General features: G+C 40.4%; 1 protein-coding gene across 1 annotated transcript; it reads right to left on the reverse strand.

The window, feature by feature from the left end:
* Positions 1 to 2045: 2045 nt before the first annotated feature.
* On the reverse strand, positions 2046 to 55219 carry LEPR (leptin receptor). The gene is made up of 19 exons (XM_033151876.1): positions 55170 to 55219; positions 37755 to 37813; positions 35606 to 35914; positions 34950 to 35073; positions 30286 to 30491; positions 26056 to 26201; positions 25288 to 25432; positions 21170 to 21463; positions 20965 to 21082; positions 13872 to 14071; positions 11349 to 11497; positions 10330 to 10489; positions 9928 to 10010; positions 8593 to 8809; positions 8323 to 8505; positions 6949 to 7044; positions 6335 to 6437; positions 5829 to 5904; positions 2046 to 4764 (listed from the first exon to the last, which is right to left on the reverse strand). Exons 2-19 carry the CDS (start codon positions 37792 to 37794, stop codon positions 4747 to 4749), a joined length of 2667 nt encoding a protein of 888 aa, XP_033007767.1. The 5' UTR covers positions 37795 to 37813; positions 55170 to 55219; the 3' UTR covers positions 2046 to 4746.
* Positions 55220 to 72089: the final 16870 nt, after the last annotated feature.

Raw genomic sequence — 72089 nt, forward strand, 5'->3', positions numbered from 1 at the left:
CCCACTGCCCAAGAACTGCCAGAGAAAGATGTTGGAACTAAAGAATCATCGCCTAGAAAACCTCTTACGAAAGAACTGCTTAGATCCTTTGGTGGCTCGTAAAGCCCACTTGACACAGAGTTGGTTAAAATAGTCGCATATTTTATATTAGATTGTCCTGTCATTCTGCCACGTGTTTCAGCATCATGTACATTCTCAGAAAGACTATCACTATTGAAATGGCCACTAGAGCAAGCTGAGTCATGCTCCAAGTCTTGTGTGGTTGCAAACAGAGAGTCAACAGCTAGTAAGTCTTGTTTATCTTCGTTTTTCATTGCTTTCTCAATACTGATATCTTCCAACACTATTTCTGACTCCAGAAGAAGAGGACCAAATGACAGTGCTTCAGGATGCTTGAGAAAGAGATGTTCAAAGGTTTCAGGCTAGAAGACAAGATACATTTTAATGCTCATTTATTAATTAATGACTTGTAATGAACAGAAAAGAAGGGTGGGGAAAAGGAAATACATTAAACACTTCAATTTTATTGTTCTTAATATGGCACAACTTTAAAAGCCTGATGAATGTAATGGCATTCACATTTCATGAAGTATGCTTTATTTTAATTAGTGTGCATAAGCATTACCTGTATAACAAAAGAGAGATTAGTGCCAGAAATTTGTAACACAATTAAATTTATGATACCATTGGAGTTTGGATAATACTGAAGGTTCCATTTCAGGTCAGTCTCTGAAGGGAAAAATAATTGTTCTGAACCAGATTTTCATTCTTGTCAATGAAGAGAAAGTATGCATGCATTACATTGGCAATGATGAAGCCCTGAGTCTTGCTCCCTATTTATGCCTTTGGAGTAAACTGGTAGGAAAAGGTTCCTACCCATTTCCACTTTGAAGGGCTGGGCTATAGTGCACTTGGGCAGCAAACTGGTTCAAACAACTAGCACAATGAGCACCCACCCACTTCAGGGAAAAGGGCCTCAAAATTTGTTAAAGCAATTGCTCTGAGCCAGTTTTTCATTCTTGTCAGTTAGGAGGAATTATGAGAATAATGGGGAGGGCAAAGTTTTGCAGCACTTAAAACCCACAAGTTGACAAGTAAAATTGGCTGTGGTCAACAATTACAGTCTCTGCAAATTAAAGTCCACCCAAAGCCATCCAGCCTGGGTAATTAAGGTTCACAAGTTTTATAGCTTATAGTATATGTAAGAAATGATGCGGTCTGTCTGCACCCCTTACTTCTCCAATCTGGCAGAAATAATGCTTGATATACATGTTGTTGGTACAAGTGTTTCTCAAGAGCAGTCAGTCCTTATCAACTTCAAGAATTTAGTCAAGTGCCATACCTAACAGGCTACTATATCCGTGATATCTGGTCAAGTTGCTCCCTACTCTGAAGAGAAGTTTTCTGGTATCTGATAGGTCTGCATGGAGAATTATTCTGGCTTCTTGAAAAATCAAAACCGTTTCCTGCAAATTTGTATCCAGTAGTACTAAACCCATACTCCAATCAGCTATTGATTAAAAAGTAATGCCATTTTGCTTCCTTCCTACCTACTTTCTAGAGTCATGGGAGAAGGGTATGCATTCCAGTTGCATAGCTTCTCCTCTTACCCTGCTCAAGTAGGCAGTTTTTATAAGCCCAACAGAGAAGAAACTAAAGAAAACTCGCTTATAAATCTATATGACTATCAAAATACAAATAATTGCAGTAGCTAAAATAGGAGAAGAGAGACTGCTTATATAACACAGGGATCCCTTGGGTGCCATAGAGATTTTCTGTACAGAGAGACACATCAAGCTCCCACAGATCACGCAGTGTGAGGGCTTGAATTTACCACTACAGCTTTCTAATACAGCTCTCTGATACTTGACCTACAGAGTCAAATCAAGAACAAAGATTGCATAAATCAAATAAGCCATATGTTAGCATGAATGAATATGAGTTAAAATATGAATTAATATGAGTTAGATGTGGGTACTGTTTCCTGGGGGGGGGGGCACAACGCTACAATGATAAAATAGTTAAATGCAGAGTAGGCCTAAAATGCTTAAGCATTTGGCTGTTAAACATTTGCTCTTGAATATATGCATCAAATGGGAGTGCCATGAAAACATTTTTACAGTAATTTAAGCCTGTGAAAAGTAACACGAAGGGAGCATTCATAACTTCAGTAGCTGTCATATAAAATTTAGTTTGGATTCAACTGCAAGATAACGAGAGAGTGCAAAATATAGTCACTTAAAGTCCTAGATGCAATTTATTTGTATTCACAATATGAAAAAGTGATCCCACTGACTTCACTGGGGAAACTGTAACTTGATAGTTTTGAAGGATTGGAGTGTGGCTGCAAAAAATGATGATTTTTCAATATTTTGTAGAAATGAGGTTGTCTGAAACATTAGTCCTACTCAAGAGTAGACCGACTAAGGTTATTGAAGATGACTAATTTAATTTTTACTACCTGCCCTTTGTTTATGTTGCATTTTTCTTTTGTAGAAAATCTCAATTACATTTTGATATTTCTATGTTATCTTAGGGCATCCTTTCTGGTGTGGGCAGAATCTTATTTCTCTGTCTTCCCTCTCTTCCTGCTCCCTATCCCCAGCTCCCCATGCCTAAGTAATTAAGAATGGCTGGATGGTAGGTGTTCAAATACCTCATGTTCCCTGCAATACCCTGGTATGAAGCCTGTGTTCTCACCTCTGCATGCATTTCAAGAGGTGAAAGTAGGAAAAGGCCTCCATTGAGCCATAGGTGCCATGCCCTGTACACAAGTGCTATAATGACTAGGAAGTATAGCCCCCTTAGTGTTTCCAATAATAAACATTTTGTTCAAACATGTTCAATACTTTTAGGAGCTTCTTCTAAAACCGAACTTCTACACCAAGTGCACTGAGGTAAACAGAAACTGGAGGGAGGGCATGGAAACTCCTGTTGCTTTCAAAACTCATCCTCTGTTACATATATTGACATTGCTTTTTTATATGCTAGTACGCTATTGATATAGTCAAGTAAATACAATAAAGAAAAATGAATTTAATAGACTAACTAGAAACTGTAATACGCATAACCACAGAGGACCTAGTCAGGGAATTAAGAAGGTTTTAAGAATTATGTTCATTTCAAAGGCAATTTGGAGATGTATACATCTATGAAATGAAATTAAAATGGAGTAGATGTGCATAGCTAAATATCTTGTGTGACATTCAGTACTCTGATGGACATGAACGGAGCCCACTGTTCTCACAGAAATCACATGTACTTCCGTAATAGTATTGTCAGGCATCTCTTGTCTTTAAGAAAAGTCTCTTCATACAAAGAAGATCACAGACCCATAAAATCTAATAGCTTCTCATTAACACAAAGCTCCAGAGTGCCCTATTTTGAAGGATTTTGATCTGGAAGTTCAATGTCTAAGGAAGTTCCTATTTCACATTCCAACAGATAACCTCAAAGACAGTAGAAAGTTTAAAAGCCATAATGTCAGAGTAATTGGGTACTTTTCTTACTAATCAAACTAAGGAGAAAGGGTTTCTTCCTGACTCTAACTGTTAGAGATGTGGTTACTTATTCATGACAGTCTCTTCTTGCTTCTGGCTCAATTTATAGAAAATATTAGATTAACTGGGAAGAGTTCAGGGCTGTGCCTCTACTGACTATGCTACTCAACTACAGTACATACGTAGAGCTCTATTGAAGCCGCAGAATAATCATGTTCTAGGAGATCAACACACTCAACAACACATACTGTGAAGTGTCAGTTCAACTAGCAAAGCATTTTAAAAGACCATTTATAAATACCGTAAATGGAAATATGGCAGAAAGATTGGTGTTTCTAAGGCCATGGAATTCTGGACTCCTATTGCTATTGTTGTAAACCAAGGATGGGAAATATCAGGCTTAAATGCAAAATCAGGTTCCCTTCCCATTACCCCACCTTCATTTAGTCAGCCATATACTACTGATCTTCTCTCTATGCATTCATGTAAGTGAAGGCTGATTAACAGGAGACTTGGGGAGTAAAGTGAGAATAGGAAGGCACACATTGGTTGCATTCACACATTATGCTCACTTATGGTTTATTAAGGAACAAGCCAAGCATCTTCTTGAGCTCATAGGCTCCTGTGTGGCAGAAGTTTCAATTTTGCTTCACCAGACGGATGCCAGCAAACAGCAACAGTTTGTCATGTCTTTCAGTTATGGACTTGTTGTCAACGCTAACTATGGTTAGTTTAAACAAGCCTGCTTCAGAAACTGCAGTTTGAAGTAAGTTTGTTTGTAACTAAACTTAGCCCATGTTAACCAAAGTTGCTGGTCTGGATGACATGACAAACTGCAATAAACAAAAAGCAGAACTAAAGGTGTCCAAACTCCTACTCCCAGCCAAGCAAGAGAAAGAAAGGGATGAGGGTTACTCTCAAGTGTAGGCTTGTTTCCATGTTATTAAATCATAGTGTAGCATGTCCTCCTAACTTCTATCTTGATATGTATGCTCTCTTTACACCCAGCAAACCCTTTACCTGGTCTGAAATATGGAAAGTGTTCTCAAAATTGTATACCAGTAGTTCAACTTTTGAACAAAATCATTTCCAGCACTATTATATATGAACAAAATCAGCAGAATAATGAAATGATATGTAAGTAATTCTGTCTTCTGAATTCAAATAGATAATTCTTCTAACAACTCTGTATAGGAAGTCTGGGAGCTGTCACATTGGTTCAGCGGGCAGTGATCATGATTAGACTTCAAAGAATGTCCATTCTCTGTTTAAATGAAATGAAATAAAATTAACAATAAAGATGAGAAAATAAATATTTCACTGGGAATGAAAACTAAAATAACTTATAATGGGGGGGGAACCTAATAAGCAAGCATTCTCCTTGATATTAGTATATTTCTTGTGCCCATCTCAATTTTTAATATAACATTTGTGATTCCAAGGTAAAATTATCTAATGGTAAACATTGTAATTTAAGCTACAACAGCTGCACTAGCTTGTGCCACCAAAGAATCAGAGTGCAGTTTACCAATAAATGCACCAAAATCCTATAGAAATGGCTGGTGGATTGTACCCATTCACTATGGGAATGCACCTGCTCTGTATTCAGAAGGTCCTAGGTTGAATCTTGGCATTTCCCAGTAGGATTTGGAAAGGGTACTGTGAAAACCCTGGAAAGCTCTTACCAGTTAGTGTAGACTAGCCTTCCCCAACCTAGTGCCCTCTAGATGTTGTTGGATTACAACTCCTATCATTCCCAACCATTGCCTATGCTGGCTGGGGCTGATGGGGTATTTTGTTGAGCAACATCTGAAAGGGAACCAAGTTGGGGAAGTTAGATACTGAGTGAAATGGTCTGACTCATTCTAAGAGCTTCCTATGCACCAACTGCATGCAGAATATTCTCTTCATGTGGGCTACCCTATTATATTCAAAGGAGAGAGGAGAACCATGCACATATTTCTGTGAGCATGGGAGGTTGCTTCCTGTGATGAAGTGAAAGCCTTGAAGGAAACAGTTTTCCATACACTAGAGTCTCCAGTTCACATAAAAGATCCCTGGGTTAGGGCATTTTTTGTTGGATGTGTACCTGTGGAAACCATTGTAGAACTCAATTTAATAGTAGGCATTGGCTTTCATTTCCAGAAAGCCCCATTCATTCTAGTATTTAAGTTTGCATGAGAGTAGCAGGCACATGATAAAGTTTCATTTCTTTATCCATGGCCATTATTTACAGGGTTGTTAAAAAAATTTGATGAGTAAATAAATTAGTTAAAAGCAAATAAAGCTCACAAATCACTGAAATGTATTTAAGGTGGGAACCCATACCTTTTGGAAGTTAACTCCTTGTGCCCAAGAGCAATTCTTGGGGTTTGGAACATCATCCCAGAATAATTTCTTCATTCTGAAATATTCCAATAAGATATTGATTTGGCACAGTGAAGGATATAATCACTTTTCACTCTGAATATGTATTTCACAAATAAGGGTTTATTCTTTTTAGAAGCCATATTGAAACCAATAGCACCTACAGATGCTTTAAAAATGACAACTGAATTTAAAAATTACCTAAGTTCAAAAATTACTTAATGGCAGAGCCACTACGGCACACCTGCCAATGTTCTTGCAAAACACAGACGTGCCTGTTTCCTTGCTCCTTTCACTCTCCCTCCCAGTAAGCAGCAGTGGCACACTTGTGGGAGGTCAAGCAAGTGCCACTGTCGTCCCGCTGTCTGCTACTGGAAATTGCCTTTCCTGGGATTAATCTACAGCACCTTTCAAATTATTCATCTGAATCTAAACTTGTGAACAGATTCAATACAGGAAAGGTTTACCTTTGGTGCAAGATCAAGAGACCTCCAAGTAGCAAAACTGAGCATGAAATAACTAGGGGTAGAATCACATAGAAGTTCACATCATTCTGTTTTTCAATTCCAGCTGAAAATAAGAACCAGCAGTTTAAAACAGCTATCACTACAGAGAATATTTACAATATAATCCTACAAAATGGACCTTACTCCCAACTAAGTGAACATAAGATTGCAGACTTGGTTGTTTGCATCAGCTTGTACAGTTGAACTTGATTTGTTATTCCATAAAGTTAAATGAGACTTGTATATATAGAGTTGTATCCAATGGTGTGTGAGTGGCATTCTGCTCATGCAATGGGACTTTCCCTTTCTCTTCTCTTGAAACCATGCGATTAAGCAAAATTAATGAAATGCTCTTGTATGCTTTAAGTAGAGATTGGAATTGGTTACCGATAATTAAGATTATTCATTTAAAAATTATTGAATTTTCCTGGCATAATCAAGATTTGAGATGTGCCATGCTGTTAATATGTTATAAGCATTCCCAACGTATTATCTGATTTTTTTTCTCATTAAACGTTAGAGCAAGAAATCTTGGTCTGAAGGAAAAGTCTACTAAAAATGCCAGAGTTGCTCACCTTTGGAGAATCCATATGTCACTGTGGGCTTTGTTACTCCTTCAGGAATTATTGGGAACAAACTAAATTTGTATTTCTCAATAAGAATGAAATTATCTGGAACAACATAGCACATTTTTAATTTGGGCATACTAAATCTTCTTAACAATTCCTAATCTACAAAATCCATAAAACAGCTTGGGCCTTCCAACGCTGAAAGATGGGCATCTCTCTCGAGTTCTGTCGTTAGGGTTAATGTGGTCCTTCATATGTTGCTGAAGTCCTGCTCCCACCCAGCGAGTTCATTGTTTAGGCATAGTGGGAACAGTTACCCAACAACATCTGCAGGGCCACGGGTTCTCCATCCCTGCTTTACAGACATTAGAAATTAGGAAATCATAAAAAGTCACTACACATAACAATCCTCTGTAACTGTTCATCTCACACAGAGACCATTCAGTTACTGTTTATCAGTCTTGTCTTAAGAAGGATAATCCACAATAAATTTCAAAGATGAGCCAGGAAACACCATTTCTAATATAGCAAATTTCTGTAATCAAACAAATAGTGAAACTTTTAAAATTCTCTGTATGTGAATGGATACATTTGCATTACAAGCAGAAGTACCTTCAGCTATACCTGGAAAAGTAGGAGGCAGTTCAAGTTATTTTGAATGGCATAGCTTACATTTTTAATACATATTTATTAAAGGGTTTTCTTTTTCTAAAGCATACAACAGACAGTATACGTTCCTCCTTTCCCGCTCTTAAACCTCCATCCTCCCCCACTGCATTTTCTAACCAGCCATGCTGGACTTTTAAACATCATAGGAACCTAGGAAGAACATGAAGAGAAATATACATAAAGAAGAGAATATACATTTTAATTATAAAATTTATATAATTATATTTGATTTGACAACAAACTAACACCAGTGTGTTGTTCTGCAGGAGAGGTCCTTACTGGAGCTGAAAGCCTACACATGTCTACTCAGAAGTAAGCCCCACTGAGTAGGATTAGGATTCCAGCCTTAAAGCTTTTTTGGGGGGGGGGGGACAGCACCAGAAAATAAAATTGTGACTGCAATCCTGTACACTATTACCGAGGAGTAAATCCTATTGAACTCAATGGGACTTATTTCTGCGTAAACAAGCATAGGATTGCACGATAAGAAACCAAGTATACCATTTATCACAAGGAAAGGAAAGGAAACCTGTACTTCAATATTAAATAAAAGGCTGTTGTGGAGTCCTTTCGGGATTTCTGTTAAATGTACAATATTGTAGTTGCTAGCCTTTACGGTTTTGCAGTAAATCTTTATCTATAATCAAATACTGGTGGAAGATATTGAAACACAAGAGAAGGAGTAATAGATCTTTTTAAGTACAAACTCACCAAAAATGTGGTACTTCCTAACATTTGAGGGAATCATAATCCATTTAATCTGCTCTTCTTCGTTTAAATTTGTCCATTCAATTACAAAAGATGTAATTATATAAGCCACAGGCGAAAGTGTCCAGGACACAATGACACAACTGCTGTTCACCGGATAGGCACTGAGAGACTTCACAATGTTTACTGACAAAACAGCAAAACAGTATGTTGGTCATAAACTAGATTACTGAGTTAACAAAACTTGAAGCTATCAAAAAATGTTTTTCTTACCTGTGCTGATTTGTTGTGATAGAGTTAAAATGAAATTGACTGAGGAAGTTCCTATTGAGTTGACAGCTAGAACCTTAATGGCATGTACATCCTCCGTCCATGAAAATGTGTAGGCAGTATCATTTTCTACATAGTCAGACCAAGTAATGTTTTCTGAAGTATTATGCTCAACCACATAGTCTAGCACACTGCATAAGGAAAGGTTCTTCATCAGTGGCTGTAAGAAAAATTCAGATACATTAGGCAGTTCAACTGTGGATTGAGGCTGGTTTTGGCAGTGATATATGTTTTTTTAGGAGCAGTTGAGGGTTTGGTATCTTGTTTTTATGTTAGCAAGACTAAAAGCTACGTTTTATAATAATCATCATGCATCTGTCCATAACTGCCTATAATGGTCCACAACTTCCATCACCTTTGATTACTTCTATATACCAATGAATATAAATTAAAATATTTTACACAGTTTGCCGGGCAAGCAAAGTTGGGTTTAAAATAATCAAACTTAGGTTTTGTAGTATGAAGTGTAGTATAGCACGAAGAGAAGTATCTGGGTTTTTAATTGGTGAAATAAATTTTACATAAGAAACCTCATTTTAAACAGCCTTTTCCTTTGTGAATTAATGCTTGTCATTCAGAATCAGACACCTACCAAATAAACCTCCTTTCTTCCTATTTGATAAGTGATGTTAACAAATATGAGTGACCTGTGAATTGTTAAGGGAATGTCTGACATCCTGGCAGGCTACGCAGTAAGGGTGCTTGAAATGCTATTAACTTAATTCAATTTCCCCTTTTGAATAATAAACTATGAATAGTTCTTACTTGTCAGGCCCCTGCTAGCTTTGGCCAACAGGGATTGGACCATGTCCAAAAACAGATTCTCTCATTCTTCATGAGAAAATGCTTCTGTTTATTAAAAAGGTGGCACTTGGAGATTCAAGAGGCTCTTTTCTTTGTTAGAGATCTTTTTCCTGTGCCTAATGGAAAACTTTCTGTCAGCCTAGAGTGGGGGGTCATCATCATGGGATGATCTTCTTCATGGTAAGCTCTGACGTACAAGCCTAATTAGACTGACAACAATCCTAATTTGGCTTGCAAGGCCATTTTCTCCAAGCCATTACCACCTGCCCCACACCAAACATCATATTCTGATCTGTCACAGAGCTCTGTTGTAAACCTATGTTTCACTGGTTTTGTTAACAGAAATTACCAATGTCTTAGGTCTGGTATCCTTCAAAGCCAGCCAACACCCACAATATATATCATGAACATCACAAAAAAAACAAACCTGAAATAGATTTCAAATATCTCATTTACCCTCTTCCATTTATTTACCTTCCAAAAAAGAGTAACATTTTTCTGGTTCCTTATTGAATCTTCATTAATGGTTCTCCAGAATTCAGGTCCTCTCAAGGGAGCTGGGGGGGGGGGATACAGTAAGAAGCAAACAACAGCCTATTTGGTTAATCATGCATGTCCAATAGGTAGATCGTGATCTACTGGTAGATCACTGGCCAATCACTGGATCCCCCCAAAGAAGCCCAACAACTTTGGCTCCCCTAAAAAAAAAAGCCCTCTCTCCCTCTTAAAAAAGGGGGGTAGATCACTGTCAGTTTTTAACTCCGTGAGTAGATCACAGTCTCTTGGGAGTTGGCCACCCCTGGGTTACATAATTCCAGTAAAAAACAAAAAACAACCCCAACAAACTGAAAGCATACAGGTAAGACAGTGACTGACCTTTGATATCCTTAACAACTGTGTAGGCGGGTCTGCTCCAATCACTCCAGTAGCCAACTCCATCAATCACACTGCAGCGCACCTGAACAACGTATACTGCGCAGGGATCCTGCACCTTTGTGCTGGCAGAGCTAACTAATGGATCAGAAACCTCCTGCACCTGCAACAAAAAAGGATGTTTAAACTAGTAACAAACAAAATCATTTCTGAGTGACAGGCCGAGATCTTAAATCATCAACAGGCTAACTGCTACTTAATCTTCATCCAATTTGTGGGGGCCAAAGCACTCCCCAGTGCATTTTTCATTGTGAAAGTAACACATAAGCTGACCTGAAGAACAGTTCTCCATGGACACTGTCACAAATGGTCACCTGTAAAATGTGCCCAAATTTCAGCCAGTTACCACTTTCCATTTTCCTTCTGGAAACAAAAAAAAAAACCCTGCACCAGAAATGCAATGAATTCTGCCTTTTGTGTGTGTTTACTAACCCAGCCAATGTTAACAGATTGGTGTAGTAAAACATCCCATCATTTTTCATGGACAAATAGGCAGAAGGTGGTCAAGAAAGGTCATGAAGTGTATGGGGTGTCAACAGATTGGCACAAACCATATTTGTCTAACCAAGGGCAATTTTCTAGCAGGGGTTAGAAAAAAAACCCCACAAAGCTATTAGCATTGGTTCTCAGTTGTAATAAAGTTGTGGGTTTTTTTAAAAGAAAGTTTACAATATTTTCATTACATTTTACTTTAGAGTATAGTTTTTGTTTGTAATTGTTCATAATTGAAAATAGCCCATCATATATGGAAATCTCATTGGCGTGGAAAAATACACCCCAGTTTCCCCCTCCCTCACACACAATGGATGAAGGTTAATCTACTGAAGATAGGCATGTCACAAATGTTTATTTTGCTAGACAAACCAAATGCTGGAATATACGCATTTTTACAAACTAGCAGCAAACATTGCACCCTTGCATCTCGTGATACACAGACTAATTTAGATTAAGTGTGACCATACCTCCCAGGCAATTTCTGTTTCATTGATCGCATACCGAATCTGAAACTGGAGATCATTCTTTGGAAGTTCTGGGTTTTTCCAGCTCACATTCAGCAGTCCCGCTTCCCCTGTAATTTCTGCTTTGACACTGGAGGGAGAAAACGGCTTCACTAGAAAGTTAAACAAAATAAATTTGACTGGTTTATGAGGTCTCTAATAGAATCCTATAAAGCTGTGTGTCAGTTCTTCCTTACCCAACTGGCATTATTATTATTTTATATTCATTATAGCTGTATCCTGTCCTCTCAACAATTCATTTATTACATTTTGTTAAAAATATTTATAGCTTGACAATCATCTATACAATGGGTACCCAAAATGGTGCCCTACAAGCGTTTTCAGACTCCAGATCTCATCATCCTTAGGCGGCGACGCCTGTAATCAGGGATGGTGTCAGTGTGGTCCATAAACATCTGAAGGACACCATGTTGGCTCATTCTGATGCCAGCTTGCTATACAGAGACATGGAATAAAATGGGACTGGGACAGACCAAAATAATGCAGCAAAGCAAATAACATAGAAAGAAACAGGGACAGCCAAATCAGCAGAGTACTTCAACAATCACCAGTATAAGACATTAAGATGCCTGGGTAGATAGATAAGTTTTAACTAGGAGCCAGAATCAGTTCAGCACTGGCACCAGTTATGCTTCTATGAGGAGAACATTCCACAGCTGTGGTGCCAGCACAAAAGAGAGGCTGTCTTCCTCACCACAACATTAATAACTTTCACTGGCAACGGAACATAGAAAAGAGCCTCCTCTGAGGATCTTAAGAGAGCCTGATGTAGGGATGACTGATGTATGAGAAGAGGCACTCCTTCTTGCAAGAACTGTTTTGTATGTATTTCAGTAATTTTGATATGTTTTCCAATGCCAGTTTTAAAATAGCAAGCACAAGGATGGCCGGTGTGTGTGTGTGTGTGTGAGAGAGAGAGAGAGAGAGAGAGAGAGAGAGAGAGTGAGAAAGAGAGAGAGAGATATATATACAATGGGACTAAACTGTGAAGTGTTACACAGAACAGATCCATTGAAACTAATGGACATAACTAAGTTAGGCCCATTAATTTCAGTGGGTCTCCTCTCAATAAAACAATCTCAATAAAACAATATCAATCTCAATAAAACAATCCACTGAAGCATAACTCTAAATTGTAAAAACACAGGGAGAATAAAAAGGTCTTCATTTGGTACCAAAAATATCTTAATATAGGTACCAGGTGAGCCTCACTGTGGAAGGCATATTCCATAACTAGGGTGGTACCACCCCACTTTAAAGCCATGAAAACTTAATAGTTATTAACAGCTTTTCTTTTCAAAATGTTCATAATTCTTTAAGTTCTATTCCACATGCCATCTGAAACGTTGGGTATGATACTAAGCATATAACCAAGGAGCTGAGAATCCATATGAATTGGGTGTTGTTTGGGGATATATAGTACTCCCTATGAATGTATATGTTTAGTTGGAGACAAGTTATAACAGGGGGAAAGTAACAAGGAAGTGATGGAAAATGGAAAGGGAGATGAGGAGTATTGAAAATTAAAGCCATTGTTGGAAATATCTAGTTATTGCATGCCATGGTAATTCATACACTTAATTTTATTTCAGTTTTAATAAAATCAGCTATCACTGGCCATCACACAAGCTCACCATCATTGACTGGATAATTTAAGTACCATAAGAAAAACAAATGCTTGGAGAAGAGACAATGGTGTGTGTGTATGGGGGCGGCGGGGGGGGGGATAAAGAACTGGAGGGAGCAGGCACAAAGGCACTTATGCGAGAAGGAAGCAAATTATAGTTCTGTAATTTACAGTTTTCAAATTAAAGTCTGAATTACTGTGGGGTAGCTGTGATTTTCCATTTTATATGCATCATGAAAGTGTGGCTAGGGTCCAAATTTCCACCACCACCCCTTAAAAGTAATAGCTGTTGGTATACTACAAAAGTGAGAAGCTACTTTACAAACTACTTTTCCTTGGCAACATCATTTGAAAGAAGCTCCTAATGAATTGGATAGCATGCCCAAGTCCCTTGAGAAAAGCAATATACTGTAACCTGTGGGAACAAAAAGCACCAGGGGGAATGGCCATAGCTCAGTGGTAGGTAGAGTCATCTACCCTGCATGCAGAAGGTCCCAGACAGGCCCAGATTTAAGCAACCGGAGGCCCTGGGCTAGGAGACTTTGGGAGGCCCAAACGTAATAGCATCTGATCATTAGAAACAAACTTGGTTCTCTTCTTCATCTATTCAATGAAAGTAGAACATTGCTGAAATTTTAGCCTTGATAAAAATATTGTTTATAACCTTTAATAAGTTTACAAAAGTATGGAATTAAGGAAGATATCCACCTAGAACATTTCTAGGGGAATCATAGCTATGTTACAACATTACACTATATACAAAGTCAGAACAGTTTCTTTCAAGCTCTTTTGGGTGCAAACTTATCAATGATCCATTCTCAGAAACGTTTTTCACTTACCCACTTCTTTTGGAAGGATACACACTGGTGGTGATGTCACTGTCCCCAGTGAGTGCTTAATCTCTATCCACATTGTGTATCCAGACAGGAGATAAAAAGGCTGAAAGATGCACTCGTAAGAATTATTCCTCTGTGAAGGGCATTCTTTTACCTCTGTATCAGAAGGCATACTTGGAGACTCTGTACAATACACATCACTCCTTTAAAAGACATGAAAACATTGTTTTCAGTTTAGCTATGAGATTATATGCATCTGGAGATTAACGATGCAAAACTGTCATTTGTATATGCTATATGCTGTAAAAAAACTAATACAGATGAGAAAGCCCTCAAACACCATGTTTTTTACCCATCAATTTAACAAAAATTGTTTTTAAGAATTTCTCTCAGCCTACTCAGCTGAAATGGACTAAATATCCCTTTCAGAATCAGTCATTTAAAAATGGTTCCCAAAACCAAAACAATCCCTGGGAACACTGAAAAGGGAATAACAACTCATACATATAATTATTATTTGCTGTTAAATTACCTTTTTCACCAACATGTTTTTGCTTATGAAAGGTATCATGGTGCTAGAATTGCAGGCGGGACTGAATTCTCTTGCAGAACAGAAGTCGGGTTTATCCAAGGGAAATTCTTGTGATAGTTTGAATGCAAAATAGATGAAGCAAGTGAATGTTTATATCTCACCACTGGCTACTCATATCCACTTTCCATACCGGTGTGTGTGGGTGTGTTTATGTGTGTGTGTGTGTTACAGCCTTCCAGGTCAGTGAATGGAACCTCAAAAAGGTAATGAGCTTATACTGACATTGCTGTGGGTTATTCTTTGCATTGAAATGGCACCCTCATATTAACATGCTTCAAGGCTTGGTCCTAGACTGAAGCCATTGCTATCCCCACCATGTTCTTTTACCTGTTCTCTGCATCACTACCTTGTCCCACACTGCCTGAAGCCAGTGGTGCATTTAGGTAATTTTAATCTTCAGATTTAATACTTTTACAGGGATCCCCTCTTCCAGTGGTAATGTGTATTAATTCACATTGAACTGCCTCATAGTCAGGGATTATGGGAACTGTAGTCTAACAACATCTGGTGGGTACCACATTGACTATCCCTGTGGTAAGTCTATTTGGATATCAGTACCTCTCATTTTAGAAATTAAGCACTATTGGGCTGTAGTCTAAGGAACTAACAAATGAAACATTCAACCTGAGCCGGGCAAATTTTGCAGGAACACATCAGTTTGCAACCTTGGTCATTGTACTTTAGGCTAAGCAAGGCTGCTCTCCATTTCCATTTTAGGTCATGGCTACTCAAACAATCATAAAAAAGGTTCTTAATGTACCTATTATAAGATAGATGTAAGTGCACAGACCTTGTGACACATGCATATTTGTCTCACAAGCAGACAGCTGTACAAACTTTCCCTACATTACTGTTTTACATCACAAATGTGATTTGCCCCACTTGACCAAGCCAAGAGTTTGGAGTCTTTCTGAAATTAAGATGTGCCCAGCCCCTATTCAGTTTCACATTAGTCATTCAACAACGGGCAATGTATTGGCTATTTCACTAGAAAAAGAGCACGCCTTGCAGCTTGTTTAAGTCACTGGGAATCCTGCCACACAAACAACAACAACAACTGGCTCTAATGTACATCCTGTTGGGAATATGAATGAATTATACTAATATTGGCCTAAGAGCATGTTGGAAAGATATTGTAAAGCAGGGGTGGGTAATCTGGGGCCTTTCAGATGTTGTTGGACTTCAGTTCCCATCAGCTGAGCCAGCATGGTCAATGGTCAGGAATGATGGGAGCTGTAATCCATGGGGGATCCCAGGTTCCCCATTCATGTTATAAAGAATCAAAACTACCAATTCTATCTGGAATCTCTCAAGGTGGATGGATAGCTCAAAATACAGATTCTTAAATAATTTTTATAAAACATGAATCAGCTATACTATTCTCTTTGTACACTTTTTTGCAGCCTGTGGAAAGTGGGGGAGAGACAAGTTTTATAATTTTCTTCTTGCTCATTGGTGGCATATTTTCATTTGTATGTGCACTCATGAAAAAAATTTATTCAGGGCTATATGTTATCCTCAATTTTTAAATAAAACCTGTATTTATTTTTATAAAGCTTTTCTAGCACACAGAATACTTTACAATTCTTTGTCTTATTCTTCACAATTACTGTGAAGCAGGTAAATAATAATTTCATTTTGAAGGTGGGGAACTAAGGTTCAGAGAGAGCCTACCCAGAGATCCCACAGTCGAGCAGCTTTGAGCCAAATCTAATACTCCTTTCCCTGGCAGAAAACCTCAAAATTGGCATGTTGCTGCTGCTGAAGCTGCTGCTGCTGCTGCTGCTGCTACTACTACTACTACTACTACTAATTTATCTGTACTCCGCCCATGTGGCTGGGTTGCCCCAACCACTCTGGCCGGCTTCCAGCATATATAAAACACAGTAAAACATTAAACCTTAAAAAGCTTCCCTATACAGGGCGGCCTTCAGATGTTTCCTAAATGTTATATAATTACTCATTTCCTTAACATCTGAGGGCATTCCATGAGGTGGGTGCCACTACAGAGATGGCCCTCTGCCTGGTTCCCTGTAGCTTCACTTCTTGAAGTGTGGGAACCGCCAGAAGGCCCTCAGTGCTGGATCTCTGTGTCTGGGCTGAATGACATATGTATTCCTTCAATTGTAGGAGATGCTCAGACCTGGGTCTGCAATCTCAGAATAAACTTGAGAGTGAGTTAGGCTGAGAGGCTTGCCCAGATTTCTCATAAGAAGGAATTTGAACTGGTTTTCTCACATATGGGGCCAATACTCTAAGCACTGCATTTGACAAATTCTCGGCTCATAACAAATGGTAACAATATGCTAATTGCAGTGGATCTTTGTGAAATGTTAGCAGTCTGGTGTTATAGCTTCATTAAATCAAGTCCAACAGTGTTGCCTCTCACATGCTTCCCAAGTACAGTATGTGTTCTTGGGGTGGAACACCACTATAATTTGAGAAACGCCTGGTGAATGCACGACTAGGATATAAAGACACATTTGGCCTGCATTTTGACAGTACGCTTAGAAGTAGGAATGCTAATACTGCCAGGTTTGTATTTTGATCGGCAGGTTTACCTGATGGCTTCCCAGCTCACTATGCCATAGATTGTCACTGCTAAACAGCATGATTTGTCTCCAAATGTACCACAGTTAAAAACATATTGACTCATAAGCAGGCATCCAAAGCACTGTAAATGGTTTTCTGCATCTTCTAGTGGCATTACTTTTCTGTTCTCAAAAGTTCAGAGGCTATTTCAGAGCAGCACTCCAAGAGGCATGAGAGAATGGAGTTGTGGGGTGGGGTGAGGAATCTTCTCCACCACCCCCAGTGCAAGGTGAAGTGCTTTGCACATGCACATAGACCTCTCTGGATATGACTGTCCCCCAACAAGCTTCATATTGGTCTTTGATATTATAAAAGCACAGTTCCTTAGCATACACCCAGTGAAGCTGAGTAGCTGTCTAGACCTCCCACTTTGTCTCATGCCCACATGACTCTGCTTTAGCCTCTCAGTACAGTCATAGCTTATTCAAAAACAAAACAAAACACTTTGTGAGCTCCTGCTTACTCACTCCACTTTGGCAGCAAGTATATGTGCTCTCTTAGAATGACCCATCTCATGCTTTGATAAATAGTAGTATATTTCATACTGCTTGCCTCTGGTTAGAAATATGTCCATTGTGCCCTGCAAGTGTTTTCAACCCACCTAGCAGGTTCACCCACTTCTGATCAAATAAGGATTAGCAATCCAAATGACTGTGGCCACAATTCCAACTAAGACTTCATAGCAAACCTATGTTTAGTGGCAATCAGCAGACATAACCAAGTACTGGGCTAGTGTAAAAGGGGAGTTGGCACTCAGTGATATAAAATGTCCAACTGGGAACATAACAGGTAAGTTCATATGGGTCTTTGGAATCCTTCTGCAAACATCTGCTTTGAATGTCACATTTAAAAATAGATAAAAAGAAACTGGTTTAATGTGCATATTACTGAAAAGTTATCTGGTCCTGTTGCTGCCATGAAACAATGCAAGGTTTAGCTTGCTGGGACCTTTGAACCTGAACTTGTGGTTGGTTGGTTGGTTGGTTGGTTAGTCATAACCAAACATAGCAAGACGAAGGTCTACCAGGCTTGCATTTTGAGCATGCTGCTTTATGGAAGTGGGTCATGGGCAACTTATACCCACCAGGAGCAATGCCTCAATGTCTTCCATATCTCTGTGTCAGGAAGATTTTGGGCATCACATGGCAAGATATGGTCTTAAACAAATGTGTGCTCTCCTAAGACCTCATTTCCAGCATGTTCTCAGCGACATCTACTGTGGCTTGGTCATGTCCACAGAATGGAAGATGGCAGGATCCCCAAGGGTGAGCAGTTGGCTTCTACATTAGGGCTGTTAGCAGACCAACTCTGCATTACAAAGATGTCTGCAAACGTGACATGAAGGCTGGCAACATCAACCCCTCCATATGGAAATCCCTTGCAGACTATTGCCGTGTCTGGAGACAGACAGGTTGTATATTCACAACAGTGACCAGAGGAGGAATGACTGTTGAAAGAAACACAGAGAGAAGAAATGCCATGTTGAACCTGTAGCAGCAAAACTAGATATCTTCTTCTACTGCACCTACAATACAACACGTCTCTTCTGTATTGGTCTTCACAGCCACAAACACTGAAACTCTCCAACGGTTCTACTTTACCCCTAAAGGTGTACTCTTCCATTATCTTCTGAGACAGATGAACGTCAACAACTACATAAACAAAATTTGTTCTTGGGTGAAACAAACCACGAGCCCAGGTTCAGTTATCATTATAAGCTACACTGGCTTGTCTCCTGGGGCAGGAGCAGGGAGGAGTGGAGTGAGACCATCTGATCCTGGTGCTTGTTCACATTAAACCATAGTTAAAAACAAACTATGGTTTAATGTGATGTGTGAGCTGGGCCACTGGTTCTTAACCTTTAACCCACTACCAACCAAGTATGCACAGGTTAGTAAAAGGAGAAATATGCATGGTGGTTATTGTTTTCAACCTGGAGGAATAGAACTAGGGAGTTGCTTTGACAGAAGCACTATATATGGATGAGTCTTAAATTGGCTGATTGGGTTTGTTGTTGTTTTTTTTAAAAAATGTACTGAAAGTATATTCTATATTATTAGAATGACCAGCCATACCTGTGGCATATAAACCTTTCAAGCAGGCAGCCAGAAAGGAAATTGCTTATTTAATTGGCCCCTCAGTGGCATATTTAGCTGTATTTTCCCTCTTAATGTCAGACAAACAAATGCAGATTAAATCAGTACAATTTTCTCTGAAGACTTAGCACAGGATACTGTATTTTTCAAATACAGTTTTTTTTTAAATAAAAAGTATATTTCAACTACCAGCATCAAGGGAAGAATAAACATCGACTCATGACTGACCTCCCGTTGGAAAAGCATTGCAGAATTTTACCTGCAAAATTTCAATCAGTGTAAAGATCAAGTGATTTGCTTTGTTTGCTACACATTGTTTTTATCTGAACTATGTGCAGTGTTGCAGTGATACAAGATTATGGTGATTTAGAAACTATGGGCCAGTTCAGACATAATTCTGGCATGGCTTCACATTACCTAAACATGCATGGATGAGTCTTAGGCACATAAGAACATATGAAGCTGCCTTATACTAAATTGTACCATTGGTGCAACTAGTTCAGTATTGCCTACACCAGCCTAAGTGCTACCTTCTATCCTGCCATGGCTGCGAGATCAGTCTTAAACTAACCACAGATCCATGTTATGTCCAGACTTGGATGACTGTCGTTAGTTGATACAATGGTTAGTGAAGAAGCCAAAACCATACACCATGGCTTGATTCTAGCTGGTTTGAACTAAGCATAGTTTAAATTTGTTTTCATTGATGAAATTGATGCATGAGATAAAAACAGTGGCCCAGATTTGACAGAACACTAAAACTATGACTTAGAGACAACTACTTACACATCTCCTGTAGAGAATTCCAGAGGTGACATGCTACTTAGAGAAGGGCCAAGAACTTGTTACTTGTTAACTGTGCCTCCTGAAAAAAGGAGATAATAAACCAGGCCCCCTCAAGGCACAATAGGGAGTATATGGGTGGAAGTGTTTCTTCAACGCTGGTCATTTTGGATTTTTAAGCTGAACACCATCCGTTTTGAACTGATCCCCAAAACAAAATCAGTAACCACTTTAGCTTCTAAAGAATAGATATTATTCAAGACCTTCTGTCAGACATCTTCAAGAGTCTGCTGATGCAATCTTGACAATTAAAATTGTCAGTTACTCACTCTTCAGAAGCAATGGAAGGAGTGAGTAGCAACTAATTTACGTCTCATTTTAATAGGACTTAGCAATAATTTTAGCTGGATTAAATCCTTTTACTGACCCCTGAACACAAAGTCAGCAATGTCCTGTCAGAGAGCTGATCACCTGATGCAAGTGATAATGGAGCATGGGAATGCCTGGACTTAGTCCCCTCCTCCAAGCAAAGTCTGATGTGATAGAGCCAGTAATATATTCACAGTGAGTAAGCGTGCTCAGCAGTATCGGGAATGAAGTCTCTAGTGAATAGGGCTGCCATACGTCCAGATTTTCTATGATATTACTGCTCAATTCCTTTAAAAAGCTCAACATCTTTTGGGGTGTTCTGGTTTTTACTTTTTGAAATATGGCAACCCTACTAGTGAATCTCAAACCTAGGACCTCAGTAAGGTAAATATTGCCATTAAGATCAAATCAGACTGGAAACAGGGGAAAGACTTATAAAAAATACTTCCCAAACTAATCTTCCTGATTATAACACTTCCCACCTCAGGCTTTCCTCTTTGGTCTAGCAAAAGTGGGGAGGGACTCAGCTCACTTTAGGTCATGCCTCAGACCTGATGTTTGACTGTCCTAGGCCCAACTACATTTATTTGTTTTATGCTTTTATCCACCACCATTTCCAATGTGGCATCTTTTCACAAAACATCAGATTAAAATGAACATATACCTGTAGTATCTCAACAGCAAAGTGCTCTCCAAAAGCAGTGGGTCTGTGTTGGTGGACCATCTGCAAGTCATTTTTTGCAAGTTGCCGTATGTTTCACATGTGATGCTGATATTAACATCTATTTGAAAGACAGACTTAATCAACAGAAAATCTAAGAAAAAAATAGATTTACCAACATTAATTTAAAAATAAGCAGGAATCTTACCTATTATATATAATTCAGCATAACGGTGATTACATTCCTTGTTTTCATTACAACAGTAAATGGCATTGAAGAGGAAATTCCCTCCAGGCTTCATAGCATTTAAGTTGACAAGTGTTACTTTGCCAATGTAGTCATTCACAAGTGTGTACTGACTCCTAGGAATTTCTTTTGCTAAATTTAACCACCAGACTATCTTCTCCGATGAGATTACTTTATCTTTGGTTTTGTAAATACAATAAAAGGAAACATTTGTTCCAACACTTGCCAGGATTTTTGAAGGGAAATACATGACTTCTATTACAAGAAACGAAGTGGAAAAAAGACAAGAGACAAACGTTATACATTGGAAGAAAACAATCACATACCAAAATGTATGCAGTGCAGTAAACTTTCAAAACATATATATAATGACTGCTAATGATAATTTATAATAGAAAAAAATGAATATCCCTTTTCTTATTAATTGTAGTGTTTAAGATTACTTCTCCAACCTGTCACATGTGTTTTAGTCTGTTTTTTAGCTTTTTGTTGATTTTCATTTGTTTTTTAAATGAAATTTGTTGTTGTCAAATCATCTTTCTTTAACTGTCTTTTATTGATAATTTCAGTGTTTTATTTTGTAGAGCACTTCGAGGTTTTATTACAATCAAGCCATATATAAATTTTGTTAAAGAAATGAATACACACACACACACACACACACAGTGCTTTTTTCTGGGGGAAGCATTACCCTTAAACATTTTGTGAATCTTTGTACTTTTGTCCATTTACTATATTTACTTTTCCCAATTTGAACTATAAAATGGTGGTTTTCTTGAGTCAAAATGAGAGTACCCCCTTAACATTTTTAAAGAAAAACTCTCTCTCTCTCTCCCTCCCTCTCCCTCTCTCTCTCTCTCTCTGTGTGTAAAATGTTTAGCTACAGGTGGAAGGTTTACTCAATTTAAGTATTCAGTGAAAGCATACATAAGATACAGAGAACAGCAAACAAGAAATGGCATGTACATGTACTGGAAAAGGAGTCATACATTGAAAAAGGCCTCAGAGTTTTTCTGTAATGTATACCACTCTATAAATGAGAAACCATTTTGTCAGTTTAAGAGAACCAGTGTGGTGTAGTGGCAAGGGTGTCAGACTAGGACCTAGGAAACCTGGGTTCAAATCCCCACTCTGCCATGAAGCTCACTGGGTGACCATAGGCCATTCACTCACTCTCAACCTAATGTACCTCACAGGATTGTTATAAAATGGGGAGGCAGGGAACTATGTACACCACTTTGAGATCCTTGGGGAAAAGTTGGGGTGTACATGAAATAGATAGATAGATAGATAGATAGATAGATAGATAGAAGCCAAAAAATACGTTTATGGGTACTCTCATTTTCCTACTCATAATGACACCAAACTTAGATTCACAAAATATTTAGGGGTATGTGTACCCCTGCGTCCCCCCAGAAAAAAAACACTGGATAGATAGATAGATAGATAGATAGATAGATAGATAGATAAGGTTTTAGCAACTCAGTGCCGCTTCGCTGCCCACAGCAATGCACATAATATTCTTCAAGAGGACTCCAAAACAAACACACAAACACAGTGCAGATCTAAAAAGGTAAAGGTAAAGGACCCCTGACAGTTAAGTCCAGTTGCAGACGACTTGGGGGTTGCAGCACTCATCTCGCTTTACAGGCCGAGGGAGCCGGTGTTTATCCGCACAGTTTTTCTGGGTCATGTGACTAGCATGACTAAGCTGCTTCTGGAGCAACACAACACTGAAGCCAGAGCAGCGCACAGAAACACCGTTTACCTTCCCACTAGAGCGGTACCTATTTATCTACTTGCACTTTTTGGCATGCTTTCAAACTGCTAGGTTGGCAGGAGCTGGGACCGAAAACGGAAGCTCACACCGTCGCAGGGATTCGAACTGCCAACCTTCTGATCGGCAAGCCCTAGGCTCTGTGGCTTAGACAACAGCGCCATCCACGTCCCTTAGTGCAGATCTAGGACATCATAATACAGGCGATCACTATGAGTGATCATAGTATGGAAACATATATGTCAAATGTCCATATGCTCCAAGCTCAGATTCTAGTACTCCCAGGTTAGGGTGCATGTCACACCGAGAAACAGTTAAATAATTGTAATGAGGTACAGCTGTCCCTCGTGTCCTAATCAGGGTTTCTTTTTTAGAACTTAGTCTTGGCACTTCTCAGGTGGGTGCCATTGACATTCTAAGACAATGAGGGAGGTGTTCATGGTGAGTTCTGGCACCCCTTCTTGTGGAAAAATAGCACTGGTCCTAATCCTTTGGTGGATGACAAAACACAGCCAGAGTAGCCCAATTTGATCACTAATTGGCAAAATACTACAATGAAGTGTTTCACTATAAAGGGTTAGCTTGCTGACTCCTGCATAGTAACTCCTTAATGAGAGAATAAACTTCCAGTTCAGAGGGAGTTCCCACAAACCAGGCTCTGCAATATGCAGCATTACCAATTTACACTAAGTACAGCCTTCAATGTTAAATATAGGTCTGAACATAATTCTAATTAAATACATAAATATATAATTGTTTAGTTCCAGCATTTTGTACTTCTGGTGTTAATGCACTGAGGTGAATACCAAACAGCTTCTTTGCTGCCACAACTTCATTAATGGGTTACTTCTTTTTCTATTGGTTTAATACTGGAATTAGCCATTGAGAGAATGGCCCTATCTGAGTTCCCTGCAGGGAAGATATTACCCTTCCTAAGGTTCTCATCAAGCACATCACAACATGATATGTGACCAGTAAAGCACATGTTTGATGAATATTAATATTTCATCTTATGCATTAGAGACTTATAATCCTTTACTACATTGTTTTCCATGCATTCTGTGTGCATTGCCAGAAACTGTTTCGTACAATAAACTGGCAAATGGGTTGGAGTCCGGAAAGCCAATTGCTAGAGGCAGACAAAGGAGTGGGTCCAGGACTATTTTTCAGTTCCTTGACTGCACATCCAAACTGAACATACCCTTGAGACCTTGTTAAGAAACTGAAAAATGCTTTCCTATTCACAAGCACAGAAATTGTGTTTTCTCCTTCCTCACACCTGAACCTGATGCCAGAACTAAAGCATGAAAAACTTACAGCCCATCCTTCCATCACCCTAAAAGTTTTTCTTTCCTTAGAAAATGGGAAAGAGAAATGTCTTTCAGACACACTATACATACTGATGCCTGTCAGTGGAGTTGGTCCACTCATCAATGGAGTAGTTAAGCACTTTGTTTCCATAAAAAAGGTGTTCTCCAAGTGCTTCCCCCCCCCATAATAATGGATGGCTATTTGATCATAGAGGCGAAAGTTAAATTGGCCTCCTTCTTTCCTATGCCCTTTTAAAATGTGGGGTTTCTTGGGGGGGGGGTTATTGAGTTATTGTTTTTATTTTAATTATGGATTTTGTGGTTTTATATTTTTATTTATTTTTATTTTATTCTGTAAACCGCTCTGAGACCAGCAGATACAGGGCAGGATAATAATAATAATAATAATAATAATAATAATAATAATAATAATAATAATAATAATAATAATAATAATAATAGCAGCTCCCCTGGAAGCATCCAGAGTTGTGGGAGAGTTTCCCATCTTCTCAGTGGGATTTGGAACTCATGGGGGAATTTTCCATTAAAAAAAGGATCTCTTGTATCATTCTCCCACTCAGTGGTCACAGTGCCTATAACTGGGGTCTGCCCTCAGAGAACTAGAACCTGAGCTTGGAGGTGGGGGGAATGTATGTGCATAAAGCAGTTTTGCACAGTGACTGGATAAGTAAGAAATGTCCAGGAACTCTTTAATCATTTTGCTCTTTGAAAGTATGATTTGTTCTGTGGTTTCCAGATGCAGAACTATGCCACCCAGCCTGGCCTGGTGAAGAAAGTCCACACACATATATTATTCCTATAATATGTATTCATACATCACGCCTTATAAATAGGGATATATTTTTCAAAACAGATAATGATCATATGTTGATATTCATAGGATTGTAGAGTTGGACAGGACCCCAAGGGTCACCTAGTCCATTCTTTGCCTTCCACAGTACTAGCAAATCAGATTTCCACCGGGGACAAACCTTGTAGATTCAAGTTATAAGGTGTGCTCCAATCACTCCAAAGGCCTGGTCTGTAAAGGCTTTTGCATCGGACTTGAACTACATATGAAGAATCAAATAGTGTATTGCTTATGATCAATGACATTTCCATGGTCTTCTCAACCACCTATTAAATTATGTCAAAAACAAACAGAACAACACTATTAATGCCACTCTTGCCCCACTTTAACTTGAAGCCAAGACATACTGTTTGGTTTCTGGCCCAAACTGTGCTTGCTTAGCATATGAGTTCAAAATGCATTCAGAGAGTGAGCTTTTACAAGTAGTGTGAGCTGGGGCAATGGTATGTGGTCCAATTAAAGGTGAATTTTGCCTTAATCTCACTTTTTAAAAAACAACACAGTAATAATCTCGTGCATCAGTGCCCCTACAGCACAAACCTTGTTAGTGCAACCCAGTAAAACTCAAGTCATGAGTTTTAATCCCTTTGTTCACTTTAATTCAATTGATTTCAATAGCACTTTGGCAGCAATAATTACTGGACCATGCCATGATATGAAACTATCATTGTTTGTATTAGTTACATGAAAAAGTCTATAGTTCTATTCGTGTTCAGAAACTTTTGTAGTGCATTATTGATTATTATTTTATTTTTATTTTTACAAAATTCTCACAAATGAAATGTTCAGGGCTGTTAATATTATGACAATGATTTCCTAGATCAAACTTAACTTTCATCTTTGGCTTGCTTATTTCATAGAGTGAATTTAGGAACAAGAAAAGCATCACCTGCCAAACATTTTCAGTTGAAGTTGCAAAGCATTTTATTTCATACTGAAGTGGATATGATATTGATTCAGGGCGAGACCAAGATATCTTTAACTGTCCTTCGTCTGTCATATCTATATGCAGATGTGATGGAGGTTCAGGCTTTACTGTAAAACATTATAATCAACAAGGTAGTTTAAGCATGCTGGTTACTCTCAATAGCCACTTATATTCCCATTTTTATTTTATATTCATTTTTCATAATATATGCATATTATACATTAACATGCATACACACAATGATGCAAAACCTCTTTCAAAGTGACACAGTAACTGGAGCATGCTTTTTAACCTAATGTGGCTTTAAGCTATGAAGAATAACCTACTGCCTCGTGCCCCAGTTCACTAAAAGTATTTCAACATATTCATAAATGCTTTCCTGGGTTGCAGTTGCGGTTTGGAAGAGCTGTGGAGGCAGCTTGTTCAGTTTCCAAAAGAAGAAAAAACAATTCAAAATCTATCATTCAGCATTTGAAGGCTTGGAAGAGGGGCTTCATAGCTGGGATGTAACGATGAAAAGGAACCTCAGCCTACAGCTGTAGTGGTGAAGCAATAAAATTGAGGAGCTTCTTTCAGTGATGAAGACAGTGCAAAAGGATGATTAAATATAATGTTTTCTAATTCTCAGGGTGACTAACAGCATTCCCTTAATTATACAAAATCCAGAGGGGATGTTGTAGGGGACTTAATTGTCAATCCACAATCAGTTGTTAATTAAAAAAAACAAAACCATGCAAGCCACATATATTAAATGCTAACATGCATTTGGTCCTTAGTCAATCCTATCTTGAATGCAAAATTCCATAAGCAGAGGCCCTTAAGGTGGGTGCTGTGGCCAAGTGTTTACCATGTCCTGGAAAGGTCAGTAGCCTCTGCTGGATGGACTTGCACTCCCTTTGAAGGAAACCTGTGCATAATCTGCGCATCCCACTAGCTCCATCTTTGTTACTCGAGTACAGGTGGCCTCAGTGGCTAGGAATGCCCTTTATGAACTTTGGCTGGTACAGCAGCTATCGCCATATTGGTTAGGGACAGCATGGAGACAGTGGTCTATGCACTGGTGGGTGTCTAGATTGGTTTGCTGCAATGCACTCTGTGGGGCTTTCTCTTTAAGGCTGGTCTTGAAGATGCAGCTGGTGCAGGATGCAGCTACTAAGCAGCTGACCTAAGAGACATACCAACAGCATGTTGCACTGCACTGACTGCCAATGTGCTGCCAAGCTAATTCGTAAACATGGGCCCTTGTTTTCTGAGAGACCATCTAACTCCTTCCATGGACCAGTGCAGTCTCTACAATCCTCAGGAGGGCCCTTCGTAGAGGTACCACCATATGCTCCTGTAGCTATTTCCATGGTCACCTTTAGTGTTATAGCACGAACCCTCTGGATTTCCATTTTGATGATAGAGCAGGGGTCCCCAAACTAAGGCCCGGGGCCCGGATGCGGCCCAATCACCATCTAAATCCGGCCCGCGGACGGTCCGGGAATCAGCGTCTTTTTACATGAGTAGAATGTGTCCTTTTATTTAAAATGCATCTCTGGGTTCGTTCATTTTTTTTCCCCAAAATATAGTCCGGCTCCCCACAAGGTCTGAGGGACAGTGGACTGGCCCCCTGCTGAAAAAGTTTGCTGTCCCCTGTGTTAGAGGAATGCTGGCAATGCTAGGCTTCTGAAACTTATTCAAGATGTTTTGTTCAGGCAGGCCCTTTAAGATGGGTGATTCCAGCCATACATGCTGGTATTTTCTGTTTAGTGATTTTTATCTTTTTATGGTTCTAGCTTTGTATATTGTATATTGATTTGGTATTATGAAATGATAAACAGTGAATAAATACACTTAAAAGATGCTACTGGGACTTAAAGTACAATTCAAGCATTTACTGAAAGCACAGTCCTATACCTGTACATGTTTATTTAAAACTATGTCCCCCTGAGTTCAATGGGAGTTACTCCTAGGTATATGGATGCAGGGTTGCAACCTTAACTGGATGTAGTCAATGGCTGTGGTCCAGAGGACTGATTGTACACACAAGAGTATATTCCTTCAATGTCTTACAGAGGATTTGATGTGAAATGAACTCCACCTAGTGCCATTTTTAATTCTATATATAATTAAGCTAGATAGTACAGTTTTAAAGTAGCAGGCCACTCAGTGACGTGATTTGAAAGAATCACTGTGGCATTATTCCTATAATCCCATCATCTTTCAAAAGCATTAACTTAATTTGTAAGCAACATGAAATGGTCATTCTAAAAGGTTTCAATTAATTACAAAAAGATACTAAGAAAAATAGGCTACTGAAATGTTCTTTTCATTATGGTGAGAATGTTAAAACACTAAACAGTTCATAAATGGTCAAATGTTTATAAGGAGCTGCTTATTCAGCCAGAAAGCAACAAAACATTAAATGCATCCGCCATCTGATTGTACCATTTCCCGTGACTTGATTAAATAGCAGAAGCAAGCTTTCACCTTTTTAAATGCTAAAATTCTAATTTTAAAAGAAACTGCATCTTGATTTAAAAACACCCATTAATAAGTAACCCTTTAGAACTTTATTGAGTCTCAGCGTCTTCTGAATGTAGTAGAAAACATGGTATGCCGGTGGGCTCGATCCTTCCGGCGCCCCATGCGTCCGGGGGAGAGCGCTGGTGTTGTAAGCACCCGGCCACCTGTGGGGGTGGTGGGAGGCCGCCGGCGGGGCCGCGCTACTTCCCCCCGCTCGCTGTGCTCGAAGACGGGGCTGTGTCGCCGGCACGCAAGCGCCCGCCCACCCACCCGCCCATGGGGTCGGGTTGGGGAGGGGGCGCCCAGTATGCTGCCGTGGTAGTGGGGGCGCACCTGGGGGCCTGGTGCGCCGTGCCACCAGCCCAAATGGACGAGACGGCCCTGGCCCCAGCCATGCAGAGAGGAACAGCATCCATCCAATTATAAGAAGGGGAAAAGACTCATCTGTGAGGAACACAAGCAGGCCACTCCTCCTGCCTGCAGATTCCCTACATGTCTCTTAGGGAATTATTCCCCCATGCACTCTTCTCCTCAGATGAGCTCCAGTACCAGAAGTAGCATAAGAGGAGCTGCAGGGGGAGAAGTGTAGGGAGAGTTCTGCACTATTTATCCAGATTACACTTTTGCTTTTGGACCCTTACTTCCCTCTTTTTCTATGTGACTGAGGCAGTTCAATATTCATACACACAGAACTTGCCACCATCTTGCGTAGTATGGCCCTGTGCCACAACAACCACATTTTAAAAAATAAAATAAAAAGGATTTTGCTGGCATGGTTAAGAACAGTGCAGGACAACCCTCTTCTAACTTAATTCATTTCAATTAATTAGAAGCTCCTATCATTCAGGCTTCCAATGCCAGCCATACAATGAACAGAACCAGCCTACCAAAGGGATCAAAGTTACTGTGCCAAGAATTTCCTTACTTCAGAAATGACAGTATGATGAAATATTAAGGATACCATGAGCTAATGAACATTGCTCTTCATTTACCTTGCAGAAAAAGTAAATGCTGCATAAAAGCTGAAAATACCAAGGGCGCATCCGGGCTTATATTTATACCATGCCTAGAAAAAGCAGGTTTCCCACTTGTCCCATGCTTTCTAGCCATAAGGTCCAAGTGGTTTTCTGTATGCTCCACTACATTCCCCTGGGAAACCCGCTCTTCAGCACTGAGTTGTAGCAAACATAAATCCATGAAAATTCTGACTGATAAAAATCGAGTTTTCCCAAGGGAAAGTGGTGGCACAAATGGAAGTCTGGACGAGCCCTAAGATCCTGAACAGCTTCCACCATCAAGTTCATGTGGGAAAAGAATTATGTCGTTATTGTTATGAATTACGACAGCTTCAAGAACAAGCTTAACATTACTGGAATTACAATAGGATGAGATTTCACGTATCTTAGGGAATTTATTCAGGACTTACATCACTGATTTTACTTATTGTATTTTGCTATATAAATAAAGTATGTTGGGAAAAGCAAAAAAGGCTTGCAATACCAACATTTTATTCTACACTAGCTTATGTATTTGTGTGTTGCTTTGAGGGAGAGTGTTTTCCATAGAATTAAGTTCTGCCACAGTGTATCCTCATTGTATATTCTGGAATCATCATTTTGGAAGCTTCCTCAGACTCTTATTGTTATTCTGATTTTACACCATGGCCAATAAACTGAAACTTACCAATATCTGTAGGCTTGACTAACATTAGTGGTGACTGAAGCAATGTTATTCCATCTGTGATCTTGAGCCACATAATGTAAATATGCTTGAACTTTGCTGAAGTTATCTGACATTTGTATTTTTGGTTTTTTACAGCATTGCAGTGAGTGACTGTGACATTGTCCTTTAGGGAACGTGTAGAGGTACTTCCCAATGAGGCATCTGTTCTGAATTGTAAAAGAAAAAGAAACCCATCAATTGTGAATATTTTGTATGAAGTATCATGTCTAAAGCATTTTACTAGATGCTGTTTTTTAAAATGGGTTAATTATTTTAGATCAAGACCCTCTAGAAAGACTATGCTGAACATGCCAGAGTGCCACTTTTACCAAAAAAAGACAAGAGAAAGGTTGTGATCATTTTGTTTTAAAAATTCCCAATGCCTAGTCATATTAATCAAACAAAAAAGCAAGAGTACTGGAGTTAATGCCATTGCGTGTCAAGACCCCGAGACCACCCCCTCATTGATGAATAAGACACAAGGACACAGATATTAGGTTAATGTTACTGGGCAAATTTAGGCCACAACTTTCTTGGTTACAGAATGTGAGCGATATTGGCTTAGGCATTGGAATTGACCCAACTATATCTGACTCCTGCCCGTCACGCAGGGAGTCCAGTATGGGTCAACCACCGGTAGGGGGAGCCCCGTCTATGCAAACCAACTTGAGCTCCCCCTGGGTTCCCGATGGGGTCGTGGCATGGCCCTAGCCCCGCCCCAAGCTTTGGACAAGATCCACACCCCCGGATTCCTTTAACGGAATACCCTTAGGCTTGGGCCACACCTCCCCTCCCCCATCATAAGATCAACCAATGCCTAACCGCCAATCCTTATAAAGTTGTGACGATTGCTACGAGGTAGGCAAAAACCAAATGGCCCATGCCAAGTGATTTCCCACATACACCTGGCATAGCTGTCAAGTTTTGGATTTGAAAATAAGGGATCAGCAGCCTCACCTATCCCGGGGACAGTCACATGGCAGTGGTGGGCGGAGCCAGAAGCAAAAGTGGGCGACACTGGTGTGAACGCGCGCAGTAGGCTTACTGTATTTTGGAAACGCTGCCCGTGGGCTACGACGCCTCGGCTACTCAGCGAGCTCCAGTCTGAATCAAATGTTATAGGAGAGGAGTTTTAAGTGGGGAGGGATGGAAAAAACACTGAAGGGACAAGGAGCACGAGTGGGGTGTGTGGAGAAGGAGGTGGCTAATGATGCAGGAGCGGGGTTTAAGGGGAGGGAGGAAAGGAAGGCAAAAGTTCTCTTCCCTCCCCCCTGCCAGCACGCTCTCTCTCTCTCTCTCTGAGCACCAGGAGGAGGAGGAGGAGGCAGCTGTCGGTCGCTGCCGCAGCCGGCGCTGAGCAATGGAAGGGGAAAGGATCGTGTTAACTTAGCTTATTGTAACGTTTCAAAACATCAGCCGCCCGTTTTCAAAGGCAGCCAGGCTCTCCCCCCCCCCAGCTAACCCTATTGTCTAGCTGAGGGGCTCGGCAGCAAAAAAATTGAATCCGTTGACACTACGTATCATTGGTTATGGCTCTACCTTCTGTTGGTCTCCTTGTCTTCCACCCTACCAGTTCCAACATGCACCAGCCACCACTGCCATTAAGTAAACGCTGAGTACATGTGCTCACTGGACCACTTCGATCAGTGCAACTGGCACTACGACAGGTGCCACGTCATACCCATTCCACGTTTGTAAGAGCTCGGTCATTTAGTTGTGGCAGCACCTGCACTTTGGAACTCCTTGCCTGTTGAGATCAAGCAGGCGCCTTCACTGTACTCTTTTCGGTGCTTGCTGAAAAGTAGCACAAGTACACAGCCCCTTTTGAGACTGGTCAGATATGTGCCAATGTGCTGCGGGACAGTCATACACTGCATGTTTGACACTTACGACTTAGTTACAGCTCAAGTAAGCACAGCCTATGTGACAGATGAGCACATAGGCACATAGATCAGCAATGTACCAGAAGTACTGGGTTCACGCATCTCACACCATTCCAATTTAAATCATTTCTCTCAGTTCCTGCAATATTGAATGCAGTAGACACAAGCTGCCTTTTCTCCCAATCTTGAGGGGGGGTATTAGAATTAGGATAAGGAAATTAATAACAAAAAAATAACAATTGTGCACTGTGTGAATAAGTTCAGAAATATGAGAGAAGGCCAGCCTTCCACATAATCCACTGAGCCCCCAAATGATAGTTCATTCTAAAGTACTCAAAGGCAGTCTGGAGAAAGGGAATGCAAGCTTACTATGAGACAATAACCACAAACTTTTTATTGGTTTTTTCGGGTGGTGCTTATAATTCACAAACCATGAAGAACTAACATGAGGAGATAATGACAAAAGCTCACAGCAGCAAATAATACTTCCCTTAGTTTTGCAACATGAAATGTTAGTTCTTGAAACTGGCATGAAACTGCAGGACTTTATTTTTAAAGTTGTAAAATTAATGTTTTCCTGGATCAGACTTTGGATAAACAGAGTGAAATATATATATACTCTTTATGGTTTGGCTTCAGCTTACACTACACTACTTGAAAGTGGAAAGTCAGCATTGTTCCACTTGCCACCATTTCCTTCTGTAGTTATAAGAGAAACCAGCTGTGGTATTCATTGGCCACTGTGTTCTGTATTCTCTTTTTATATGTTACAGTTGCATTGTAATGTGATGGAAAATTCTTTGAAGCACTCAAGAAAAATGTTGTTGTTTTAAAAAAAGCATTTGGCAAGGTTTTATTGTTGCCTATTATTCATATTAGAGTTTTGCCCAAAAAAAAGTACTCTAAAAACATCTGTGGAAAATATGTTTTGAGTATTTTTTTTAAAGGGAGAATTTGAAATAACTGGGTATATTGGGAGTTTAAACAGCCTTTCAGTAGTTTATTTTCAGCTACCATAGAGATCAATGTAAGAAGACATATGTTCATATTGCCAAAAGGTAGAAGTGAGAGTTAGATATCAAATTTATTAAGAAAAGTTAATTATCTGAATTGGTTGTTTAGGGAACCTGTTCCACTGGAAGAAATATACAGGTCAATTCCAGCTCATCCCACTGAACAGCAAGGGAGATGTTCTTGGCCAGAGTTAGAAACTGCCTGGCTGCATCTGCATATTTGGTGGTTATGAGGGTACTTGTGACTGCATCCTGGCTATATATTTCTGTTAAGCTGTCTGTTAACAGATACCATAAATCATGGACAGCTATTCAAAAGTTTGAGCAAAATTAATGCAGCTATTTTTCACAGTAGACTTATATCCCAATAAATTTTTACACTGCTTGACTCATTACAGTCAACATTCAGATACCCAACAGACTCTGGAGCAAGAACTCCTCATTCTGCATGCAGCCTAATTCCACCACCAAATTCCAAGAAATAATCCTTGGTTTCCCTTGGTTTGACAGACTGATTTTAGAACCCTTGTGGCACAAGAAAGGTAGAGTCACTCTGTTTAGAAAGGAGGCACATTATTATTATTTTTGTCTGCAGTTAACATAGCAATGTTTGAGAGAGCATGTTGTATTCTATAAATATGATGTGTGATATGATGTTTGAATCTACTTGCTGATACATTTGCAGCCTAATTCTATGCTGATACATTTTCAGCCATTTCTATTCTAATTCAGAAATAAGTTCCACTGAGATCAATAGGTCTAGGATTGTAGCCTTCAGTAGAATGAACCCAGCCTGCTGTTCCCCACAGAGGTGAATGTCCAAGGCTGTAATAGCTATTACATATTTATAGAGAAGCCAGTGCTTTCATAAAATATGGGCAGCCCATATTAACAATTGCAGTATTCTTATGATAGGAGATTGGGAAAGGATTGGAACATGCTGGATCCTCTGTTATATATTATTGCACAGTAGGTTTACATTATAGGAGACAAAGATTTACTATAGTATCATGAGTGTCTGATGTTGTGTTTGTAGCTGAGAAGAACATAGTCCTTCTACAAGTCCTAACAGAAATGTGTACCATTCATATGAAAAGCAACATGCTTAGATCAATGCTATCATCAAAGTTAACCAAACATACACTTTTATGACTAAATTTTGCATTTAACATAAAGGGCACCAGGTCATGTAAGCAAAACATCTAACTATTCAAGAGAGCACATGGAACAGCAATAAAAAATTCCAAAGGGTACCGCTAGAAAACATGCCAATAGTAACCGAAGAAATATAAAGTATCTGATGTCAACATAATGAGGCAGGCTAAGTTCTTCCTTTATGGCCAAACCATGAAATAGTGCACAATAAGTATATTGACAGAAGAGACCTCTGATCTAAATAAAATGCTTTGTTGTCGTTTAGTCGTGTCTGACTCTTCGTGACCCCATGGACCAGAGCATGCCAGGCACTCCTGTCTTCCACTGCCTCCCACAGTTTGGTCAAACTCATGTTAGTATCAGAGTTTCATAAAAGGACAAAGATAGAGCAGGGCAGGGGGAAATCCCAATGTTAACTATGGTGAATAGGGGCAGCTAATAATTTCCTATACTCTTCTCCCAAACCCATTACCACCACTAGTGTTAGAAAAAGTAAAGCAGAATAAAATAAAAAAATTAAATCCTGTAAATTGTAAACTACATAAATTTCACATTTGACATAGATTATACTTACAATGCGTACAACAGATTCACTGAAAGGTCTTCATCCAGGTATAGTGACTTAGTAGATAATTCCACAAGACAAAATAACTCCTCTGTGCTTTCTTTAGACCAAAACTGTAGATTCCATATTGAATCTAAATGGAAAATTTACATATTTTTCAGAACTTCATTGCAAGCCAAAACCACTGAAATACCATGTACTGGAGAGAACACATTTCTAAGAAAGTTTCCAATCCCAAATAAATAATCAAGTGTTCTTAAATTATGGGGTGATCTTAATTCTTTTACTGGTACCAATACTAATAAATTCAAAACATCCACTTAAATTTTCTGCAGTGGCTCCCTGTTTGTGGAATGTTCTCTCCAGGGGGTTGGGGGTTGGCAGGTGCCTTCAATTACACACCTACACACATTCAGGCGCCAGGCAAAAACATTACTCTTCAACCAGGCCTTGGGCTGATTAACACCCTATACCCTTTTAAATGTGTTTGTGGGAAGGGGTGGAGGTTATTAGTTTGTTTGATTTTATTATGTATTTTGTGGTTTTTATCTTGTATTTTTATGTTTTGAACCTCCCTGGAAGATATATGGAAGAAGGGCTGTGTACAAAACAACAACAACAACAACTTGCTACAATAATAATGATTGTACCTTCCCCAAGCATATCTATTTGTTGAGATGTAAAAGCACCGCTTTCTGAGTACGTAAATGCCTTGATTTCCATTTCTGAAGTATATACAAAACAGTTAATATGTGTATCACTCCACTGGCAACATAGGAAATGATCTTCAGTCACCAGTGATGTGGCATTTGCTTTAATTGTAGCATGTTCCTCAGTTATGCTAGGACCATTCGCTGCAATTCCAGCGGGCAAAGAAATGTTAGAAGTCTTCTCTGGTGGCACACATGGTAGCTGAAAGCTCTGTGGAGGAATCTGATATACCATGCAATAGGAAATTACCATTCGAAGAAAATCTGAGGGTACAGGGGGGGAAAGGATTAGTCTGAATACCTCATATAACCGAGAGCCAGAACATTTTTAGCACAAGATAAAACAAATTCTGGGCAAAATTATTGAATGCACACTTCCAAAGAAATGCATAAAATCACATAAATACACCCACTGATACCTAAATAAGTTTTTGGCCATCAGCTTAATTCCGGGTTCCCCACCACACCCATTCTTTTATTTTGTCATTACTCATGAACAAAACATCAGTAACTAGATTCACGTGGATATAAAATAACTTCTGTACACTGATGTGAAGCAGTTCAGCCACAGTTCCATTCCCTGAGAAACATTCCAAAATTGCCTTCATCTTTCAGCAAGGAAGCGTATATATTATAAACGAATGTATTATAAAACAGCATATTTATATTTCCCTGTAAAAATTAGTTACAAAATTCAGGAGTACAAATTATTATTATCATTTTATATTGTTTTTAAATTTTGCAACTGGTGTTTTTTGTCTTGATACTAGTCACTGACCGTAATAAAACTACTCGTACTTGTACTTACTTTGCAAAATTATGTGTCCGTACATACAAAGGCCTCATGCAGTAGATCAATGTATGAGGAGAGACAACCATTAGCCCCGCCCACAACATTACTGGCAATGTGCAGCCCTTCCCCCTGGAGCTCAAGGGGACAGCATAAATATGTGCAGGGAGGGGGCCTTCCATGTGACCTGGAACCCCCTGCACTGTTAAATGCCCTTTCCTCTGCAGTACACAAAGCATCATTCATCTTCTTCATATCTTTTTTGCCCAGGCTTTGCCCCATAAGACTGGACCCCGCTGTCACTGAATTCCTGCTCTCTATGTTGTATCACTGTTTTTATGATACTGTTTTGTTGTTTTCATGTTGTAATCCTGTCCACCACACAGATATCTTTAAATATTGAACAGTTTAGAAATGCTTTTAATTAAAACAACTAAATCATTACCACATGATTCACAGGATTCCAGTTCATGTGGAAGCCTTTATCCACACAAAGGCTCCCTGCTGCAGATGCCTGTTTGGATAACAGCAGCAACAGCTAGTGAGCACGTGCAACATTATTTGTTAGTGTTAGCCAGCACGGCCCCACACATTGGTTCGACACGTGAAGGTGATATATAAAAGCCTAGCGGCTATTAACTTTAAGATGGCAATTCTGACCATATATTATGTATATTTTGTAAGAAATCAACAGAACAGAATCATGTTGTTAATGTTGAGATGATATACAGTGTATATTGTTCCCTATCTTTTGAAAATGCACCTGTGTATGTGGTCAAATTATCTTCTGGCACAATTAGTGCACACAGAATGGGGTTGGGTGTACCTTGGAACTGCAGCTACAGTTGCAATTGAAATTATTCAAACCCGCCCCAATTGCAAAACAGGTTATTATCAAAATTTACAGTGTAAGTTGCTAATTGGGGAAACCACTTGAAGCGTCTGTTGTGTTGAGCTATTTCAGTTGCTTTTGTTTGATTTGCTCATTGCAAACAGCTGAAAGTCTTTAAATTTTGGTAACAAACCCGATTTACAATGGCGGGGTGTTTGAATAATTTTGATAGCAACGGTATGCTTGGCTTGCTATACTATTACAATATCTAGAACAATTTCATCACAAAAATGTTTGCTCTGATATGATCTGAGCTATAATATTCATCTGTCAATCTGTTACTAATTCTAGCATCAAATCCCTCAAAGATACAAAGAAATTCAGGGACACTGGCCAAGAAAGAAGTGCACCAAACAGAGGACTAGCATCTTCTAAGATTATTTTCTTATGCTGTTGTTTAGAAAGAGTAACAGACAACTTACTCAGCTGTAGAAATCCAGTCAAAATATTATACCAGTTCATCTTGGTCTAAACAGCAGATCTGAGGGCAAAAACAATTGGGTGAAATAATGTCACACTGGCATTTATAGAAGAATAAAGAATATTTATGACACAGCAAACTAATTCCTACTTAAGGCTAACTGAGAAGGACAGCCTTGGATCTGCTGGATCCAAAGTCTATTGCTCCCATAATATGGCCCTTTACCCTTGCCAGTTCTGAGTTCCTGTACTTATAGGAATTCCCCCTCCCACTGAAAGCAATGAAATGTTTTTTTTAATAAATAAATAAATAAATAAATAAAACACCTCCCTCCCAGATGAACCAGCAGCACTTTGGAAGTGACTGATTGACTGCCACTTATCTCTTCTCCCACCCCCACTGCCTAATTAGGATTGCTGTGTTACTCAAATTGCAGTTCTTAGAAATCCTGTACATTAGTGGAAAAATAAAGCTAGAATTCAAAGGCATTTTGTTAGAGGAGTTGATGCTTTCACAGCTACAGTAACAAGAGTTCTGTATTTGAACTGTAACAAGTTTGGTTCTTCTCCCAACAAGGAAGTTTACATGGTCAAGCATTACAGCAATTTAAAAGGAGTGGTTATAACTACTATTGTGCATTTGAGAATCACGCCAATATAGAAGCCATGGTGGTTATGACATGCTGCCAATAATAAAAGAAATACCACAAGCAATGCATCTTAGAAAAAGTCAACAGAACTCACATATATTTAGCCTGTCCATTCATTTTTCTATGGCCTTGAGAGCCCCAACGCACACACAGCACTGACTAGACACCCACCATTCATTTCAGTCGAGAGAGAGCAGAGTTATCTGCACATTCTTTTATGAAGCACAGATCTGCTCTTACCATTTAAGTAAATGAAAAACACCATACGTTGTGGAAGAGTCCCGTCCCCCCCGTGTTAGAAGTCTACATTTTATATAACGCTCCAGTTATTTAATAGCATGTGAAACAGAAAGAAAATAAAACAGAATATGGGTAGAACTGTCTTCTCACCAGAAAAAGGAACAAAGGAACATTGTAGGATTTGAAGGGGCTCTTTCCCAGTCCTATGGTAATGAACACTTCTGGTTAGGCATGCTTCGGGTTATGAGCTCCGCTAACCTGGATGTAGTTGCTCCTGGTTGTGAGCTTTGCCCCATGTGAGCAGGAGGTGAAAGCACACCTCAGGATAAGAACAGTTTCAGCTTAAGAACGGACCTCCAGAATGAATTAAGATCGTAACCAGAGGTACCACTGTATATCTCAACCTCTTCTGTAAAAATAAACAGTATCCATTTCTTCTGCAGACTGTAGTATATATTACCAACATAAACTAAACCCAAATAGCTTCGTCTGCTTAAAATCCAAAGCCAGAATGTGATGTACCTTTATAGGAAAACTACTGTTTGAGTTATTAGCACAACAGCAGCTGCAACCAGTTAAAGTCGGCTTCAAGAGTTTATCCATCCTGTCCATCAGGAGTAGGGAACCTCTGACCCATGGTTTAACTAGGCCCACAAGGCCTCCACATTTTGCACATCCACCTACCAATCACTTGACCTCATACATGACATCAGGTGTAGGCAGGTAAAAAGATGGCCAGGTTGGTGCACCCGGTGCATCAAAGCACAGTGTAGGGCTCTTTACAAAGAGCTTTAAAGTCTTGCTCATCTGAGCTTCAGAGCACCATGAAGGGCTTTTTAGAAGCTTCTTGCAAAGAGTGCTTTGATGCCATGATAATCAGCTGATTGTTGGGACCTCAAAGTGCCGTCAAGGGATCCTTGCTTCATATTCTCTTTCACTATTAGCAAACCATAATTATGATGCATCTTACAATAACCTTAGAAGATACTCCTGAGGAAATGAAAAATTTAGCTACCTCAGATCCATAGCAAACAATTAATTCAAGTAACCCAAATGGATTCTGCAAATCCACTCTATTACAAATAAGGGAAGATTTCATATTCACTGAATATGCACCAGTCCAAACTAGATGTGGCCATTTGTTAAAAATTTGTCCGGGGGGTTGGGTGGGTTCTATTTAGTAAACAGCAAGTGAACTGGTGCTGAGTCAGATCTGGACAATGGTAGGGTAGGGAGCTTTAATCCTTTAGCACACCAACAAACCATAAGCTCTCAGATCACACAAATCAATCCCCATAAAAGCCTGGGTGCACAGCAACACTGTTTTCAGTCAACACGGAAATATTTCCAATGCTCATGCCACAAATTACTGTGCAGATTTGCATGTAGGTTCCCTTCTCTCTAAATAACTGCTCCCGTAAAGACATAGAAAGTGAGTGTTGAGGCATCATGCCACTGTGGCAAACTGGGGGTGCAGAGTGATTCCTTAACATCCTGCTTAACTCCCCAGTTCTTTTCCGGGCTTCCACAAGAATCGTGGCACTAAATATGCCTGGATATACCTATATAAGAGCCAAAACTTCAAGCAGTATATAGCTAGAACACCAGCATAGGTGAACTGAGCATGAAATATCCATGACACATGGTTAAAACTTAATAGTAATGTTGAATTTATTTAGGGAAATCAAGGGTTTGTACAACACTGAAAATAAGGGAAGGAAGGAACTTCTAAAATTGGCATCACAAAAACACACACACAGAGAGAGAGTTGGATCCAGATGTATTCCAGAAGAAGAAATACTGGCAATGCTATTGCTCTGTAAACTGTTGCACAAGAGCCAGTGGAAGACCTCACACACTATGGACTTTCAGGGCCAGATTCAACTAGCAAGTCCTGCATGCCCCCAACATTGGCTCTGGGGAGGTCAAGAGAACCCCCAGAATAGCACAAGGGTGGAAGAGCAGGGAATTGTTCCATCTGGCAAGCAAAAATGCTTGCACCGATGGGACAATTGCCATAGTCCTACATTGATTTCCTCCCTTAGTTTATTTTTCACATGTGTGAGGTCAGGAAAAGCTCTTCTGCTTGTGGAAAAGGTCTATTTGCAGAAAAGCATCTCTGAATCTCATCCACTGTATCTTAAGCTCTTTACTTCATTGTCAGACAATGTATTAATCTAGACAGGGTCCTTTAAACTTATTTGATTCCCAAAGTTCATTTGTTGCTCAAGGCATTTTCAAATTGAAGACGAGCTGGCTGTGTCTGGAACACACAAAAAACATACCTCGTACTGGAAACTCTCTGGTCAATGTGGAAGCTGCCTTTGAAATTTCCTGCAGAAGCAATCACATCTAGATGGGGTGGACTTTGGGCAGGGAAGATTTCCCACTGTCCCTGATGCAGATCAAAGTTGGGAGTTTAACTAAGTACTGAATGCTTTGGTGCATGCCACATCTGGTCTCACAGAAAGAGGAAGATGCTTTCAAACATTTAAAACTGAATTAGCATTATGTCACTGACAGAGGGAGGATAGGAAAGGCAGATTGCAGGTGTCAGCTGCAGACTTTGTTTCAAAAAGGGTATATGGACGCACACATAGTCCCATCCCATTGCAATGTTAAAGGATTTCCCTGTGGAAGGCAACTATTATTTTGCATGTGTGCCGATACCACCGGCAACCATTTCCTAACCCTGGAAGCTGCAGATGGCAGTGGGAATGCTCCACAAGGCAAGAACTTCTAAATTTTAAATGTAGTATGTATAGCATTCACTACAGTACTTGAATGCCATTTTCAACAGCATTCCAACAACGAATGCAAGATCAGTCTTAAACAGGACCTGCTTACATGGGGTGAAATTACGAGGTCTGTAACATTATTTAGGAAGGAATTCAAATTTAATGTGATGCAGCCTCAGTGTCATGAAGTCCATCACTTTAAATCAGGAAATTAAATTGAAATTCATTATTCATATTCACAACAACTAAGCTAAAAATGAAATAAAAAGGGCTGCCCACTGTGGAAACACATTTTATTGCTTATAAAATAAGATAAAAACAAGAAAAATTGTTCTTTTCCATTCCCTAGTTTCACTTGGACATGGCAAGTCATAAATGTCCCATCAGTCATGGCTGCCAGTGACATATTGAAGACATTAGCACCAAGAGACCAAACAGGAAGCCAAGGAACAGGCCCAAGAGATGTGTGCTGTGTTATTTTTCTGAATTGGAGGAATGTTATTTGCTTACCAAACCAGTTTTAGTGTTATTTACTACTTTGAAGGAATGGAATCTCTCAAACTATTTTATGGATTTAGCCAAGCAATTTGAAATAATAGGTAAAGTCTGCAAAAGCTTCAGTGCAGTAATACACACTGCATTATGTGCAACCTCTACTTGGATAATCTGAATTACATAGCACACACTTCTAATTAGGCAGGTTGAGTGCAAAATTGTATGTGCTCAGTTCAAAAAAAGTTGCAATTCTCAGCAGGGGTACAAAGTAAGCAGTCAAACGCTGCACACTGCCCAATCTAAAGCAAACATGTTGCAAGCATTTGTCTTGAAAGAATAAATAAAGCAGATGCTCCCCTTCTTCTCATTCAATGCTGGAATAAAAAATAGAGGACCCAGAGAGGCAAGAACAGTGAAAATAATAGCCATGCATACTATCTCTAAAATTCAGAGGATGAGATGTTCTCTTAATAGCGCTCACACAGACTTCCTGCTTGTCAAATGTTCTGTAATGAGAAAGCTCACCAATGGTGAACAAATTGCTGGAAAGAAACAGTTCATCCACTAATACCAACATTCCCCCTCAATTGCCGAGCCAGAGGGACAGTTGGGCACATTCTCAGTTGTGTTTTTATTTCACTTGCGCATGAAATAATAGCTAATGATGTTTCCCCCCACAATTCAGTTTCCAAAGTCTCATCAGTGTAACAACTTTGCCTCCACACTTTCCTGTACTGTTTCAGCCCCAATCTACTTTGTCTACAGGCTGTAGCCATAAGGCTGTTGTTGCCATGCTGCACCATAACTGGTGTTTGTTGGCTGTGTTGCCATGGATATTGTGACAGTGGCTGTAAAAATTGTAACGTTCTCTCCAATTGTTCATGTGCTGAACAATTTGCATTTAGCTAAATGACTGATCAAAACAGGAACTTTGAAACCTAATTTTAGGAATATGCAGCATCCCCCCCCCAAAAAAAACAAATCAGAAAAGATAGGTCCTCTGCAATATCCCTGAAGTTTTGACAGAATCAAAATTGCAAAACTAAGATACATTTTGAGCTGGCACAAATGCATTAGAAAATGCATGTGCCCAGCAACATGTGAGCTTGCAATTCACAAGGGAAGACACTCAAGAAGACAGGACCTTGGACAGCTCTAAATGGCCCTGCTTAACCAGCCACAGGAGATGCTACAACTGCAGGGAGCAAGTGTCAACTAAAGTGTTATGTAGCCTAACCAGACCGGAAGTGCTGTAAACTCTGCTTCAGGAGCAGCTGGCTGGTCAGCCAAAGAGCCCTTGCCTTATTTTGTAGCTTTTGAATTCTGTGAGGCTGGGGAGGCAAGAGTACTGCAGTGGACCCACCCTCTGAATCACAGGATGGTGGCAGTAGTCTGCTTGAGAAAGTTGCTGTCATGAGTTCCATGGTGATGCCTTAAAGAGGGCAGTTGGGATGACAAGAAGGATTGGGAGATGCTCAGAGAAGTCTGACCTCGGGAAAAGTCCTAGCAAGTTGGGGAATGGAACTATGGGACTCTAGAAGGACTCTGGCCCAGGAGAGGGTCCCAACAGCTTGGAAGGTGGAGATCCAGAACCAAGGAAGAGGCCTAGTAAGGTAGCAAGAGAACAGCCTGCCCCTGCAACACTGGACACCCTAAGCGCAATGTCACAGGCCATTGAGCCAACTGGCACCTTTCCCTGTCAGTGAAACACCTTCTGGAGAGGCACCTGGTGATAAGTCTGACAGCAAGTTAGCTCCGTCAGCATCACTTCCATCTCCAAGAAGATGGAGGTGACACCGCAAACAAACCATACATGCCCAGCCTTGATGGAGGACTACCCATTTGTTTATCCAGTCCTGAGGCTTGGGACATCCACTGCACAAATAGCTGTGCCTGCCCTGCTCTTCAAAGGGGGAGAACGGGGGCATGTCAAATGTGGCATCAACCTCTTAGCTAAGTCTACTCATGTACTGCCATGCTCTGCTGTGCTTTACTAGCTTGTAACCTGTATACCCATTGGAATACTGTGCTGATGTCATTAATACAGCCTTTAATACCTCCAGTCATGTTGACAGTTTGAGTTCTGAGGAGGAGAAGAGTCAGATTCATGACAGCTGCCTCAAGCTCATCAGAGCCCTCTGCTATCCACTCAAAGGTCCCTCAGTCACAACAATAGCACACACCTATAGCTGAAACTGAACTTCAAGGCAGCCACTCTTCATCTGAAATGTGGTAAGATTATGCATTCCTTTTTAAATCAAGCCAGTGTTAAATTTTAGCGATCACAGGATGTTTCACATACCATATTCATAAAAATTAAACATAAACCATGAAATTTAATACAGGAGTGTACATGATAGAATTGTAGGTAAAACACAGCTGAAGTCCACAAAATAACTAAAAAAAACCAAATACCCATAAAACCATTGTCATTAAAACACAGGTAGAAAAGCAATAGAACTTTTGAAACAAGGTATAGAAAACTAAATTATATGTTTAAAAAACAATCTTTTCAACAGCAGAAGCGACTTCCAGCCAGAAGCTATAATCCAATAACCATACATCGGTTTTGAATGAATGAATTTATTGTTGTTTAGTTGTTTAGTTGTGTCCGACTCTTCATGACCCCATGGACCAGAGCACGCCAGGCACCCCTGTCCTCCACTGCCTCCCGCAGTTTGGTCAGACTCATGTTGGTAGCTTCGAGAACACTGTCCAATCATCTCTTCCTCTGTCATCCTCTTCTCCTTGTGCCCTCAATCTTTCCCGACATCAGGGTCTTTTCCAGGGAGTCTTCTCTTCTTATGAGGTGGCCGAAGTATTGGAGCCTCAGCTTCAGGATCTGTACTTCCAGTGAGCACTCAGGGCTAATTTCCTTAAGAATGGATAGGTTTGATCTTCTTGCAGTCCACGGGACTCTCAAGAGTCTCCTCCAGCACCATAATTCAAAAGCATCAATTCTTCGGCGATCAGCCTTCTTTATGGTCCAGCTCTTACTTCCATACATCATGTAAAATCTCTCACTGCCTCCATTTCTTCCCCTTCTATTTGCCAGGAGGTGATGGGACCAGTGGCCATGATCTTAGTTTTTTTGATGTTGAGCTTAAGACCATATTTTGCGCTCTCCTTTCACTCTCATTAACAGGTTCTTTCATTCCTCCTCAGTTTCTGGCATCAAAGTTGTGTCATCTGCATATCTGAGGTTGTTGATGTTTCTTCCAGCAATCTTAATTCCGGCTTGGGATTCATCCAGTCGAGCCTTTCGCATGATGAATTCTGCATATAAGTTAAATAAGCAGGGAGACAATATACAGCCTTGTCTTACTCCTTTCCCAATTTTGAACCAATTAGTTGTTTCAAACAAATCTCAATTTACCAAGCTAATCATCAACCAATCATAAAAATAATTGCAGATTTGGATTCCTCATGTGCAATAACATATTTTTAGAACCCCTCATTGAGCAAATTCGCAAAAGAAATTTTTCCGTCCTTAAATGACACGCCCTATTTTCCAGATCCAGTTCTAACTGTAGCTTCTTGTCCCACAAAGAGATTTCTCAGGAGACAGATGAGGTGATCAGGCCCTCCCATTTCTTTAAGAACTTGCCATAGTTTGCTGTGAATGAACAGAGAGATGGAAATTGAAGCAACTGTACCTCTGAAGGGAAGGCATTCCACAGATGAGATACCACCACAGAGAAGATGATACCCCTTCACTAGTGGATCTGACATGAACCATAGATACTGTATGCGAATTTGTTTTTCATTATCAATATTCCGATTGATATTTCCCAACAAACTTTTTTTTTAAAAAAAAACAACAACCATTAATCATTAACCATTAATCATTATCATACCAGCATGTACTGTATGTAGCATTTCTTTTAACATCAACAGGAACTGGAAACTTTTGATTAATTATGTTTTAAAATCCAGTCAATTCCTATGCTGAATTGGAAGATTAGGGGTGGCATCCAACTAAGTCATACTCAGAGCAGACCCACTGAAATCAATGGGTGAGTGAAGAAGTTATACTCTATTTCAGAACCGTCATAGAAGAAACAGCACTAAAATATAAGTGGGTCTTTCAGCAATAGTTCAAACATCAAATTAGTCACTAATGATCAAGTGCACACCATTCAAGAATGGGAACACATCCAGTAGCTCTGGAACTAAATGGCAAGTGAAAACGTAAACTTTGTTTTATTATTAATTAATTAATTGATTAATTTATACCCCACCCATCTGGCTGGGTTTTCTTCAATTTATCTATTAACAGGACAAAAAGCTTGTGAAATAAAAAACATCAACAGCTGTTAGTTAACATGAAATGGGAACAGACTACTGTGCACACCCAAACTATCTTTAAAAATAAACAGCTGCTTTAGAATATTAAATAAATGCCTCCAAAGCATAACATCCTATTAATAATGCATATGGATATAGTGCATATGGATATGTGTTCTGATTTTCATAAATAACTACATGCATCTCCTATTAATTTCTGTGAGAGCTAGAAGTCACTCCACACTCCTAAAAATTGGGTCCTCCATATAATTAGCTTCCTCTTAATTTGAACTGTGGCTGTATATTACAAAAAGTGTTCTGAAAGAAGTAAAGGCCTTAAAAACAAAGCAAGACTTCTGCTTATAGCTTGATCCTTTCCCCCACTGGAAACAAATCCCACAAATGGGACTCACTCAAGACAAGTATGGATGACTGCACCCTTAACTTTTGAAAGCTATGTAATTTTCCCAATTATTCTCCACATGCTCAGCAGAACACCGAGTTCCCCCTTCTCTGTTGCTTTATGAAGTGCACAAGAATAGGAGAGTGAGAGTGGAGCTTGTTAAAAATCATCTGCTGCAAATATTAGTATTTATTGTAAACATGTAGTGGTACCGTATGTATTTTTGCTGTTGTGCCACATTTAGGAGGAAAAATAGCATACAAGTTAAAATAATAATACAGTGGTAGCTCGGGTTAAGAACTTAATTCGTTCTGGAAGTCCGTTCTTAACCTGAAACTGTTCTTAACCTGAGGTACCACTTTAGGCAGGGGTCAGCAACCTTTTTCAGCCATGGGCCAGTCCACCATCCCTCAGACCATGTGGTGGGCTAGACTATTTTTTTTGGGGGGGGGGATGAACGAATTCCTATGTTCCACAAATAACCCAGAGATGCATTTTAAATAAAAGCACACATTCTACTCATGTAAAAACACCAGACAGACCCCACAAATAACCCATAGATGCATTTTAAATAAAAGGGCACATTCTGCTCATGTAAAAACACGCTGATTCCTGGACCGTCCGCAGGCCAGATTGAGAAGGCAATTGGGCCACATCCGGCCCACGGGCCTTAGGTGGCCTACCCCTGGCTTTAGCTAATGGGGCCTCCCGCCACCGCTGTGCGATTTCTGTTCTCATCCTGAAGCAAAGTTCTTAACCCGAGGTACTATTTCTGGGTTAGCGGAGTCTGTAACCTGAAGCGTCTGTAACCTGAAGCGTCTGTAACCTGAAGCGTCTGTAACCTGAGGTACCACTGTGCAAACAAAGCAAATATACTCACATTCAAGATACCTCGGGGTTGTACCAATAAAAGTGAAGGAGTAACATACCACAAAATGCTATATGTGTTTACTCAGAAGTATATCCCATTGCTTTCAGCAGGAATTACTCCCTAGTTTTCAGCATAGCAGCCTTACACTTCTATCAATAAGTATAATCCAACACCAATAGCAGGCCAACCTTGGATAGACTAAGGTAGAGAGAGAGACTAATAAATTCTGTAAGCTGTGAAACAAGGGAACTACATCCCTGGGATTGGAGTAATCGATTCACAGGTTTCTCACACATACATGATTACAGGGTTGCCACACACTTATCAAGAAACAACTATTTTCATGTTACATAAATAGTCCATGAAACTTCCATGGTTGCTTCCAGATGAGGTGAGCATTCATCCCAAATGGTTTCCACAAAGTTTGTGGAAGGTTACATAATGTCCACTCTTTATTGATCATTCACTCTTATTTGTTTGTGGGGATGTTACGCAACATCGGGTCAAACAATTGTTATTCCACATTTTACAGTGCATTTTCCCATCACTTGTGACAAAAAGTATTGTATTTTCCCCCTCTCTGAAGTGGCTTCACTGCTCAAGAGCACCATATCCACTTTAAATGTACAACTTGAACTTATTGATATGCACTTGAATCCTATCCACAAATTAGCAACAGACTGGAAGCACCCCATGCTAAGGTAATTTGGAGGATTGGTTCACATTTAACATCCAGACATGACTTAGTATCAACAGGCTCTGTGCTCAGGGTTGGCAGGCTGAGAGAAAACTTCAGCACTTCCTCTTCCATCTGCATGCTATGTTTTAATCCATTATTTCTACTTTTGTGTAAAATGTGGTTTACCACTACGTGCAGACAAACCAGAAAACTGTGGTTTGTATGACTCCTCCAAACTAGTAGGAGAAATCATTATTTGATCCTGACTAGCAATCCTAGTTTTGAGGTATTTTCTAACCCACAGTTCATGTTCATAGCTTGTTGTGTGCAACAAGTGTGGAATGATTTGGATTCCACATGGTCATGTTTGCATATAACAGTAAGACAAAAACTTTGGCTTAAGAAACCAAACTGTGAGTTTTGTGCTGGTGCATGTATCCTGATCACTTCTGCTTTGCTCATCCCTTTTTGAGAAGCAAATAGATTAATGAACCCAGGATTACCAATCTCAGGGTTGTGATTTATTTCTCCCTAGCAAACAAAAATCAGTCTTAAACCAAGTTTGTTGCTTGGTGGCACATCCAGGTTTGTGCTGCAATATGTTTAATTCTTTATGGTAACAAATTACTATGCAAGCTTGTCAGGAAATAACACAGATTACAAAAAGAGAGATTTGATTCTTCAAATAATTTACTCAAACAGATTTTTCCATCCTAGTGATTCAAATCCTAATTTGAATCAATTATTTCAGTGAAGCCATCATGAATACATGTATAAATAATCAGCATATTAAGTCTCACCACGGGTTATTTTGATATTATGGGCCATACCCAATGAAGTAGTTCTGATAACACAAGGTTGTGCAATAGAACTTCCCCTCCTTCTCCTCTTCCTGTGACCCCAATTTATTCTAGGGTTTCCCTCAACCCTCCAGAGCAGATTTTGAGAGTGTGCAGGGACAGGAGGTACATGGGGGAGGAAGAGGAGAAGTTCCATTGTGCAAGCAGAAATCCTTGCACTAGTTGAAGCACTTCATATATATTTAATAGATCATCACATATCGTAATGCCTTGAAACAAAGACAGTGAGTCACAGAAGAACAGACTGTATATCACATTTAGACATAAATATTTTTAACTGAGTAGGTATTGTACACACAAAAAGCCCTTTCACTTTGGGGTTACACTTTCAGACAATCCAGAAAGGACAAGGTCACTCCCCCCCCCCCACTTGCAAAACAAAACACTTATAAAATTCTACAGATTGAGAAGGTATTGCTGGCTGAATATTTATTTTCTGTATAGACATTTCAGTTTTCCAACTTCTGCAAAGAAGAAGTTGATGGAGCATATAAACGTTCCATTTTGGCAAGCTTCTAGAATTGGTCTGACAACTATGAAAAAGCTCCTCACTTTCAAGTCGTTTGCTTCCTTAAGAAGTATCTTCTGGCACTAAGCAGAGAATACACAAAGTACAAACAACCACAACTTCACTCTGTCAGTCTACCACCACCATTAAGTTGCATTTGCATTAAACACAACACACTACACTTGATCTTAGTCAAAAGGCTAGGAAGTAGTTGATTGCAGATAAAAGGTAATCAAAGTTTTCTTGACATACATAATTGGCTTCATTGTGGACCTTAGTGATAATTTTTAACATGATGCCAATATTATACTAAAAGTAAATTTGTTTTACATAGAATTTTAAATCATAATTGTTATTTGCAACTGTGGACATTACTTTACAACTTGTGGTTGGCATCCATCTGTCTCGGGAGACAATCGAAGAGTGCACTTTTAGGGGTGAAGTCAAACTACTGGAGAGTTACAGCGCCTGATGTAGCTGTAGAGCCCGATATGGGAGAACCAGTGTGGTGTAGTGGTTAAGAGCGGTAGACTCGTTATCTGGGGAACCGGGTTCGTGTCTCCACTCCTCCACATGCAGCTGCTGGGTGACCTTGGGCTAGTCATACTTCTCTGAAGTCTCTCAGCCCCACTCACCTCACAGAGTGTTTGTTGTGGGGGAGGAAGGGAAAGGAGAATGTTAGCCGCTTTGAGACTCCTTCGGGTAGTGAAAAGCGGGATATCAAATCCAAACTCTTCTTCTTCTTCTTCTTCTTCCTGCAACTGGAGCAGATGAAGACATCCAGTTGTGCTGCTGCAGATGCACCAGGGTGTCTCTTCTCTCTGTGCTCCTCCCAACAGTCATTCCTTCTCTGGTTACTGCTACAGATGCACAACTTGACTGTCTCCAGGCACTGCAGTCATCTGCAAGGGATTTCCCACACAACAAGATTGATATTGCCAGCCTTCATGTCACATTTGCAGACATCTTTGTAATGCAGAGTTGGTCTGTCAAAGGGCCTGGTGCCTGAAGCCTGTTCCCTGTAGAACACATCCTTGGGGATCCTGATCCTACCATCTTTTATTCTGTGGACATGACCAAGCCTGCGTAGATGTCACTGACACAAGAATGTAAGCATGCTAAGAATATGGGCTTCAGAGAGAACATCTTTGTTTGAGACTCTGGCCTGCCATGTGATGCCCAAAATCTTCCCAGCACAGTGCATGAGGAAGACATTGGGGCATTGTTCCTGGCAGCTGTAAATTGCCCGTGACTCACTCCTGTAAAGGAGTGTACTCAGTACTCAAGCCTGGTAGATCTCCACCTTGGTATTGGACATTTTCCCATACCCTTTCGGAGAGGCGAGCCATTGCAGTAGCTGCCTTGCCAATAAATACATGTGTTCAGCTCAACATCAATGAAGGGGTTTCTGGTTATGGTGGAACCCAGTAGACAAAATTGTCTACCACCTCAAGCATGTAGTCATCAATGCTGATGCTTGGAATGCTGGCAACATCCTGGCCCAGGAAATTGGTCTTCATCAGGCTGATGGAAAGGCCGAACTCCTTGCAGGCTTGGACAAAACAGTTGATGAGTCTCTGTAGAGCTTCCATAGTGTGTGTTGTCAAGGCTGCATCATCTGGAAACAACATCTCTTAGATAAGGACCCACTGCACTTTTGTCTTGGTGCAGAGACCATACCAGATTGAACAGACCCTTGTCGCTCCTCAAATGAAAGGACACACTATCTTCAGTTGAGCTGAAGGTGTATGAGAGCACTGGGGAGAAGAATTTGCCAAAGAGAGTTGGGGCAAGGGCACAGCCCTGTTTCACGCTGTCATACTGTTCGGTGCTGCATTTGTTCTCATTGAAGGATATAATCATCTTGTGAAGTTTACACAAAATAAACTTAAATCAAAAATTGAAAGTTCTGTATAAAAATTCCTGCAGAACACAATTTTTATCTTTATTCAATTGATCTTTATACTAAACCTCATTTTCTTAATTCGTTTAATTCAAGGCCAGAATCCAATGGCTTAGCATGCACAATTGGGTTTTTCAAAAACCTTTTTCTTTGAATAGCAGACCTCCATGCCATAGAAAACTGCTTGCAACTACCCTCATTTTCAAACGTAGTTCACCATGTGACATAGGATTATGTTGTCAGGGGGCAGGGGACATAGTCCAAAGCTTCCTTATCTGTGCAGAACTAGTTATATGGTACTATGGTCAATGTCTCTTAGTTTGATGCAAGGTCAGTTCTTGCCCTATTTGCTGTGCTCTCAAGGCATTCAAAGTGAATGTGTGAAGAAAGCCACCATGTCTCATGTGCAAGCATTCTCTATAAATGTCTGAAGGGGCCTTATAACTGTGTTCAGCTGAACATTGTTAAAACCATGCAGATATTTCCAATGAGGTTATTTAAATATTTCCTTTTCAGCATGGCACAGGGCACATTAGGGGTAGAATGCATGTGCCCTTGTCTCTGTCACACATTCTTCCCCACGCCATGCAGGGCTTCTGCCCCTCATAACTTTCAAATATCTGAAATTCACTATTTGCTGGTATTTGTTATTGTTTAGGGTTGCCAAGTGTTCTCTTTTTCCCGGACACATCCTCTTTTTCAGGGGTAAAATTTCTGTCTGGATAGATATTTAAAATTTGCCAAAATGTCTCTGGCTATACTTTCTGGATGAGACATAGACATACGGTAACTAGTGGCTGAAGACTTGCTTTCCTCTTCTCTTCTCTTCTCCTGCCCCCCTCAGCAATATATCACAGCTTCTATAGCCTGCATATAATAGGTAAAGGTAAAGGGACCCCTGACCATTAGGTCCAGTCATGTCTGACTCTGGGGTTGCTCATCTCACTTTATTGGCCAAGGGAGCGAGCGTACAGCTTCCAGGTCATGTGGCCAGCATGACTAAGCTGCTTCTGGCGAACCAGAGCAGTGCACGGAAACGCCATTTACCTTCCCGCTGGAGCGGTACCTATTTATCTACTTGCACTTTGACGTGCTTTTGAACTGCTAGGTGGGCAGGAGCTGGGACCGAGCAACGGGAGCTCACCCCATTGCGGGGATTTGAACTGCCAACTTTCTGATCAGCAAACCCTAGGCTTTGTGGTTTAACCCACAGCACCACCCACGTCCCTATCTGCGTATATTAGTGGTATTTAAAATTAGAGTCATCATGGCATCCTCTTTTTTGTTCTTCAAAATATGGCAGCCCTATTGCTATTTGTTAATGCTTCCTAATTTTAACCTACTTTTATTAAATATTTTCTACCAAATGTTTACAAATTAACTCTCTGCTATACAGATTTGCTACAGGAAGAAATCTTGTCTAGTCTTAATTGTACTTATAGGCACTGCAGTCAGGATCCAAATAGATGTGAAACAAATAGAGCAAGTCTTTGGAGATTTTTTTTCCCAAGCAGCACCTCTCATAATTTTATGCACACTGTGAGTAAGCTGTTCTGGACACAGTGCAACTTCTGAATGAATCTACATGGGCTTGCTTTGTAAGAGGACTTTCAAAAGCAGTTTGTGATGTGGCATAGGGGTCAGCTATCCTATGAAAATAGATTTTTAAAATCCACTGGATGAGCAGAAACTCTAGGAAGCTGCTTGGATCTCATCTATGTAGATAATAAATAATAAATTCAGATAGCCACATGAAGAGTTCTCTCTCTCTCTCTTTCATTACGTACACCTATACACAAGTCATGGAGCAGTTTGCATTTGCTCTCCAAAATATTAGAACAGCTAATATTTTAAAATAATTTAAAACTGTATTTATTAAGCAAACAACCAAAGGTCTCAATAAAATGACTCTTCACCCTGTTCTGTGTCGTGCAAATCCCACAATGTTTGAAAATGAGTGGAACATTATTATACTAGGAAACAAAACAAGTGCCAATGAAAACACTTAAGTCCTAAATAGTCCCATTGCATAACCCTTAATTATGCTATCTTTTAACAGCTACTGCATCTTTACATGACTGTTACAAAGTTAATGCCAACAACACATTCTTGTGTAATTTCAAGCAAAAGAGTAGATAAGATAGGAATGTGTTTCAAATCAATAAAACTGTCGTGTGTGTGTGTGTGCGCGCACACACACACACACACAGTTGGGCAAGACTTTTATTAGTATCAACCAGCAGATTTTGGCTGTACAAAATCTAACATTTTCCACCATTTTAAAACCTATTTCTGGAACCAATTCCAACTTTTGTAAATACACATTGACACATTGTGGTAAGCCATAAGCCATGACTTGCTGTGAATGAGCAGCATGCTAGTGCACCCTGCTGAACTGCTCCTACTCTTGTTCCTTCCTCCCTGGAGCCAGGAGGAACAAACCATGAGCCTTGGTTTACCATGATATAGGAACCAGCACTTGTGGCTTTGTTTCTATCTAAACCGTGTCACCCACACCGGAACACTGTCGCTCTGACCCAAATTGACAATCTGAAATCAACAGTACATTTTACCAAACGCTTTTTAGAATTTGGACTTGGAGCAGTAACTCATGAATGCAAATCCATGCACAGCCATGATCAAACTTGCAAGTTGCAGCAGTGGCCTAAGGTATGGCATCGCATACACCAACCTACCTTGGTAGCTTGTTGTGATGATAAAAATGGGATAACCCCTGCCTATGTCACCAGGAGTTCCTTGGAGTAAGGCTAGGATGAAAATGTGGTAGATGTTGGGTCTTCCAACTGCATTACAGGAACTATAATAAACATGATAAACATGATGTGCAAAAATGCCATTGGTGCCAGATCACTAAGAGGCTACAGCTCTGGTGAGATTTGCAAAGGAAAACCTTACCAGCGTTTGTCACAAGCTTCTCTTTGATTTATTTTTTCCAGGCTTTTTGTTTTTGTTTTCAGTCCTTGTCATGAAAACTTTTGAGAGAACAAGACAAATAGCTCGTTTAAGGTGGCCAAACTACCAAGGAGCTGAAAGCATCTTTGCCTCTCTTTTTCCAAAGGACAAAAGGAGCTTCACTGACTTATAGACTGAAGAGATCTAAAACATAACCTAGGAAACTCTACAATGATTACAACTTGCAGCTGTAAATGTCAACTCCGAGCGAGTTCCTCCTGTCCTCAGTAGTTCCGCTAAAACTGTTGCACGTCCCATTTGACAGACGATGAGGACAACAAGACTGACGCGGGTGCGCAGTCTGGTCCGCGGCAGCGCAAACACAAGCTTGCCTCTATTGCCTGGCAAATCGTCTCCCACCCAGTCGCAACACCTCACACGCTCTTAGCTTTCCCCTCTCTGCCTCCCTGCGCAAACTTCAGCAGGTCCTTCCTGCAGCATCTTTAATGCAGTGCAGTCCTGGCCATGTTTACTCCGAAGTAAGCCCTCCCTGGCTTCACCGAGACTTACTCTCTAGCCAACCTGCCGTCCCAAGCACCCCGGAGGCACCCAAAGTTAACTGAAAGTAGCCCCCCCACACACACTCCAATCTACCCTACCAAAATATTAACACCATATTAATAAAAATACTAATACTAATAATAATAATAATAATAATAATAATAACGATTAAAGCTCCTGCGAGCTGTGATGGTTATAGCGGTGTGGCGCACAAAGGCACCCACTGACGCTCGTGCTCCCCAACGCAGTCGGTGCCAAAAGACCCTCAGCCAGAGCTAGCCAGGCAGAAGAAGAAAGAAAAACACGTACCTTTGCTGTGGCGACCAGCTGGAATCTCGGCCGCTCTTTTCACGCGGGGGTGGGGGGGGGAGAGAAGGAGGAAGGAAGAAGAAGAAACTGCTCCTGTTCCTCCTGCTCCTCCTGCTCCTGTGAGGCGCGCGCCCTTTCCCCTCAAGCCCCACGCTCTTCACCCGGCTGGCAGTGGAACCATAGCTCCCCCCCCTCTCTCTCCCCACCCCCAGCCCCCTTTATCCCAGCCAGCCAGCTGGTCAGCTCGGCGTCGGCGCCGTCTGCAAAGGAGCCTTGAGGCTGGCGGGCGCGCTGCGCTGGTGAGGACAAGCAGCGGGCGGGAAAATGCTGCAGCTTCTCGCTCGCTACCTGTGCGGCTACTAGCACTCCCTGCTGGGAACGGGGGGAGCGCCGCCTGGCCAGAGGCTGGGGCGAGCGTCACGTGGCGCCCGAGTCTCTTGCTACCAGGACTTATAACGCGCTCCTTCAGCAGTTGGTGCTGGTCGTGGGAACCTTGCTTGGCGTCTTCAGGGACGGCTTTGGCCACCCCACCTCCGGCACCTGCCGCCAACACCTGCGCGGTTCCAGCGCCACCCAACGCCTCTGACCTTCCTGCCACTTCGGCCCTATATGCTCGTGGCAGCAGCCCAAGTTGTATTAGGTGGCGAACAGCCAGGGCTCCGCATTCAGCTTTCAAAAAAGCTGCTGTCGTTTTCCAGGGCATAAATTAAGTAAACATAATACTAAGTTAAATTACACAATACTTAGGAGCTTAAGGGGGGAAAGGACATTAGCAGTTTGGTACTATTCTTGGGGGACCTGGCCATTTCATTTCTTAGAAATTTCCCACCGACTGAGGACAAATGTCCACTATAGGTTCACCACATAAACAAGAGTTCCATTTCCCCTTAAAAGCTGCCCCTGAGGTGACTGTAGGGACAAAGTAAAACATAACACTACTGTGTTCCATATTACTTATTCTTTCATTGGTAGTTGCCAAGCTTTTAAACATAAAAACATAAATCTACACTGGTATTAACAGACACAAAGAGAATGCACAGCAGATAGCCAGGAATGGTGGATTATTTGACTAAATACTGTATTGCTTGCTGTGAGAATGAGGACAGAAGCTGGGACTAGGGCCTATCAGAGGCCCAGTCCATTTCCATCTTTGGACACCCCGACTCACAACAAAAACTAAAAATGAAGAGTCAACACACAAAAACAATGAAAGGCATTCCTCATTCAACAACCAAAGGCTGCTTCCTCAATAGGTTAAGGTTCAGAGCAAGAAATAAAAATAATTGCCATGAATGCAAGTCTGAGAACTAAATAAACAGATTGAATGGGAGAACGTTGCATAGTGCAAACCCCTCGGATTCTCAGTCCTAAACCCACTTTCCCATTGAATTCTATAGGACTTACTTCTTAGTAGACATGGTCAGGGTTGCACTGTAGATTGCTGTGCAAGTGGCTTTTTAAAAAAATATGATGGGGGGGCAGAAAAGAAAATCTAGAACTGCCCAGCGCAGTATATGATTATAATTTGTGTGCAATGCACACACTGCTATAACACACCTGTGTGTTTCCCTCATGTGTGCATAAATGCTTGCTTGCTTAGTGTCACATTCCATGGCATTTAGAAACTTACGCAGAGTGGTAGGAAATCCTCAGAACTGGGACTTTGGCAGCACTTAATGCAAAGAGGTTTATAGCCAAGCTTTGCTCACGAGGCACCTTGGAAGAGGTCAATAAAGTTTTATTTGGAGTGAAAGATATTAAAAAAGAACAAGAGAAGAAGCCGCAGAAGCATGCACACTGTACTGCAGGCCTCAGCTCACACCTTCTTAGTACACAGACTATGAAAGAAACAGTGACCTAGCACAAAATAGCTGCCACCTTCAATAAAAACAGAAAAAGAAAAGGGACAGCAATATGAAATTGTACTAATAATGATGAGTAATAACAGTAAAGTTGATGTTATCAATGGTGTTTGTGCCTTTGCACTGCAATCCCTAGACCCTGCTGGTGGCAGGCATCAGGGAACAGATCAGGATGATAATGATGCTTCTGTACTGCCCACCACAACTTTGGAACAATTCCTGCTACAGGGCAGGCAGCAGGAACAAGAAAAGGTTATCATAACACACACACACACACTGCTAATGTTCAGCAGAGGTCAATCTCAAGCAGTTGTTTCTTCCCCCACTCCTACATTTTTTGAAGTCCCTCAATTAGCTGCCTGCTACTTGCTCTGCATGGCTGGCAGGCAGCAAAGCAAACACAGCAGTCCCCAGGCTTCTTTCCTCCACCCCCGCCCCATTTTGGTGTGGCCAGCAGGGAGCAGAGCAAATACAGCAACCAACCAGTTGATCCCTTTGCTTGTTCCATCACTTCCAGCCCTACATTTCCCTCCCATGGTCAGATCAGCTTTACCAGCTGCACTGGCTCCCGGTGGAGTACAGGGTCAGGTTTAAGGTGCTGGTTTTGACCTTTAAAGCCCTATGCGGCTTAGGACCCTCATACCTAAGGGACCGCCTCTCCTGGTATGTCCCAGGTAGGACCTTAAGGTCCTCAAATAATAATTTGTTGGAGGTCCCGAGCCACAAGGATGCTAGGTTGGCTTCAACTAGGGCCAGGGCCTTCTCAGTACTGGCCCCGACTCGGTGGAACAGTCTTGCACAAGAGACCAGGGCCCTGCGGGATTTGGCATCTTTCCGCAGGGCCTGCAAGACGGAGCTGTTCCACCTAGCCTTTGGGTTGGTTTTAGTTTAACCCTGATGTTTTGTTCTTTTGGTGTGATTGGTGGGCTACTTAAAAATGAGGCTGCAGTTTAGATTTAATTTTAAATTGTATTTTAATCTGTATTTTAATGAACTGTTTTATGTTTTTGTTGTGATTTTATTGGTGTTAGCCGCCCTGAGCCCGGTTTGGCGGGGAAGGGCGGGGTATAAATAAAAATTTATTATTATTATTAGTAGTAGTATTAGTTGCCCACTGCCTGCTCCACAAGGTCAGCAAAAGAAACAGGAGCTGAATGTGCTCCAGTACTTCTCCCTCCCCTCTTTTTCAAAAAGCCCACAGAAAACATACCTTCTCCTATCCTCTTTCCCCCCTCCAAAAGCCCTTCCATGGGCAAAATAAAGAGATGAACAACCCTCCAAATAAATAAATAAAAATGGGTAGCAACCATCCTAACTTGTTGCTTGTCTTGCAATTCTCTCCTGGCATAAAGTGCAGCTGCCCTGACTTGTCCTTCGCTCCAAGGAAGAGAGCAGTTCACACCACAACCAATTTCAGAGCAAGAACAGGCAGCAAAATAAATGCAGCAGCATATGGATTGACCCCTGTGCTTCATCTCTCCCAAAGCAAAGAGCTAAACAGGCCCTAGCACTTCTTCTCTTCCCTTCTCTTTCTATAAAGCCCAGGAAAAAAAGATTCAGATGGACAGAGAGGAGGTGTGCAGATCTGGTTCTTCCTCCACCTGGACATCATCTAAAAAAGGAGAGCAACCATCTTTTCACCATGAACGTCTTCAATGACTCATTGAGGAAGGGGAGGCGTTAACATCACAGCCAACTGGACTACTTAATTTACTTTTTTACATTGTTATCTTTTTCTCTTTTTTTACATCGCTTAACGTAATTCAACTTCTGCATGACTTGCCAGCAGAAGTGGATCAAGAGTTAATTAAACAAGATGTGATTACAGCACCATTGAGGGGTGGTCCCATCTTGAAAGTCAATTTGGGACAACAAGGCTGGAATCATGGCATTCATTTTGTGTTGTCAATGACAGTTTCTTAAACTTTTGAATGGGCCAAGGTTTCGGAGTTGGGAGGGAGAAGTTTGAGCGCTGGGAACTTTTTGTTAATAGCCAGTAAAAATCCTAAATTTCATCGAGAAATTTAGTTACTTTTAGCTGAGTCATTAAAAGGGGTTGTGCGTAAAGTGGTTCAGTCCCTTCAGGTCAATGGGACCTGACCATCGCATAAGGCAAGCATGCTCAGTATCATGTAAAGGGTAGAGGTAGGAACAAAATGGCAACTGAAGCAAAATATTTTGAGGAACTATATACAAAGTCAGAACAATATCTTTCATTCAATTATATCATTAAAATCAGTAAGTCACAGTTTATCATTTTCTTTGCAGAGAATTCTTAGATCAGACAAACGATCTTGAGACATTGTTGACAGATAATACTTTATCCTTTTTTAGTTTAGAAAACGATATTTCGCCAGTTTGTAACCATTAAACACAGGAACAATCTGAAAATTGTTTCTACATTTGGAAAACCTTTATAAATTTTCTCCTGGAATATTATTTGATACATATATCTTGGTAGCTAAAATTTTCATTTTCCAGGTGAGCTTGTTTGACATTTGGTTGGGAGTGCAAGAGTTCACTGAGCAGACTAAGGTCAACATTCTTTGGATACTCGTGCATTAACATGTCACCACCATTGTGAATCTGTTGATAGCAGGTTCACCAAAAATGAAAAATTGCCAGCTGGACTTCTACACCCTGTTGCTTTTCTGTCTAGCTTGGCTTTAAGAGCATCCATGACAGGAATAAATGAATTTACCCTAAATTTGTCTCTTGGATAAATTTTGTCTAAAAGTGCCGTCCCATCATTGGTTTTTTCAAGGTCTCTGACTTCTTCTGATAGTTTTGTACTCTACATTCAATAGAGCAAATTTTGCTTGCTGTTCAGTTTCATCAATATTAGCAATAGTGAGCTGGAAATATTTACACATATGCTCAATGAAATTTGTGAACTGTGGATTGCCTTGCTAACTTGTTAACAGGCTACCTGTTTCATACAGTAAGGAAAAACCTAATGCACAAAAATAAGATGTTTGGGATGTAATCTACTGGGAGCAGTCAAATACAACATTCCTTGTTTTGCTAGAGTGGACATGCAAAGGAATGTTTGGTCCAGCCAGTTGAAACTTCCTGTTCCTCCTGGCCTGGAGCATCCTTCCTTGCATGTGACTAGTGGGTGGTGGGCATGATCTTTCCAGACCTGGTAAAAGAACAAGGCATGCTGCCAGTCTCTCTCTTTTCCATCTTCCTTTCTTCCTGCGAACTTCCTGGACGGCTAAGTGCAGTCACTAGGTCAACCCACATATGGGGTATACCTGTTTGTACTGTATATTTAAGTCTTAAGCCTGCCTTCAGGGATCACACTGCTCTGCCTGATCATGAGTAAACTTTCTTTTTATTGCTTATGAATAAGACTGTGGTGTCTTTATTCTTTTAGGGGAGATTCAAGGGGTCCTACCAGGAAAATATTAGAACACATCTCAATCTGGACAAGCCAGATTGAATTGCATAGCGTATTGTCTTAAGAAACTGAAATGAGTTTGCAACTAGTTTTCTGCTGTGTGTGAGAGAAGGGGAATGTAAACTCTGCTAAGTAAAGGAACTTGCTAGCACAAGTTAGGAAGGATATTAATAAACAATATATCCTCTCCTGCCACCCTGAACATTCCCACAAGATGAATGATGTAACTACCTAGGGAGAAAGCTTTTCAGGTTGTACCAGATAATAAACTGAACATTAGTCAACAATGTGATGCTGTGACTCAAAAGTCCTTAGTCATTTTAGATGCTTTCAATACACAGAAGGTATTAGTCATGATATGTGTAAGGCAATGCTTACAAAACACATCATTTGAGGAAGCTAGACGAACAACTTCATTTTCATGAAAAAAATAACACAGTAGCAAACTCCTTGTGAATGGGAAACTCCTGACTATGCAGATACACTTAGGCCAGTGCCATCCAGTGATTAAACTATATAATGGTATAGCTCATAGCTGCATTCAGTATGAACAAAAATGCATTTAAGATTAATTCTTGGCATTTTAAACCTATAACTATAAGCAGTGTTGCTGATCCAATTGTAGCAGTCATGACTCCTCATAGTGCAACTTGCTAGGGAAATGGTATAGGGTCACAGGGACCACGCAATGGTGTTAAAATCAGCAATTAATGTATTGCTTGCATTTGGTAATTTGGGGGTGTTGCCTTACTATATAGTAATTTTGACATGACCCCTTAGGTAGGGAATCTTCAGTGCCAACGCCAGTCATCATGGCCCACCAGGGGGTCCAAGTTGGCTCACAGGACCATTTCTTCCAAACCACACCTACCTGTCCATCAGCTGATGGCACTGGGTAATATCAGCTGATGGGCAAAATGGCAGTGTTCAATCCTGCTTACAAAGCGGGCCTCTGTATCCCACAGGATTGAACACTCTTCTCATCAGCTGGTGAGCAGAGATTTCAATTTTGCTGAGTGTTGCTTTGTCCAATCCAATCCAAATAACTTTATTGTACTAGCCATTGGTTATGACAAACATGTTGTTTTGTAAGCATATTCCCTGAAGGATTGGCAGACCTCTTCCCCAACCCTATGGGTTAACTTTAACAGGTCTTGCCCACTTATCAGTCACCTAACGCCATCATTATATATAATGATTGACACTGCTCACCTGTCAAAGTTGACCACCACAGTTTGGAGGGGGAGAGATAAAGATTTGGTCCAGTGGGCCAAAAAGGTTCTACCCCTTGCTTTGGGGCAAGGCATGTGCTTTCGTTTAGTTTCACTTTGTGTTCCATTAGTAATTTTTAGCTATTCCCAGGCACAGACCAGAAGCTGCTTTGCATTGGCTGTAATAAAATTCTCAACCCTATGAGCATCCACAGGAATTTGTGTAAGAGGAAGGGATAAAATAAATACTCCAAACAAATTAACAATTTAAAGGCTGAGAGAACTATGCATGCATAGCCTAGCAAAAAGAAGTAGAGAGATATAGGTTGAGAAGGTCCAACTATGTAAATGCACTTCAGAAAGAAGAGGAGCAACAATAGTTTATTCTATCCACTGAAAAGAGGTGCAGAAACAATGACTGTAATCAAAGCAAACCATTTTACACATGTCAAAAAGATTGTTCATGCCCAGTCCAGCTTTTGTACTCACTCACTCACTCACTCTCTCTCTCTCTCTCTCTCTCTCACACACACACACACACACACACACACACCTGCCAAATAGCAACACTAACTCCAACTTCTGTGTCACATCACACAACTATTTCAATTTCCGAAGCTGGTTGTGGCACTTTATCTTATGAGGTGAAGTAGAGCAGGTCTAACTGAGTTAAGTACTAACTCAGAAGAAAAAAGGAGGGAAACCTGTAGTATGCAAGCAACTAATGGTGTGCTTCAAGCAAGCATATTTGTAACTTTCTGACTGTTGAGACTGGAGGTGGTGGGGACAACTGACAGCACTCATCCATATGACCTCAGTGACCGAGTTGGGATACAATGGTTCAGGTGGTCTGTAGGGTATCCTGGACCCAAGTTGTTTAGGGCTTTGTATATTAATAGGGGAACCTTGAACCTGGCCTGGTAGCATATGGGCAGCCAATGCAAATGTTTTGGCAGAGGTGCTGCAAGCTGTTAAGTGTCTGCTCCCATTAAAAATGTTAAAGCTTAGAATTCTAAATAAGGCATGGCTCTAGATCAGACACAACTTTGGCTTGTCCAGTGCCTAGAAAGCATGGGTTCTGAGTGGTTTTTCTGCTTCTCCTGCACTTTCTAGACATGGGTCTGAGTGGCTTTTGCCTTTGCCCAGCTGCATTTCCCCAGAAAACACATTCTTTGGTGCTAAATCAAAACAAATGGCATTCTACAGAAAACCCCATTGCTGTTTGTTCCAATTCAACGCTAAAAATCAGGTTTCCCTGGGGGGAAGCAGTGAGGCAAACACAGGTGTGAATAAGCCCTGAATCACACTAGCTTTCTCTGAATTAGGACCTTTGAGAGCATTTTGGATTCATTAAAATTAATGGTTAAGCTTTTTTCTTGTTAATTGTTTTAAGTACTTTTTATATTTTTGTGAGTTTGAGTGTGTATGTGTGTGAAATCTAATGGAGGATCCCATCATTGAATTAGACAGGCAAGGGCTACCATGGCCCTTAGTATGGTGTGTTAATATAAGAAAGGAAGTTGCTTTGTGCCAGAGGGCAAATGGGTGGGCTGGTAGTTAGAAGGACAAAAGCCAGAGTTGGTGTGCTAAGCTAGAAGCAGACTGCTGGCAGAAACAGAGAATGAGAGCCATGCTTACCGTAATTTCTGCTTGAATCCAAGGCTGTGGCTATGGAAGAAGCAAGACCTTCTGGGGTGTTAATGCTGTGAGTCCCTCCATCTTAGGCTCAGGTTGCATGCATGTGTAAATAAACCTTATATCATAAAAAATAAAAATATCCTTCCAGTAGCACCTTAGAGACCAACTTAGTTTGGTCAACTAAGAAAAAACTTAGTTGGTCTCTAAGGTGATACTGGAAAGATTTTTTGTTTTTGTTTTGACTAGAGCAGACCAACACGGCTACCTACCTGTAACTTATATCATAAAGACACCACCATCTCCGTTCTCCCTCAGTTCAAGGAAACCGAACCCCAGGTAAGTTCCTGGAACCCCTGGAACCCCACACCACTCAGAGATTGGGGTGATGTGCAACAATATTTTATTTTTAAATTGTTGCAACCCACCCTGGTACGTCATGGTGAAAGATGGGTAAGCAATCTCTATAAATAATCATGAGCTGTGATTCAGGATTGCTTACCTGTGTTCTTACTCCTCTGAAAATTATAAGAATGCAACCAGACATTCACATTGTCAGTTCTGGTAAGAAGCTGTACACAATCATTGTATTTTAATCTGCAATGGTGGGGAATTACTTTGCATCCATTCTTTATACCAATAGCTATTAAATACCTACAGCTATTATTTAAGTTGATTAATTTACCAGACTTAATAGCCATGAGTAAATTAGTTTGCACGCTTATTCCAATAAAATGAATAAGAAATAATGTTACTCTGTTGTAGCCGCCTCTTTCTTCAGTGAAAGATTGTAAATGTTCACAGCAAGCGTTTGATATTAAAATATTCAATATCTTCAATGTGCTTTGGCCACACAGTTCTCGTATGAATTTATTCAAACAAGGGATCCACAAATGCTTACTAATAGGAAATAAGACTGCACAAATGCTTAAATGTTCAGTTTTGAAAGTCTCATTCTCCCACTCAGTCAACATACCTGTTTGAACAAAACAAAACAAAATTCCTTCCAGTAGCACCTTAGAGACTAACTAAGTTTGTTATTGGTATGAGCTAAGAAGTGTGCATGCACACAAAAGCTCATACCAATAACAAACTTAGTTGGTCTCTAAGGTGCTACTGGAAGGATTTTTTTTGTTTTGTTTCGACTACGGTAGACCAACACGGCTACCTACCTGTAACTATGCCTGTTTGAAGTTCAGTTTTTCTTTGCAATAATATCCAGAACTAAAACCAATGCAAATTTTGTGTATTAACATAATGGCATAAAATACAATGAGTATATCTATCTCTTGTGAATGCATACCTTCTCATGCTCTTCCCTCCCCAAACAAGGCAGCCTGGTGGGAAGAAAAAACCTGGTTTGAAGTCATAGCAACATTTGTTAAGAAATTAAATGGTGTTCCATTCGAGTATTTTTGGCCATGGCTTTACAGTGCAATATGTCTAAATACTCACTTATTCACATATTATAGTGTAGCAGAAAGAATTACAAAGCTGTGCCTCTCACTCACATCATGTCAATTTATGAAGTGATTCAGTATTCCTACTGGATTGTGTTTTCCAAGGATACTTAGTTTCAAGGAGACAAATATCAATGATGCAGATTTTTCTTATATACCACTCAAGTGGCATCATACCAGTAGAAGTGGGGGAAAGAGGTAGAGGACTCTTACTGTGCAAAGCCCATTTGTTTCACTTTCTTTAAAAAAAAAAAAAAAAAACCTTTGGAGGATTGCCTATACTGTACATATAGTGAAATTTGAGATGAGGGCAGTTACCAGTAGTTCCTTCTCTTGGTGTGCAGTCCTGGCCTAGATCTGGCAGGGCTGCATACTGGCAGCAGGGCCAGCTTGGGACCTGAAATGGGGCATTCTAAGTGTGGAGAGGGCTCAGCTGGTCCAGAATCAATTGGATCCCAAGCTGGCCCTGTCACTCTGTTAAGCCCTGCTGGATAAAAGCTAACACTTGTATTGCAAATGAAATGTTCTGGAGCTTCTCCGTTCAGTTAAAATGTCAGATTGATCCATTCATTGCTCCCCACCCACCCATTAATCATTTTTGTAACAAGGAATCAAATAATTTCATCCTTACACTCTTACCCAAACTCCCTGATATTTAATCAGCATAAGTATGTAAACGATGTCTCTGATTTTCCAGACATATTCAGGGCTAATACAAACTCTAAAATAGCATTAATCTTCCTACAGTTCTTACACAGTTCTTCCCCCACGCTAGACCACAACTTAAAATCAGGGAGATGATGATTGATTAGGTGCTCTCCTGATGCGAGCGGCTGCACATGGAGGAACTTAAATTAACTCACACACCAAATAATCTATGGGGATGTGCATCTCCTCATTTCTTCTCATGGTAAACACCCTCTGAGGAATTCAACAGAAAAATATTTTTGGGGAGGGGGAGGTATTTATCAGACTGAGTACTGGTTTTCAACTCTGCATCACTTCCATGTTTAGTTTAGTTTAGTTTTTTTTTTTACAAAATTATGACTTTGAAACTTTTGAACTGTGCAGGAACCAAGAGCTTCAGGACCCCATGTACATCTTAAATGATATCCCCATGGTGCTGGGTGTGCAAGTGATTGTTGATGGATATATTACCCATAGCTCACCCTTCCCCAGTATCCACGTTTTAAACATGAGCACAGGATCCAATTTGCTCTGTATCAAGATACAGAATTTCCCTACAATGAGGATAAGTAATAAGACTGGGTGTCTTAATTGCTGCAAATATGTGTACCACCAAGCAGCTAGAAGGTGGTTAAGAACTGTAACAAAGCAACAGTGATGATGGAAGCAAATGTCTCTCACCTACCCTTAAAAGGTGATGTTATTTTTAAAAAAATATTTTTTATTACAGATTTTCTTGATTTACAAAGGTATGTGTAATGTCTCTCTCATATTTTTCCATGTAACATTTTTACTAATCAGTTACGTTTGTTGAGACATTAGGAAGAAAAAGGGGAAAGAGGTGGGCGGGGTGGGGAGATGGGTGGGGTAGGGTGATGACGTTTCTATTTTACTTAGTATTTGTAGGGTTTGGTGTCAGCGTTGTTTGTGCAGGTTCTTTGTTGTTTGCTTGTGCTCCTTTGGTGGTGAGAGAGGTCGGGGTTGGCGTAGGGTGTGATTGTTCATTTGTGGTTGGCTGTGGTGGTCTTTGGTTTCCTGTGTGAGTGGGGTGGATGAGTGTTTTTGATCAGGTTAGCCATATTGATTTGTATGCTGTCAGTAGATTTTTGTCATTGTCTTGTTGGGTTGTGTGTGTGATGAAGGGGAGCCATACCAGGATGAAGGCGTCTTCTTCTATTTGTCCCCGTGTCAGTTTCAGCTTACTGGTTAGTTTTTCCAGTGTCTGGTTATGACAAAGGTGATGTTATTTGATCCAGTTCTTAGCTTTGGCGCGATAGCAACCTGCATGCCCCAGAGATGGCAGTAAAAAGGAGGTGGTAGTGGTGGTAGGCCACTGGACAGGTCACTTACATAACTGGTCTCACTCCTATGGTAGTTATATAGCAAGGGCAGGCATGTGCTTCACAGCTTTTGCTTAGTTAGAGTTTAGCACGACTAGAAGCAACCTTGTAGCTTCAAGAGTCTCTAGACTACTGCTGGTTAGAGGCTCAGCTGTCAACCCTCCCTGCTGTTTACCAATGCTATAAGGGAATTTCCCGCAAAAAAGGGAAAGACTGACAGCTATGGTTAGAGGACTCAGCTACAGTACATTATGGTTTGTTTGTTTTTAAAAAAGGTTTTAAAAGCGTTATAACACTGTGACACCAGATGGCGCTGCAGAGTTCGGTCTTTAGGCAACGTGATTTTCCATTATGAAGTTTGCAATGCATTTTCCTGAAATGGTTTTTTGATGTATCTAGATCCAGCCTTTATTACTTTTATGCACAGCTTGTGCATTTGTAAAGATTTACAAGTGCATATTACAAGTCACCTAATTCTTTACTCTCTTGTTTGAAGGAAATGTAACACTATTCAGTTGGCACTTTCTTCTATTGTCTTGACATTTTCTTACCTGATAACTTGCACATTTTATGCATCTTTCACATGATGTAAAAGCCGCTTCTGGAAATCTAGTGGAATCCAACAGAAGTTTAGTGCTCATTTCCATGTTAATTTCTTCCAGGAAAACTTCCTGTTAACTTGGAAAATAATGGGATTTTTGTGTTGTAATTTCATGTGACGAAATTGGGGGCAGTATCCCGGCATACAGTTATTTCCTGCCATTTAAAATTAAGCATAGCATGGGGGTATAGCAACACAGAAGCCCCAGTTCCATAATGCAACAGGTATTGCAGTGTAAATAGAATGCTAGAAATTGGAATAGAGTGCTAGCATGATAATCAGCAAAACTCCCTTATAACACTGTAAATGCCATGTCTGAATGCAGCCTATAGCATTGCTTTTGGACTTGTCTACCTTAGAGGAAGTGAGGAGAGCTTAAATGTTCTTTTCATAGCTTCACTAAGACACGCTGCATCAAATTAGCAAGACCATACTCATTTGTATTTCACAATGACTTTCAATTATATTTAAAAATGTATTTCATTACATGGCTAACATATCCATGGTTCCATCTGCACGGCCAACAGACTTTCATTTTCTCAGGAACAGGACTTCAATTACTGCAGAAATACAAATGAAAGATTTTCTTCCTTCCTTCCTTTCTTTTTAAAAAATAAAGGCAGTGTTATAGCTGAGCGAAAGGACTGACAATGAAGAGGAGTGAAAGGTGCACTATTTCCAAAAAGCTCAGATGCATATTAACGTGTACTTCAAAGATCAGTACATCTCTAGCAAAACAAACGCTTTCTGACATCCATATCCTCCTGTCCTCCCAAACCATTTTTCTTGCCTATTTAGTCTTGAACTTGTCTTGAAATGAGGTTGAGTTCCTTAAGCTCAAGCACTGCTCTGAGCAATTCCCAAACAAACGATCACCACATATTTAACAGATACTAGGCATCATCGCAAAGCAATTGAGAAGGCTTCAATACAAGATACTTATGGTTCATAACAGCCTGACAACAAGAAGAGCTTGGCTTTAAGTAAAGGTTCCTTGATGGAATAAGGTCACAGAGCACTTTGCAAGATTCAGATCTGAAGATGCAGCATAAACATAAATCTTTCTGCACCAGTTTGAGGACTATTAAAATTCATTATGGACTAGGGTTTTGTGATGCCTTTAAAAACACCCTGGTTATATTAAGACATGAGCTTAATTTTTCAGGTTTTTCCCTTCCTGGGTTTTAACAATATATTCACACCATGTGCTATTAAGCTGACTTTTCTTTCTTTCTTTCTTATTTCCATTTAAAGACTGCTTACTATCAGAAGATCTCAAAGTGGCTTACAACAGATAAAAAGATACAGGGGAAAAATATATATAAACACAATGGAGCAGATTCAACAAACGAGTCCTGCTAGCAGATTCACAGCTGTCCACAGAGGCACAGGTCACTTCTGTGTTGAGGACAGCTGTCTACCAGCTCCATCTGGTACACTGGCTGAGACCCACCTGCCCGTGCACTGTCTCACCAGAGTGGTACAGCTCTGGTTACGTCCCACTTGGACTACTGCAATGCGCTCTACAAGGGGCTACCTTTGAAAGTAACTTGGAAACTACAACTAATCCAGAATGCGGCAGCTGGACTGTTGACTGGGAGTGGCTGCTGGGGCCATATAACACCGGTCCTAAAGGATCCACACTGGCTCTCAGTACAGTCATACCTCTAGATACGATCGCTGCAGGTTGCATTCGTCACGGGATATGAAAATGCCAAACCCAGAAGTACTGGAACGGGTTACTTCAGGGTTTGGAGGTTCGCTCATGCGCAGATCAAATCGCGCTTTGCACATGTGCAGAAGTGCTGAATCACATCACATACATGCGCAGACTTTCACGCTTCAGGTTTCACGCTGCTCATGTTGCAAACGGGGCTTGGGAACAGATTCCGTTTGCAACCAGAGGTATGATTGTACCTGTACATTTCTGAGCACAATTCAAAGTGTTAGTATTGATTACCGACGAAAGAAGAATGGACAGTGAAATTGACGGAATATGCAGAACTGGATAAAATGACGGGAAGAATCCGGGAACAGCGGGACCAGAAATTCATCAAAGACTGGTTAAAGTTTACGAACTACTTAAAAGACAATTTACAATTGAATACGCTAATAGGACTTCAATAAGTTTTGTAGTTATTGTGTAGATATATTATTGTAAGTATGGTAGTAAAAATAAGAAGGAATTCTATGATAATGTAAGCAATGGTTGATTAAAGAAGTATAATATCAAGATATAATTCCGAAAGCCATGTGGAGGGATTGAGGGAAGTCATGGCTTTGCAAGCCAAAATGGAAAATGTATGAAAATGTTTGATTTAACTTTATAATGTAGTAGTATAGTGTAAAAATAATAAAAATTATATTAAAAAAAACCCAAAGTGTTAGTATTGACCTTTAAAGCCCCATATACCTGAAGAAGAGTCTCCACTCACATCTTTCAGCCTGGACATTGAAGTCCAGCTCCAAGGGCCTTCTGGCAGTTCCCTCACTGCGAGAAGTGAAGTTACAGGGAACTAGGCAGAGGGCCTTGTGGCAGTGGCACCCTCCCTATGGACGCCCTCCCATCAGATGTTAAGGAGATAAAGAACTACAAAACTTTTTGGTGTTTTCTTATGTTTTTATATGTGTTGGAAGCTGCCCAGAGTGGCTGGGGCAACTAGCCAGATGGACAGAGTATAATAAAATTATTATTATTAACCTTGTTCAAGGACTTCCACTAGCACAACAGGGCTTTCCCTGCCCATCCTCTCACCCACCCCCAAAGTGGTTCTGGGAGGGGTCAGGAGAGAACCCTCCCCCCAGAGCAGTGTGAAGGGCAAGGGGAGGGGGACTGTTCAGTCTGGTAAGTGGAAATGCTGACGGAACAATTGCCATAGTTCTGCATTGAAAAGGTACAAGAAATTAAAGTACAAGAAGTACAAGCACCGTGCTAGATGACTATCCTGCAAAAAAGTGTTTCTGTGCATTTATTTATTTCACAAAATTATATACCTTTTGACTGCACTAAAACCTCAAAGCAGTTTGCAAATCATTTCGTACTTGACCTCGTTCCATCTACAAACCTTTTACTTTAAGCCAAGCAGGCTATTGTGAACCATAAATACCATGTACTGAGGCCACCATCAATGGATTTGCATGACGCCTAGCATCTGCATGCTTGAGGATGTTCCCTTTGTGGTCACAATACCTTGCTGCTGGACGAGTGTATGTAGAATTGTAGCCTTTTAAGAGAAGGTTATTTGCAGGCTTAACCTGAATTCACACTTTGTATTAAACTGGATCACAGCATGCTGGCTGGCTGGCTGGCTGGCTGTTTGGGTGCCACAAATTCTGTGGGCTCACCTTACTAGCTTTACAAAATATGGGGAAATTAATGTAAAAATATGGGCACTAGCAATTAAGATGGAGAAGCCACACTTTCTCTCATCAATAAATAGGACCTCTAGAACCATGGAGTGGATTATATTGCCTTTAAACATATTATTTGTCCCTCTGGAGTAAAAGTGAAAGAACACCTTGGGAGGAAGGCTTGCCAAACTCTATTCTTTCATTTTCTACCATATGAACTTTACCAGTAAGGTGGTCTAAGTTGGATGCTCCAAGCTTAGACCGGGTGGCTTAAGCAAGCCATCCTTGTGTTTCTATACAAATAATTTGGAAACTCGCCATTTTGGAACCTAAGTTATACTGCCTGTCTTTTCTTGCTGTCGTATGGGAAAGCACATGAATCTGGCCTTTGATGAGCTTGTAAGTAAACCATTTTTAACTTACCAAATGTGTGGTCTCCTTGTATGCTAAGGGAAGTCGGGAACTTTGGAAGCAACTTAGAAGGGGATAGTTTAAAGGTGTAACAGCATATACTACTTCCATGCTTTTCTTTGCTGCATATTTTGTGATTTTAAGTCTCTGTTGGGGCTGTTCTACCAAAAAGTCCTTGCCCCCAAACCTGGATCTAGGCATCAAGGGAATTCTCTTTTTATTTCACCATATCTGTTTTTCTTTTTTACCAAACTAATCCAACATAGAATCCCTAGTCTGATCTATTTATAACAGAGCCAGAAGCAGAGTTTTGACAGACATGTCTAGCAGTGCGTTAATAAAGGCCAGGATGAAAACAACAAGGAAAATATAACTTCTGGCAGAGTGGATAAGAAATGTCCCCAGGACAGTGATGAACCATGAAGACACCTATGAGCTTAACATTTATTGAGCAGGACTGTGAGCAGCTACTCTGCTCTGTGTGTGAAAATGGCACAAAGGAGGAGAGTGCTTTGGATGAGCCCAAACGTAGACTTGAGTGCAAACTTCAGTCACGGAATGGTATGAATGTATATATGAATGTATTCATTGCATTACATAGATATGATGCAAAACCTTTGTTGAATTACCAGGGATAACAGAATTAGATAACTGTCTGTGACTCGAGTCCAAAATAGGTTGACTCATAAACTGCAGTGTTTCCCCAGGTTTGTATCATTCTTTCCCCTTAAATTAGTAACAGATATATGCAGTCACCACTGCACTGGTTTGCAATTACTCCCAAGTTGCATTTTCACTTTAGCAAACTGGTATGCAGATTAGCAAGTACAGGTGAAACTCAAAAAAATAGAATATCGTGGAAAGGTTCGTTTCTTTCAGTAATTCAGCTTAAAAGGTGAAACTAATATATGAGATAGACTCATGACATGCAAAGCGAGATATGTCAAGCCTTTATTTGT

This window comes from Lacerta agilis, chromosome 6 (assembly GCF_009819535.1).
Source record: "Lacerta agilis isolate rLacAgi1 chromosome 6, rLacAgi1.pri, whole genome shotgun sequence".
Taxonomy (NCBI): Eukaryota; Metazoa; Chordata; class Lepidosauria; order Squamata; family Lacertidae; genus Lacerta; species Lacerta agilis.

Bases quoted from the DNA above. Each gene is read 5' to 3' on its own strand.
- LEPR (XM_033151876.1), bottom strand. From the start codon at position 37,794: ATGAACTGGTATAATATTTTGACTGGATTTCTACAGCTGA. The intron at 26,202-30,285 runs GTAAGTTTCAGT...AATGTTTTACAG, and splicing joins AGTCAAGCCTACAGATATTG to TAAAGCCTGAACCTCCATCA. The intron at 8,810-9,927 runs GTAAATAAATGG...TTTTTCTTACAG, and splicing joins ATGTTACTCTTTTTTGGAAG to CCACTGATGAAGAACCTTTC.